This window comes from Chenopodium quinoa, unplaced genomic scaffold (genome assembly GCF_001683475.1).
Source record: "Chenopodium quinoa cultivar QQ74 unplaced genomic scaffold, ASM168347v1, whole genome shotgun sequence".
Taxonomy (NCBI): Eukaryota; Viridiplantae; Streptophyta; class Magnoliopsida; order Caryophyllales; family Amaranthaceae; genus Chenopodium; species Chenopodium quinoa.
Genome location: NW_018742959.1, coordinates 3498754 through 3570842, shown reverse-complemented (window position 1 = coordinate 3570842; position 72089 = coordinate 3498754). Strand labels below are relative to the sequence as shown.

At 36.6% G+C, this 72089-nt stretch overlaps 1 protein-coding gene, 2 long non-coding RNA genes and 1 pseudogene across 10 annotated transcripts; 3 read left to right on the top strand and 1 right to left on the bottom strand.

Annotated features, from left to right (window-relative positions):
- Positions 1 to 17048: 17048 nt before the first annotated feature.
- Positions 17049 to 35035, top strand: LOC110728755. 8 transcript variants are annotated; one of them, XR_002512771.1, is made up of 11 exons: positions 17052 to 17628; positions 22061 to 22371; positions 22461 to 22667; positions 23068 to 23160; positions 23278 to 23414; positions 23498 to 24183; positions 24291 to 24555; positions 25028 to 25817; positions 25949 to 26137; positions 26220 to 26318; positions 34995 to 35035. It is a non-coding gene; the product is annotated as an uncharacterized LOC110728755 (long non-coding RNA). The 8 variants fall into 8 exon arrangements; XR_002512770.1 differs by lacking the exon at positions 34995 to 35035 and adding an exon at positions 26975 to 27477; XR_002512767.1 differs by lacking the exon at positions 34995 to 35035 and having other exon boundaries at positions 17053 to 17628; positions 25028 to 25125; positions 25551 to 25817; positions 26220 to 26524.
- A 3301-nt stretch (positions 35036 to 38336) lies between these two features.
- Positions 38337 to 42514, bottom strand: LOC110728717 (protein ASPARTIC PROTEASE IN GUARD CELL 1-like). Its single transcript, XM_021908360.1, has 2 exons — positions 42084 to 42514; positions 38337 to 39192 (listed from the first exon to the last, which is right to left on the bottom strand). The coding sequence occupies exons 1-2, from the start codon at positions 42512 to 42514 to the stop codon at positions 38352 to 38354; spliced, it is 1272 nt and encodes a 423-aa protein (XP_021764052.1). The 3' UTR covers positions 38337 to 38351.
- A 3467-nt stretch (positions 42515 to 45981) lies between these two features.
- On the top strand, positions 45982 to 49001 carry LOC110728754. Its single transcript, XR_002512764.1, has 2 exons — positions 45982 to 46444; positions 47137 to 49001. It is a non-coding gene; the product is annotated as an uncharacterized LOC110728754 (long non-coding RNA).
- An 8809-nt stretch (positions 49002 to 57810) lies between these two features.
- On the top strand, positions 57811 to 63273 carry LOC110728716 (annotated as a pseudogene).
- The last annotated feature ends 8816 nt before the right edge of the window (positions 63274 to 72089 follow it).

Here is a 72089-nt window from a genome sequence, read left to right as displayed (position 1 = left end):
ACTTTCTCCCGTTCATATTCAAGTACTAACTTGGTCGTCGGAGGCGGAGCTCCCACCACCCGGAGTCTATGTTGTTTTGCAGGTACAGGCCGCGCGCAATTAGTCTTTGAGTTGTAACTCTCCCGAGGGACAAAAACACCCAAAAAAGAACCCATTGTCAAGTGCTTTTTGGGACTGCCACTCTTAGTGTTCATCATCATCATATTGCGCGTTTACACAAAGACCTTAGCGAACGCACGAAGCCGTGAGAAGAATCGAAGAAACCTAGAGGAGCGCGGGCGCGCGGAACGGTTTCTATGTTTGAGTGTTTTTTATTGCTTGAGTCTAGGTCTTTGTTTATACTTTTCTTTTATTTGATTTTTATTTTCTTTGTATAAAAATGGTATGTCTATCTTTTCCTCAATTTGACAATGAGCCTTTTTGTGAATATTTCCATAGACTTGAGGGATTTCTTGACTATAATAATTGTAGTTTTTGGGAGGCTTTTGAGATTTGTTATTTTGGTTTGAATGAGAAAACTAGGGACATAGTTGAAGGAATGCATAATGGTAGATTTAGAGCATTTTCTATTGATGATGCTTAGCAATTCTATGTTTGGTTTGCTTGGGAAGTTCATAATGGGGATAATCATGCTTCTAATTTTGATGTGCAATGTGTTCATTCTTCTAATGCTAGCATGATTTCCCATGATATGTCACATGATCCCATAGTTGAACCTAGAACAAATGCTTTCGATTCTATTTCCCCTTTTGTTCATGATAATGATGTGCATTCTCAAGTTAACAAATCTCATATGTTTGATTGTGCCCCCCCCCCAATGTGATGTATATGCTCATGATTTTAATGTTGATTCTTCCAATCTTGGTTGTAATTCTTCTACTTTTGTTGAGCCTCAATCTTATACACCTTTTGAATCTCTTAATGTTAATTGGGAAGCTCTAATGGAGTAGAGAAGAAGGATTGTTGAAGAGATAGAATGCCAAATATCACTTTTGACGCTTACTTGTAAAAAAAACCAAATCCAATGTGTGTGTTGAGAATGATGATAATGATATTCACAAGCAACCAAGAGTGTGTGAGGATCCTATTGTTGAGCATAGGAGTGAAGGAAAAGAAGTTGAGAGTGATGATGATTTTGATGATATTTTGAATCTAGACTTCTCTTCCTTTGTTGATTGTGATGAATCTCAAGTGTATGTATGTGACTCTTCTATCCATGAGTTTTTAGATTGTCCATGACTCTTTTAATGGGGGTAATCATGCTAGCATTCTCACACCTTTTTTTCAAGAAGATTCAACCATATCCCTTACACTCCTATTTCCATCCCTTCTTTTGTCAATAAGCCTATTAGGGACCCTCATGTCTATAATGATTTTAATGTCCCTCATTTGTCTATTATTGAGGAAAACGGTGATGTTGCCACCAAAAAATATTTTGAGGAGAGTTTTCCATCTTTTTCTTCTTCTTCTTCTTCTTCTTTTCTTTTTCTTCATATTTCCTTTCTTGACATATTTTTCCTCATAGGTGTGCACTAAGCTTGTTGCATGCCTCTTTTTTTCATTTGCACGCTTAATTTCCTATGAAATTTGTAGTAGTGCATTTTACAAGCTCTTGCGATCGTTGCAATACTATTTTACTAGAGCGGTCAAGCTTGGACCTTAAGCAAGCCTTTCTCAGGAAGTAACCCGTGTTCTATTGCTTTCATTTTCTTTTCTTTTTAGAATAGATTTTCTCTCATAGAAATTTTTGTGTGCCTTTTGCTAGGTACATGACTTGATGTAATTTGGTGCTTCGATTTGGATCAATAATCAAGGAAGTTTGATTCCTATTTTTGTTGGCATATGAAAGGCAAGGTTCGATTCTTGAGGATATTAGCTTTGAAAGATTTAATTGGGTCATTTGCGGGTATTTACACCTGTTTTGGGTATTTTTGTCCCTCAGGAGAGTTACGTCACAATGATTGGTCCGGCTTGAGCTGCAGCTGCAAAACAACGGAGACTCTGGTTGTTGGAGATCCGCCTCCGACGATCAAGTTAGTAACTTGAAAGAGAATAAAGAGTGCAGAAATTTAGGTGGGTATCCGCTTGGATTCCAAGCTCATATGTTTCTCTGATGAGAGAGAAATTAGGTGTAATAAATGGTTGATTGTGTCCCCAAAATAGGGAAATATCTCCCTATTTATAGGGTCGTTGGTAGGTGTGCCCCAATCTAGGTCACTTGACCTTGACTTTAGTGGGTTGCGCCAAAATACGGCCGTTCATTGAATTTGGGCCCTTGAAGGCTGCAATTTCAGAAGTTATTTGAAGGGGACATGTGTCAGGTGGCTATTGGGCCACTTAGTCCAGCCTGAGCTTGACACGTGGCCTTCTCTTATTGGTCCACATGTCTAGGGTATTTTTACCCTAAACATTTGCCCCTCACAGGGGTCACGTGGCTGCCACGTGACGCCTGTGACACGTGTCCACCTCTGAAAGGTGAACAGTAAAAACAGCTAGTAAATTTAGGGTGCTACGGGGATGCCCCCGCCCCCGTTTCACTTCTCTATAAATAAAGTTTACCCCCCTCCTTCTCTTCTCTCACTATTTCATTTTCTTTGACTTTCTAGAGAGATTTTTAAAGAGAGACTCTTTGGTTCCGTCTGCGTAAGATTCTCAAGATTTTCGTGTGCTAACTTTGCAACACCATGTCATCGTCTGTAGCAATTTTCAGAGTTTCCAGAGTTAACGTAAGGTAACCGCCTGTACCATTTTTTAGCTTTTCCTTCGTTTGAATTTGTATACATTCTTTTTTCCGTCTGTATACATAGCCTTTAAAAAATAAAATGAGCTCTCAATCCACACACTCGGCACTGCTTAGGACATTCAATCGGTCTCCTGGAACGGCTGAATCTAAAACAGGGGGTGCCTTGTCTGGACTGTCGAAACTACTGTGCTCATCCCCGAATTCCTCCCTCTTTGTGTATGTGCAGGACACAATGGCCAGAGTAAAACAGACGGCTAGAAAGTCTAAGAGTCGGCGCGCTATGGAAGTGCCCGCCGACGAGATTGTTCCGGATAGAGAACAAGGGAATTCGGAGGAGAGAAGTGGTTATGACGATAAGGCTCCCTCTTTCTCCGGGAGCTCAAGCATAATAGAGGTAGACGATGAAGAGGTCGCCTTCTCTAATGGGTATGAGGAAGAGACAGGCGGCAATGAGGCTGCCGAAAGATCAAGAGCCGAGGCATCTGGCTCTGATCAAGATAATTTTACGGCTGACTGTAATCCCCTGTATTTTTAAATATGTTATATAAATAAAATTTAATTTTATTTATAATATTGTTTTGTATTTTTTCGTAATTTAATTTCAAAATATCCAAATTATTAATTTGGGTCAAAAAAATTTTTGGTACAAATTATTTTATGAACCTTCATTCTATAATTTATTTCAATACAACTAAAGCTTAGTCCATTTCATTCATTTGGCCCATTAATTTTACGAGGCCTAATCTTTCTATTTACCCTACAACGTTCGCTCCTATAAATACCCCATGAATCCCCAAAAATTTCCCACACAAAAAGGTTAGTCTTATTTTCTTTCTCCTTTGTTTTATTAATTTATGTAATTATAATTATTGATTTATGGGTTTTAATTTTATTGTTTGAAAGTAATTTAATTAGTATCAAGTTGTATTTTGATGATTAAACTTTATAATTTCAGATTTTATAAATGTCATAATTTTTAGATTTTGTAAATTTTATAACCTAGGGTTTTTAATTATTGAAAATCATGATTTTAGGGTTTTTATGAACAATTGATTTAAGGCTTTTATAGTAATGATGTTTTGAAATTTTGGTGATTATAACTACTGATTAGTTTAACTTAATTCCATATTATTTTGAACACGTAAATTCGTGTTTTAATTTTAATATTTCTGTTCGTTAATATTAATCCGTTTTAATCCTGATCGGATTCTAAAATCATCCGATTTTGATGAAAAAGTAGTGTTTTCCATGTGGAAACAACGTTTTAAGAAAGAATCAATACCTTTGGTGGTGAGCACCACCTTTTCGTGGCCAAATTCAGCTTCTAAATATGATTTTCGGGCAGTTTTTGATTTTAACGAAGTTTTTTTATACCTTAAAATATTATCCTTGAGTTTGATTAATAAAATTAATTATGTTCAAAGTTAATTAAGCATAAATATATGTTTTATTGAAGTTTTAAGTGCTGGAAATAGTTTCTAAGTACTACTTTTGATGTTTTATAAAGAGGTTTTAATCACCCATTAAAAAGGGAGATTATTAGGGGTTTTAAAATAATTTTAAGATTTTTATTAATCTTTAAACTTGCTGTAATTTCACGTATAAGAGTGTTTTTTAAGGTTTTTATGATGAAAATTTAAAGAACTATGTATAAGCCTTTAATTTTAACTAAAGGGAAGGTTTTAAAGTGATGTTTGATTTGGATTTTGAAGGTTTTAAAGTAAGTTAGTATTGCTGTAAATTTGATTGATTGGGTATTGATTGAGATGTTATTATTTGGTTTAGGAGAGGAGTTTATTGAAGGTGATTTCTAGTTAGTAAAGTGGTATACCAATTCGTTTGCTCAAGGTACGTACAATTTACGAAACCTTTCTTTTAGGTGCATGTTTAAGGACGGATCGAGAACTTAGTATCATGTATAGGGATGACTGAGTTAAATTGTTTGGTTATACATTGTGAATTTTGTATGACTTGCACTATTTTATATTGCAAGTATTTTTTGTGCTCTAATTATGCAAGGTGCGCTTAGAGGCAAAGGTATATGATTGGTGTAATGATTAATTTATTACTCATTCATGATTATGCAAGCAGGATGATTAAAAGAAGAATTTAAGTCTTATAAGATGAGGTTAAGGTTTTGGGATGCCTTATGCACTCAAGGTGTTTATACACCGAGGTAGTTAAAGGAATAAATAATAAATGTTGCTTGTCACTAATAAATCAAGAATTGAAATTGGAAAGTTGTTTTACTTGATTGAATTGATATTGGATTGATTGTATTGTTTGCATATGAGTCATCACCGCGTCTAAACCTGTAAATCACGTAAAGTGCAAGATGGATGAGCAATAAAACTCTGGATTGGTGCACTTCTTGAGTAATGACAATCATAGGTTAGGGTACACGGGGTATTAGCCGTGTACTTTTATCGAGGCCATCTGATCTACGAGTCTCCTATTTCAAATATTTTTTTAAAACTAGGAGTTAGATGAGATCTCATACTAACTACGGTCACGGAGTCGCGCCCGTGGTCGTTGGATGTTTATTAACGTTTCCGAAAGGAGGCATGGGGTTTTCTTTATTGATGTTCCAAATGGAGCATGGGTTGGACAACCTTGTCTATTGCTTAATCCAAAGAATTAAATAAAATGAGTTTGCTACTATTAAATAGTGAAGTCTTAATAAAATTGATAATTGAGTCGTGTACTGAGTCTATAATTTAATGATGCATGATGATTGATTATTAGAAGCATGTTATGGATTTCTTATTTGTTTCACAGCTTGTATGTACTCAGCTTTGCTGATTGCGTGCTTTTGTGTGTGTCTTTCTTTGGTCATGACCTTCGCCTTTCAATGACCCTGTGATGATCCAATTTTTACACTTGTAATATTGGAGAGCAGATTAACCACAAGTTCTTACATACGCAGCATTCGCATCAGGGTTGTGGGATTTTGAGTAGAGAGTTAGTTTTTCATTTGCTAATTTCTGATATAGCTTTCACGTTTGAACACGTGGCGGTAGCACGCCAGTAATTCTCTTAGATTTTTTTCAGGGTATTTACAAGTTTTAAGAGAGAATTATTGGGGTGTTACACTGACTATCATCAGCCGGCGAAAGCTTCAGCCGACCCTGACCCCAAGAAGATTAGAATGCTTCCGGGTGACATATCAGTACTGAAGAGTGGCTTCAGGGCCTTCAAAGAAAAACACCCCTTTGGAAAGGGGTGGGATATTATAGTTTCGCCTGGGGACGCGGTTATGGCCAGGGAGGATAACATAGAAAATGCAGAAAACTATTTTGTCTGCTATGAGGTGGTAATAGAAGCCGGCCTCAGGTTTCCCCTCCATACTGGGATTAGGAAAATCCTGAAGGGGTATGATATGGGTGTTTGGCAGCTCACCCCAAATTCATGGGTAAATATTTTGAGCTACATTGTCGCCTGCGAGCTCCAGAATATTGCCCCTAGCTTTTCCGGCTTTGCTCATATGCATTATTTAAGCAAGGCTCCAGGCGGCCATGGGGCGTGGTATACTCTTACCACTTTGCCCCAGTATCTGATGACTTAGGACAAAGTGTCCAAATGGTCTGGGTGGAAGGAGATGTTTTATTTAGTCTCCTCCCCCACTCTGAGACACAACTGGACGCTGCGCTAGTACAATAAGGAACCGATTCTCCTAGGTAGGAAATGTCCTCTCCCGACACTCTCTTCTAGGGCTTGGGAGCAAATAATGGATCCGGGTTTCTTTGAAACCACAACTGAGCCCTTGGGGGATGGGACTCATATTACTTTGCCTAAAAACTGGATCCCCTATCCGGACTTCTTCAAGGATGAAAGATTCCTGTCCGCCTGCGGGTTAAGCACCTTGTTTCCCAAGGGTAGATCCACTTTGCATCCGGCTTTTCTGTTGTTTTTCGTTTTTGTACTTCAACTTTTTATTATTTTTTCGCTAACTTACTATTTTCTCTTTGCAACCGAAGCCTTGAAGATAGTTGATCTTGAAAAAACCCCGGCTAAGTCTGCTGCGCAAAGAAAGCGCGCTCTCCAAGAGAGCAGCCGTCAAGGCCAAGGAGGCCAAGAAAGGCGGGGTTAGACCGCCTAACCTGTCTTGTTTCCTTTAAATTTCTTTTATGAGTTTTTTGCCAGCTGGTAACATTTGATTCTTTATTTGCAGGATGCCACTAAACGCGTTCCACGCTCCACCTCCAAGATTTTTAAAAGGCGAGGGGAGGAGCTGGACAAAACTCCAGCTATCAAGGCCGCAAAGAAGAACCCCTCCCAGTCTACTTCTACTGCCAATCCGAATTGTCCTACGACCGGTGGTAAATCACCTTCCGCCATGAAGATTCTGAGTGAAAGGTCAGAACGCTCAGGGAAGAAAGCGTCGGATGCCTCTACGGCATCAAAGGGTGGCCAGGCACCCAATGTTGCAGCTGGTGCAGCAACAACTGGGGAGGAGGATGCCTCTAATCCCCATCCTCAAACTCACGGTAAGAACAAGATTGAACTTCCTTGGTCGCTTGACTTTATGCGAGTCAAGACTAAGGTTGACCTTTCGGGGGGTTCAGTCAGCAGCCGACGACGAATGAATGCCAACTACGCTGCATCCCTCTCACCAAGTACTTCTTTTGGTGCAGATCTTACATCCGACGAGCCGGATCTTCTTAGGTTTGCTAAACGGATGGTGAGGACCCTCACCCGGTCTGAGAAGAACTCCATACCTTATCTGTAGGTAGTGGACTTTGACCATATAATAGGCCAATTGGCTGAGGTAAACTAATCTTCAACTTTATTCTGATATTTTTCTTTTATTTTACCAAGTGTTTCATATTCCGGCTGCCCTTTCTCAGGTTATGCTGAGGGTGGATGGACTCCGGGGCCCCTTTAGGCGAAAACAAGAAGAGGTAAATGACGCCAAACGGAGGGCCACTGAAAAACTCAACTCTGCTGAACATGATAATTATATGTGTGAATTAAAGATTAAAGCAGTAGAGTTGAAATAGGAGGAGTTGATCCGGAGTCTGACGACTACTAACGATGAAGCCAACAGCCGGGCTAATAACCTTGATAAAAAACTAGCAGATGCTAAAGCTGAGCTTAAGGCATTAGAGGACGCTTATAAGGAGAACACGAAGCTTCGGGCAGATGTCGCCCGGTTGGGGGTGGAGATTGTCAACTTGCAAAACCAGCAAGCTGATGAGATCGTCAAGCCGTAAACTCGGCTAATGGAGGAGAATGAGCGGGACAATGCAGCCCGTCTGAAGATAACCTGGGGGCTCCTCTATCCAAATATAGACTTTGAAGTCTACAAACATAGGTATGACTACGCCACTACGGTGTATGATGCCCAAGTTTTGGGAGAGGCAGCTCCGCCTCACTTCAAAGACTAGGCTGCTGAGATGGGATATGAAGTCTCAGACAATGAAGGGAAGCCGGCGGAGGACGAGCTAAATGAATGCAGCCAGCCTCAGGCGGTTGATAATCAATCATAAGCCCTCACAACCGGTCAAAACCAGACGGGTCAGCAGCCTCCACCTCAGCTTTGAACCAGCCTCTCCAAATTCTGCGACAGTATGCCATTTATTTTCTTTTCTAGCTTGCAAGCCGAGTATGTTGTAATTTTACCAAGGAGTTGGGTTGACAATTTGTTTCTTTTGTTTCTGCACCGGATGTGATTCCGGTTAACAATCATTCTGGCCTTTGTGCCAGTTTTAATTTTATGAAGTATTTCGACTAAGTCAGTTTTTTATACATGTTTGCGTTTAAATTTTTTGAATTGAATTTTACGTATATACTGCAATTCTTTGATATTTTGCCTAACTTATAAAAAGCATGCGGCAGATTGTAATCTGGCTGTTCTTGCCCCTGGACGGCTCTGTGGTTGGTTTCATTTCAAATTGATTGATTGGCTTGAAAACATTTGATACTTGGAGAAGTATGAGATTTTTTAGGCCAATCAATCACAACTGTGATTGCCCAAACCAAGTGCACAGCCGGCCATTAAAATGGGTGCTTCAACCCTCTTACCCAAGCTGTAATATTCCGTGTGGGGTTATTGCATAGCCATTACACAAAACTCTTTTGCCCCATTTGGGAAAGTCTGTGCAATTTTGGAATAAATAATCAAAGTAAGAACTTCGGTCGAAAACAGACTAATGCCTTAGGGAATTCGGTATTTCGGAAACTTAATCGTTCTGTAGACTATTTTGGTCAGACGGCTATGAGTTGACCAATTTGGTCGTTCAATCGTTGTCGTCTGTATAGATACGTAGAGCTTACAAAGAGTCTGCTCTCTGCGACGATTGTACGCGGAGGGGTGTCGCCGGACGCCGTTGCCCATAACGGGATAGGCGGTTGACAGGGTAAAGTCGTATTCCCAAATCAAAAGGAATTCCTAAGTCCTCTAACTAAAGCAGATAGGGAAGTAGAGTCGATCTCCACAGGGAAACAAGTCTTTCAATTCCTAATTAACTATTATAATCTTGATTATGAAGTAACCAATATTTATATTTAAATATGAAACTAAACTACTAAGATTGAGAATAGGGAGAAAACAATATATAAAAGGATCAAGGGTATAGGGTCACCAATAAATAATACTCCAGGGTAAAACATAGTAATCAATCATTGACATTGCATAAATAACACGATTAACAGGCTCTCGCAATTTATTAATCAACATAGATCTAACAGGCTCTCGCAATTTACTAGATCTAAGTTCTTATTGAAAATAGCATTTAATATCAAATTAACATCTGCTCGATTCATTAATTCAATATTGCTATACTTTTACAAGCCGCAATTGTAAAGCGTTAAAACAATTCAATAAGAAATTATCATGCAATACCAATAATCAATAATAGTCAATCATCAATGCATCAATTAACCAGATTGTAAAGGGCTTTCGCTACGTATTACAATCACAGAATTAATCTGCCGGTATTACATCTCATCTCTCGAATCTCAACTTAACCATTTATAAATCAACCTGCCTATTGAAACTAGACCTAAACATCAATTCTCATATGTCGAATCTCGAATCAATATTGTTAAACTCATGCATAAAAGATCAGGCCTAATCTAGTCACAGAGCATTAAATCAATCCATAGGAAATTAATCAAGCATTGATAAATAACAACAATAGATTACCCCTTCATATTATTTATGGATCCCCATAACCCTAGAAATAAAATTACTCACACATATTAAAAACTAAACTAATCAAAACAATAAATTAAATCATGATGAAAGGAATAAAATAAACAACTAAGATTAAGGGAAGAGAAATCGTTACCAAAATAATCTGGAATTAAGAGTAAATTAAGAGCAAAGGTTTAGGAGAAAGAAATCTAAGAGAATAATTAAGAGAGTAAGGAAAGAGTAAAATAAAAAGATAAGGAAAGAGATATATCCTAAAATTGTATTACGGAGGAGTATTTATACTCCGTACAAATCCTAAACTAAAACAAATTAAAACGACGCTAATCGTCAACTAATAAATACACGCGCCCGATCGGGGGCGCCTTTTTGCTCATAATACTAATCTCGCGCCCGGCCGGGCGCGTCACCGGGCGCCAACCATAGCTTCTCCCGCCCGGCCGGGCGCGCCTCCGGGCGCCAGCCTTTTTGGCCGGGCGGCTCTCTTGGGCCACTATTTGGACTACGATTGGGCTCCAATTCTTTGGGCCAATCTGGGTTTCCTCATCGGGTCTTGAATACTCGGTCCAAATGCCCCGGTATCACACATACCAAGCCCTTAATCACCGGTTCGATGGCTCTAACCGGCCCTGGGCTATAAAATCTGGTCGTGCTTCTCCAATGTTCGTGATTGCTCCAAAATATCTCGGGAAAATACTTCAAAAGTGTAAATCCCTGTAAAAGTCAACCAAATCTACGAAAACACTAGAAAGCACCAATTAGTAATAAAAGTGGCTTTAAAGAGCCAAAAACACTACTAATTATGACCAAGGGACGGGGGTAAAATACTATATAAAATAGACACATCAAACTCCCCCAAGCCAAACCTTTGCTTGTCCCTAAGCAAAGATCTCATCAATGAATCAATAAATATGCTTCACCCCAAAAAGTAAAAATCAAGCACAAACGATCCAGGGTAGATCAAATAAACATGCTTCAAAGTCAACCAATCAAATCCATCCAATTACCTTTCTTCCCTAACAATTGTCAAATAGAGCAAACCACAAGAGCATATAGAATTCAAGACTAGTGCTCACACACTCAACTCTCATTTTTGTGGCGAGTAAAAGATGTACTCGATCGCTCTCCATCCAACACCTTTTATGTGAACAATGCCCTCCCAACTCACACTCTCGTGTGTATAAATTAATGAACGCTCAATCCTACTAGTCGACTCGAAATATGTCAAATCATAACTTGCATTGATAAACAACACTTTCACATTCATACAATTCTATGCACAAAGGTCAGAAGGTCTTTAAAGCTTGTAATGTAAGGCTAGGGTAAAGGGTAGGATAAATTTGGGAATAAGTGAGAGAAAAGCTATGCTTAAAGGAGCCATATCCTAATAAAACCCATGATCAAAATAAATAGTGATCATACATCTCCTACATAACCAACTCTAACATCAACCAAATATACTCCAATCATAATAAATAAACCCAACTCTTACAATTTCACATATAAGATATAATAATGAAGAAGTGGAGTGAATAAACAAACTTTATTTTCCAAACTTGAATTTTCCATTGAAGCTCTTATTTTTCCTTTTGATCAACCTCCAACTAGAACATTTGAACATTTTTTTTCTTTACTTTTGAAGTTCACTTATTTCTTTACATTTTTTTTCTTGAACTTCTCTGTTTTTTTTTTCATAACACCATGCTTTATTTTTTTCAATAAAATATAACTCTTAAACTCATCAAAAATAAACATGAATAACAACAAAACAACTTCTCAAAAGCCCACCCAAGTTGTGCAAATAATAAGCACACTACAAACTTCATCACCTCACTCACTAATAGCTCCCCCAAGCTAAGCTTGGGACTAGTAACCAATGGGGCAAAATAGGCTTGTAATATGGCTAATAAAACAACAAAAAGTCAAGGCAACAACATGGGTAGTAAGAAGGGAACAAATGTATCTACAATATTTGGAGGCTATATAAAAGAACAAATGCCTTCTTCCTCCACAATGTGCATAATAATGAATTATATAAATATTACTAATAGTTGCAAACCAATACTCAAATTCATTGACATACCAGGAATTATGGAACTATCACACATTCCTTACCAAATCAACTAGTCAAGCACTATATTCACAAGTAGTTGGAAAAAATTAACGCATGTAAAGGTTTCAAGGCAATCAAACATCAAATCATGATCAACTAATCCACAATGCCTATCATCAAATACCAAGAATCAAAATAATTTTTCTCACGTAAGGGGCACAGGGAAGCATAATTTACAATTCATTGGAACAAAACTAACCTAAGAAAGTAATAAAATCTATACTAAGAAAAATAAAAATAAAAAGAGAAGAGAGAGAGTGAAAGATGTACCATACGAACACGAGAACCTCCCCCAAAGCTAAATCAGACAATGTCCTCATTGTCTTAAAGGGAAGCTAGTAGTCAAGGTGACTACTCTTTATCATCACCACATCAATGTCACCAAAGCCTCGAGGATTGCAATACATCTCTTTGGAACAAAATTGGGCAAGAAAGAAACAAAGTGTTAGTGGGAAAAAGTTCAAATTTGAGTCAGGTGCACTATTCTGATCATAACTTTTTATATATAAATGATAATACAGTGATTCTAATTTCATTGGAAACTAGACTTGAAGAGTTTTCCAACGACAGGTTAACGCAAAAATCGGATAAGAAACGCAAAAGTTATGGCCTGTCGAAGTTGACGAAGTTTGCTGACGCGTACGCGCGCCCAATCGGGCGAGCTCTGCCCAATCGGGCCCGTGCTACTGATTTGACGGGGCAGCTTGCTGCTGCTAATTGCCCCGGGATTCCTTTAGCCCCTCGATCTTTTCTCGACTTTTCTAGTATCTCTGCACAAAATCACACTCCCACAAATATAAGATATACTCTCCTCTACCTCTCTAAACAAAACAAAAAGAAAACACACAAACAAACAAAAAAAAAACTAAATAAAAAGCAACAAAATACGGGTTGCCTCCCGCAAAGCGCTAGTTTATCAAGGTCCCGCTCGACCATACTCCTTCTCTCAATCGGAAGAATTCAATGCCTTGAGTAACTTATCAAACGCTCCTGCAAACATTTCATTAAGCACTATATAGGGCTTAATAGCAACCACATTTATCCCTACAAAGAAAAAAGTTAGGAGCACATAAAGAGAACTCAAGGTAGAAAGAAAAATCAAAAGAGGGAGATGAAAATACACCACAACCTTCTACTTCCTCCGCTAAAATTTTAGAACTAATAGAACGAACATGGAGGTAGTCATTGTCTTTATCATCCAATAATGACTTGAAAATTCAACCCTTAAGAATAACCTCATTATCAACAAAGGAATTTTCAACCACCGTTTCTACAACTAATGATTTTTCAATCACCGATTTGTCAACCAATGATTTTTCAACCACAAATTCTATAACGGGTTCTTCATCCTCAATAACATTCGTATTATTAAAGTGTTCGTAAACTTTTTCATCAAGAGCCTTCCAATAACTTTCATTAGCAACTAATCGATTCCGAATATTATCATATGTATATGGAAAGACTCTAAAATCATCCGGAGCACGCACAAAAAACTCACTATAAGGGCATTTAGGATTTTCATGACAAAGACGTTGACAACTACAGTAGTTAGGTGCTGCATAAAAATTATATAATTCTTGTAGTGACGTAAGCATGGATATTTTCAACTCATAAAAAAAATAAATAAATAAAATAAAAAAAATAAAACAAAATAATCTAGACTCTAATAATAATTAGAAATAAAAATAAAACCGTTTCCCCGACAACGGCGCCAAATTTTGACAGGGTAAAGTCGTATCCCCAAATCAAAAGTAATTCCTAAGTCCTCTAACTAAAGCATATAGGGAAGTAGGGTCGATCTCCACAGGGAAACAAGTCTTTCTATTCCTAATTAACTATTATAATCTAGATTATGAAGTAACCAATATTTATATTTAAATATGAAACTAAACTACTAAGATTGAGAATAGGGAGAAAACAATATATAAAAGGATCTAGGGTATAGGGTCACCAATAAATAATACTCCAGGGTAAAACATAGTAATTAATCATTGACATTGCATAAATAACACGATTAACAGGCTCTCGCAATTTATTAATCACCATAGATCTAACAGGCTCTCGCAATTTACTAGATCTAAGCTCTTATTGAAAATAGCATTTAATATCAAATTAATATTTGCTCGATTCATTAATTCAATATTGCTATACTTTTACAAGCCGCAATTGTAAAGCGTTAAAACAATTCAATAAGAAATTATCATGCAATACCAATAATCAATAATAGTCAATCATCAATGCATCAATTAACCAGATTGTAAAGGGCTTTCGCTACGTATTACAATCACAGAATTAATCTGCCGGTATTACATCTCATCTCTCGAATCTCAACTTAACCATTTATAAATCAACCTGCCTATTGAAACTAGACCTAAACATCAATTCTCATATGTCGAATCTCGAATCAATATTGTTAAACTCATGCATAAAAGATCAGGCCTAATCTAGTCACAGAGCATTAAATCAATCCATAGGAAATTAATCTAGCATTGATAAATAACAACAATAAATTACCCCTTCATATTATTTATGGATCCCCATAACCCTAGAAATAAAATTACTCACACATATTAAAAAATAAACTAATCAAAACAATAAAGTAAATCATGATGAAAGGAATAAAATAAACAACTCAGATTAAGGGAAGAGAAATCGTTACCAAAATAATCTGGAATTAAGAGTAAATTAAGAGCAAAGGTTTAGGAGAAAGAAATCTAAGAGAATAATTAATAGAGTAAGGAAAGAGTAAAAGAAAAAGAGAAGGAAAGAGATAGATCCTAAAATCGTATTACGGAGGAGTATTTATACTCCGTACAAATCCTAAACTAAAACAAACTAAAACGACGCTAATCGTCAACTAATAAATACACGCGCCCGATCGGGCGGGGCACCGCCCGATCGGGGGCGCCTTTTTGCTCATAATACTAATCTCGCGTCCGGCCGGGCGCGTCACCGGGCGCCAACCATAGCTTCTCCCGCCCGGCCGGGCGCGCCTCCAGGCGCCAGCCTTTTTGGCCGGGCGGCTCTCTTGGGACACTATTTGGACTACGATTGGGCTCCAATTCTTCGGGCCAATCTGGGTTTCCTCATCGGGTCTTGAATACTCGGTCCAAATGCCCCGGTATCACACATACCAAGCCCTTAATCACCGGTTCGATGGCTCTAACCGGCCCTGGGCTATAAAATCTAGTCGTGCTTCTCCAATGTTCGTGATTGCTCCAAAATATCTCGGGAAAATACTTCAAAAGTGTAAATCCCTGTAAAAGTCAACCAAATCTACGAAAACACTAGAAAGCACCAATTAGTAATAAAAGTGGCTTTAAAGAGCCAAAAACACTACTAATTATGACCAAGGGACGGGGGTAAACTACTATATAAAATAGACACATCAGCGGTTTTGTAAAATAAGCAATCATCCGGCCATTGGCCTTTGGTCTTGTTCGAGAACGGTTTTATAGCTGCTAAGCGTTTTTGTGCCTAGTTTATGAATCTGGCCATTGGCTGCATGTTATTTGGACGTTGAGTTCGCTACTAAGTTTCGAACTTAATTGGCTTAGCAAATAATCCGTCTGAGCATTGCCCAGACGGAATACTATTTATAAAGATAACAACACAATTGAAAACAAAGCCTGATTTCTCATTAATAGACTTTTTGTTTACAAAAAAATTACAATTCTTAGAAGTAGTACTTTTTTAAGTTATCTACATTCCAAGTTCTAGGCAGGCGTCTATCGTCTGGGGTTTCCATGCGATAGGTGCCATCCCTAACTTCTTCACAGATCCGGTAGGGGCCTTCCCAATTGGGGGTTAGCTTTCCAAACTCATTGGCCCTACCGGTTGCCTCCATTTTTCGTAACACAAAGTCACCTACTTTAAAAGGGCGCTTGTGTACTTTCTTATTGTAGGTCTCGTCATTCTTAGACGGTATATCTCATAACACAGGGCAGCATTGCCCCTGCGTTCCGGGAGGGAGTCTAATGCAAGTCGCACGACCTCCTAATTTTCCTCTTCATCATAAAGCATGACTCTGAGAGTCGGCTTGTAATGTTCAATGGTCAAGACGGCTTCAGCACCGTATATCATGAGAAATGGGGTTTCACTATTGCCCCTTTGGCGGTTGTCCGGATGGCCCATAGGACATGAATCAATTCTTCTGCCCATAAGCCACCGGCCCTTTCAATTTTCTTTTTGATGCCGTCTGAGATGAGTTTATTAAAGGCTTCAACTTGGCCGTTTTCTTGGGGTCGGCCGACTGATGCAAAACAATGTGAGATCCCTTGATCTCCCAACCAAGTCTTAAGGTGAGGCGTTTCAAAATGAGGGCCATTATCAAACACCATAGACGTAGGTACCCCAAACCGGGTGGTGACGTTCTTCCAAATGAAAGAGATGACATCCTTAGTCTTGATGTTCTTAACCGCCTCTGCCTCCACCCACTTGGTGAAGTAATCCACAGCCACCTGAATATAACGTTTTCCACCTAGTGCAGGCGTATAAGGACCCAAGATGTCCATGCCCTATTTAGCAAACGGGACTTGGCTGTGGATTGCCGTCAGATCAGTAGCCGGGCGGTGAATAAGCTTGCCAAACCTTTGGCATTTGTCACATTTCTTCACCAGTCTTTATCATCTACCTCAAGAGTAGGCCAAAAATAATGTCGCCTGGCTTTGACGGCTAGGGACCTGCCGCCTATATGGGAGGCACAATATCCTACATATAATTCTTCGAGAACTTCTTTTCCCTTTTATGGGGTAACACACTTCAATAAAGATTTAAGAAAACCCGCCTTGAAGAGCTCTCCATTTCTCATCTCGAAGTTTGCTGCTCGTTTCTTCATGACGGCTGCCTCCTACGTTGAATCAAGAAGCGTTCCGTCTGTTAAATATGCCCGGATGCCATCCATCCAGGTAGAGCTTAGGTCCAGGATTCCAATGGGTTCTTCATATATACTTCTTTTTTCAAGAACTTCCCAAAAGCACTATTACAAAAATGTCCTAAGGAACCACTTATTTAGCACTAGAAAAGTTAGAACACCGGTTTCTTAGATAATGAAACCATATATTATAAATATCCGGTCTTTTAGACTTGAATAAAAGAAACCACAAACTTATAAACTCTGGTGCCTTATATCAAGTTGATAATGCTGAGGGTCAAAGAGACCGTATATATAATAGCATTGGTTTCTTTTTTTTTAGGGAAAAAAAATAGAGCGCCAATTCACCCTAAAATTTCCCTCCGACATACTAAAAATTCCCTTCCCTCTAGAAAATATACTAAGTATATTAATTTTGAAAAAAAAAAATATTCTTCGGTTTTAAAAAAGAAAAAAAATATTCTTCACTTCCAATTGACCAAACCGACTCTGGTACTACATGCTACTTTTCCGCCATAGCCCAAACCAACTCTGCTACTTCTTGCTACTTTTCTGATCGCTGCTCTATTGCTGGTGATCCTAGTACTCTATTAAAGGAAATTTTATTTCTTTCGTAATTCAATTCAATATTTCAAAAGTTAGGGTTTATTGCTTTCAACCGCATTCGTAATCGCCTAATCTACCACTAGCACCAATACTCGTCGAATTGCCTAATCCAGCCACCAATCCCAATTTTGCGACAGGTATTATGTTAATTAACTCATCATTATCTACTTTTTTATGCATGTTAGATTAATTGATTAAAAATAATGTGAAGTTGAAGCGTTGATTGTTGTCGATATACAGGACTTAGTTTGTATGATTATTGGAAAAAAGTAGCCTTTTTAGATGACAACATGTTTGGTATTCAATGGTATGATTAATTTTGTTTTAAAAAAGTGGTATTTATCCAGTGGTATTAGGAGTTATTTTGGTCTAATTGATCTTGAAGATGGAAAGTATCAGGACTGAATGCAGAGTATTAATTTGAGCTTTGCATCTTTATTGTTAATGGAGTTAACATAAAATAAACTCTTCCTCTTCGTCACCCAATAAAGCATACTCTAAATCATCCATTAGAGCAGTTGCTTGGGTAAAGAAGTATTAATGATCGAATATCAATTTCAAGTGATAACCCTTAACGAGATTGCAATATCAACTATCTTTTCTCTTATTCTTCTTAATTAATCCATGAATAAAGTTGCCAACCTTTTGAGATGTGCCTATTTGACTTGTTAGTTACATACGCATTATTGAAAATCGAAATGAAATGGACTTTTTCTTCCATCTTTTTTCTTCAAAAGAAAAATTGTTGTCTTATTATTATGATATTTGTTGGTTTTAATTGTTATATTATTAGATTGGTTATCAAATGAATGTTTAAACAATGATTTTATCTACTAGTATTTGATAGCTCGATTTGGATTTTCTCTATGTGTGTAATGCATTTGTTTCCTTGTCAATTGGTTGACTATGTGCTCTTGTTTTATTGCATTCTTGTCAACATAAGAGTGACTTTTTAGGCTTTATTGTCAGACAATTATCTCTTTTCTTTTCATTCTTATTTTGTCTCACCTGTGTAATTGATTTGAGAATCATCAGAGTAATGTGGGTTTGCCTGATCTTTCCTTGATGCATAAAATCTGTGATGTGCTGCTTCCATTAACTTTTAAAATTTAAACATAGAAATGGATCAAAGTTGGATATCTACCTCCAAGCCGGGTGACCCACAATATGAAGCTGGAATAAGGGAATTTATTAATTTTGCCATTAAAAATGTTTGAGATCGATCTAGGTTATCATGTCCTTGTTTCAAGTTACATAACTTTTTGTATAGACCGACTGATGAAATTCTTAATAACTTGAGCAAGACGGCCTTTGATAGAACATCTACCATTTGAACTTGGCACGGGGAAAGTAAAGAAGCAACCTCTACAAGTGATAACGAAAATAATGGTCATGGTGGTTTAATTATAATGAGGGTGATAGGTTAGCGGACATGATGCGAGTAGCTCAAGATCAATTTGAAGAAAACCCAGCAACATTTGAGAGGATATTAAGTGATTTTGAAAAACCCTTGACCCAGGTTGTAAGAAGTACAGAAGATTATGAGCAATATTGAGGTTATATAACCTAAAGGCAGGTCATGGTTTAACTAATAATAGTTTTACATAAATACTTGATTTAATAAATGACATGCTTCCAGAGGATAATGTTCTTCCAAGACGTACATATGAGGCAAAAAAGATGTTGTGTTCCATGGGCTTACCCTATGACAAATTAATGCTTTCCCTAATGATTGTGTTTTACATCGAAATGAGCTTGATTCATTAAAAATTTGTCCAGTGTGCAATGTTTCACGATACAAGGAGAAAGAAGGGGTGCCTGCTAAGGTTTTGTGGTATTTTCCAATAATTCCTAGATTTAAATGTCTTTTTCTAATGCGAGCGATGCACAAAATGGACATGGCATTCTGAAGGACGAAAAAAAGTTTGGAAGCTTAGACACCCTGACTCCCCTCAATGGAGGTTTATTGATGCAAAATTTCCCGAGTTTGCTAAAGAAAAGCAAAACCTTCGCCTTGCATTGTCTACTGATGGTATGAATCCATTTTGTAATCTAAGAAGCAGTTATAGTACATGGCTGATAGTTTTGGTTACTTATAAACTGCCTCCTTCCTTGTGCATGAAAAGAAAGTACATGATGCTCTCACTGTTAATTGCTGGCCTAAAACAGCCCGAAAATGACATTGACATCTATTTAGCGCCCCTTATTGATGATTTAAAGATGTTATGGGAGAAAGGTGTAGATGCATTTGATACACATCGAAATGAAGTTTTTAATTTGAGAGCTATGTTGTTTTGCACCATTAAAGATTATCTAGCTTATGGTATTCTTTCAGGATATACGGTGAAAGGAGAAACGGCTTGTCCAGTATGTGAGGATGGTATGAAAGGGCAATGGTTATCAGCTTCAAATAAAACTGTTTACTTTAATCATCGTCCTTTTTTACCTATTAATGATGAATACCGCAAGCGAAAAAAAGCTTTTAATGGAAAACAAGAATTAAGAAGATGTCCTAAAGTCTTGAGTGGTGAGGATGTGTTTGAAAAGGTTAAAGACATTCAGGTAACCTATGGGAATAAAAATAGACCAAAGCTTCCTAAACAAGGGTACAAGAAATGTTAAGAGTTTTGGCATTTACCTTATTGGAAATTCCTTTTTGTTATACACTGTTTGGATGTGATGCATATTGAAAAAAATGTGTGTGATAGCTTAATTGGTACATTGTTGAATATCAAAGGTTAGACAAAAGATGGTGCCCATGCTCGTGATGACTTGAAGGAAATGGGAATAAGAAGTGAATTGCACATCGTTGATGGAAGTATAAGATATTTGCCTCCTGCAGCTTATTCATTGTCACGAATAGAGAAAAATGTCTTCTGTGAAAGTTTAGAGTTTAGCTGGAGTTAAAGTTCTAGAGGGGTTTTCCTCATATATTAGCAACCTTGTTTCAATGGAAAATTTGAAACTTGTGGGGCTAAAGTCTCATGATTGTCATATTTTGATGCAACATTTGCTCCCAGTAGCTATTCGCTCTATTTTACCTAAAAATGTTCGATATGCAATTATTAGGTTGTGTTCTTTCTTTAATGCAATGTATGATAAAGTCGTTGACCCGAAAAACTTAGATCATTGGGAAACTGAAATTGCTGTCATTATTTTTCAGTTAGAGATGTTCTTTCCTCCTTTTTTTGACATTATGATTCATTTACCCATTCACTTGGTCAGAGAGATTAGATATTGTGGGCCGGTTCATTCAAGGAGTTAATGGGCTTTTGAACAACAAATGAAAACATATAAGGGATATGTTAAGAATGTTTTTCACCCTGAAGGTTGTATTGCTGAACGACTCTTTTATGAAGATGGTGCTGGACTAGGTAGTGAATATGTATAAAATGCAAAGGTTATTGGGATTCCTATATCTCGACACACCGGAAGAATGGAAGGTAAAGGGATCATAGGCCATAAACAGCGTGATTTGTCTTATGAAGAGTGGCATCGGGCTCACACATATATTCTTTTCAATGAGGACGAAGTTGCACCTTATGCTAAGAACCATATTGCCTTCCTGAAAAAGAAAAATCGTTAGTTGAATCACAAATCACTATTAAGTGAACATAATAGATAATTTAGCACTTGGCTAAAAGATCAAGTAATGAGTGAGCTTCAAGATCCATCAAATTCCATTACTGAGCGACTTAAGAGTTTAGCTTGAGGACCCAATTTCAGGGCATCCTTCTATTCTGCATATGTGTATAATGGTTGCACGTTCTACACTGAGGAGAAAGATAAAATCAGTACTATGCAGAATAGCGGGGTAGTTGTTGAAGCGGAAGCTATGCACTTTGCGAGTGCTAAAGACAACAATCCTTACATATGGTAAAATGTGGTATTACGGTATCATTGACCAAAATCATTGAGATGCAGTACAATGGCTTTTCAATACCAATATTTAGATGCAAATGGGTTAATAATAACAGTGGAGTTGAATATGAAGATATAAGGCTTACTTTGGTTGATTTTGATAAGCTTGGTTTTGAGGAAGATCCTTATATCTTAGTTAGCCAAGCAAAACAAGTGTTTTACATGACTAATCCGGCTAATAAGAAAAGATCTGCTGTTATAAAACCAAGATCCCGGTATGACATTAATGACGACTATGATGATGACATTGAGTTGGAGGAAGGTTTTTCCACTAATGTGATTCAAGTTGAGGATTTCATTGATGATCATGGGGAGGATTCATTAACTTATGTGCGTGATGACCATAATGAAGGCACGTGGGTTGATAGTGATGATTAGTGTGTATCTCAAAAGCGTCGTCGGAAAAAGAAATAAGGTGAAGTACGTGATTTTAAAAAACTACACCCTTAAAATAATATATGTTTCTATGCTCCCTTATAGTGTTATGATATTTTTGCTTAACAAATTATGATAATCTTTTTGTTGGTAAATGCTACATAGTTTATGTTTAATGAATTTTAGTAAATCTCATTTAAATCGTGACATGTATGTAATATCTATCTTTGTTAGTTTTAATCTTGTAACTCATTAACTCTTTGCATGCTCTAGCTAATGGCAAGAAAGAAAAAGCCGGTACAATAACATGAAGGTAATGATGACGAAGATAATTCTGATATTGAACGACTTAGCCGTGAAGATGAAAGGGGTCGTACAGTACTTGCTGCTGTTGGAAAGGCAATTCAAAACGGGACCAAGATCCCTTTAGAGTGGGATCCTATAACTAAGTTGCCATGTGGGAACATAAACTTACCTTTTCTGGCTATATTGGTGTAGTTGTTCGGGAACGAATATGCATCACTTATGAAACGTGGAAAAAAGTTCCAAGAGTTTTCTTAGATGATATTTATGACATAATAAAGGTAAGACCCACTTAGTACTTAGTAACAATTGTATACGTACTATTTTTTTCATAATGTATTACTAAGAGTATTCAAAATTAATTGGGCAGAAAGGTTTTGTAGTCTTAGAAGAGTGTAAGGAGTATATTTTGCAGCAAGCAGATTGGAGAGCTGTAAAAACCCAGTTGAGAAGAGATTGGCTATACCATAAAAAAACTAGAAGGTTAAGAGAAAAGCCACCAGATTGGAAATATCCTTGGATCACTTAAGATATTTGGGACAAATTTGTTACAATGAGTATTGATGATAAGTTCAAGGTATGAATTTATTATGATGTTTAATTATTGTGATGAGTATTGTAATCCTATTATGTTTACAATATATAAGATTTATAGTTCATAATTTATGCTATGCCTTTGATTTGCATTAAACATAGAACCTAGTGTAGCAGAGATGTATGTCAAATGTGGGATTGAATTAATTAAATATAAGACTTATAGCTCTATTGCAATATTATTATTGTTAAAATCTTCCAATAACTCTGCTGTTAGATTGAATTAATTACACCTACTTGTTTATTACAACAAGGAACTTGGTAGAAGCCATGTTAAAGTAGATACAAGTTTGAATTAAAAGTGTGAAGATGTCAAAGTGGAATATGTCAAAGTACATTTTTTTTATTAAATACTTCTAATTTCGGAATAATGTTATTCAAAGGTGGTGAGCGAATGTAGTCGAGCAAGGTCAAAGCTTAAAAATTCAAGCTATCGTGGAGGGCCACTTGGTTATCAATACTATCGAGATGAGATAGTAAGTTTAGTAATAATTCTCCATGTATAAGTTAAAGTGATGCATACTTTTTCCAATAATGTATATTCAAGTTAATTAATACTTGTATATAATTTCTTTTATTTCATGTATTCCAAGAAATAGAATTCTTGAAAAAAGGGATCCATATTGACCATGTGCCTCGACACGAAACTTGGTTGCGAGTTCATTCCCATTTTAAAGATAGAAAATATACTTTTAAGAATCCAATTGATCAAGAGACAGCTGATGCAATTGTAAGAATTTTCACAAGTACTATATTCATATTATTTTGTTATTATACTTCCAACATGATATGATTTCTTATTATTGCTATCAGAATGCATTAAAAGATCAAGCAGAGAGAGGAGAAATAATTTTCGAGAACCGACATGATGATATTTTGGCCCGAGCACTGAAAAAGGTGGAGCGTGGAGGAAATGTAAGGGGCGTTGGATCAGGTATAACAAAGAAGCAGTACTTTGGTTCTGCAAAACCAACACCACCTAGCCAATTGCACAATGAACTTAATTGTGTCAGGTCAGAGGTGGCAATGCTGAAAAACCAAAATAATGTCATAATGTCTTATTTGTTATCGGGCCAAAACATAGGGGAGTTTAAGCAATTGATGGCCAGCGGTATTAGTGGCCAATCTAGTGTTCCCATTGGTCAAGACAATGGCTCTGGAAACCTAATAGTACTTGTTCTCAGCAAGAAAATGCTACCCAAGTTACTAGTTCATCTGAATTTGGATCAGATACAGGATTTTTTACCAAGCTTCTACGTGGAGGTGTTAATCAAGGTGGCCAAAGTGCTATATTTTTCTCAAGGAAATCCTTACACTCGGTCTCAAGATTTTCAAGAAACGGAATACAATCGGCCTCATAGTGAAAAACAAGAACATGAGCTAGAGCCTTACCAAGTTTCTTGGCCTGATACTACTAATGCTAACTCACCACAACAAGGAAATTGTATGTTCCTTAGCCCGATACATATGACACTCAACCTATTAGCAACCTTCCTAAGGTATGAAAAATAGCATTAGCTACTATACACCTTTTATTTTATTTAAACTAGTAAGATATATTGACCTAACATGTGTTTTGTTGTCAATTATTATGTAAATGACTAAGGGTATGCATGACTGTTGCTTAGCGACTGAAGATGACAAAGAAATCCAGATTATTGCAATTGGGCAAGTTTACATATCAGGGTCGACATTAGTGGTAAAGAATCATTATTTTTTATTTGGCCCCTGGTACTCATCGAGTCTCTATACTTGATGACCTGGTGCCAACAACATTACTTCCATGTCCTACTGAGCTTTTCACCTTTGTTTGTCAAGCAAAGGATACCTTTGTTCCCTGGCCGACTCATTTAATTTTCTCAAAGAAAAAGGTACACTTTTTTCTATATATGTATATTCTTTTTTGCATTACTTGGATTCTTTTTAATGTATAGAGTAAGTTTTTCTTTCTATTTGGTATTCATTGAAGCTAAAAAACATAAGTGATAAGCAAAGTCTAGAAAATTAAAAGTAACCTCCAACAAAAATCATTCTAATCGGATATTCAGGTTATCTGACCTGAAATTTCAGATATCTGGGTTTTTCTTTGATCTAATATCTGGTGTGGCCAAACAAATTATCTCATTGGCATAAACAAAATTCTAATCCACAAAAAGATGCTACAAGTAGCAATATCATAACTTCCTTTCTTTATCATCCTTATATATTCAAAGTAACCATTCACACCAAATGCATCTAGGTAGTACTAGGTAGGCTTAGTGAATCAAAATTTACAAAAGTGCATAAGAGCTAATATAAGGAAATCCACTCTTAAGCTACGTTTCTATGACATCCTAAACGCAGAGCCAAAGATTAGTACATACAGTAATACAGATTATAAAGGTGGAGCTTGCTCACTTCCTTCCAACAAGTCAGTTCCCCTTCACATCAAACAACCTGAGGTAACATTACAAACCCCTGTCTTCTCAATAATCCACACATTATTTGCCAGTGTATGACAGCTATCTCTTACGTGCAAGTTTGGATTTGGCCTTCCTTCTTTGAAAGAAAGATCTCCTGATATATATACTAGCAAGTTTGTCATGAATAAAGCAACAAGGATTTATATATTCAGCAACACCACATGAGTTACTCACCTTCACTCATCACCCATTCAAAGACAATGCGCCTTCCAGATCACTAATCATATCCATGCTTACCCAATCATATATCAGCTAAATGTTTGAAACTGTCACAACCCAATTATGTATTAGCATCTTTGTACTGTAATAGTTTTTCAATTCTCATCTAATTTGTTTTTTCTTTAATTTTATTTCTAGTTTACATCTAATATATTTATTTCTTGTGGTGTACAAAATTCTCTAAGATCAATAATCAGCTTAAAGATAAGGAGAATACCCCTATATCGAGATTGCCATCGACAGAAGCTTCATCTAAAAAGCCGTATAACATCACTAATAAAGATCGTGCCATGGTGACATCTTGTTTATTGGAAGCTTTTAAGAAAGAAGCTATGGGATTGAGACAGAGGAATGGGAACATAATTTTGAACATCCCGTTTAATGTTTTCTACAACGAGATGGTAATTCGGCTTGATTATGAAGATATATTTGATTGGTGTTTTCAAAGAGAGGTAGGAGCATCTCACATGTCAATTTTCATGATGTATGTTGTAAGATAATTAACCTTGTTAGTTTATCTCACATGTTGATCTTCATGTGGTACATACTTGAGTAATTTATATTTCGAGATTTGATATGCAAGGTACTTGAGCGAAGAGTGTCAAAAGGAGGGTATATCAGGGTTGTATGGTTTTTGCGATGTTAATTTTATTTCTCCGTTAACCCCGACAAAAGAAGGCGTTATGCGGAATGGTGAGCTTTAGCGTTATTGGTCGAAAGGATATCAAGAAAATGAAAAAAAGAACCCCGAAGTTTTGTGGCTTAAACTACAGTATGTGATACACATCTTCAAATTTTTGATTCATTGTGATTTATATTTTTGAACAAATTATTTATATTGAATGATGAAACAGTGTCCACGTCAATATCAAGACACCAAAGATTGTGGATATTATGTATGCCGCTACATGCAAGAGATAATAACAAGGAGACAACAAGTAGTTCCAGAAAAGGTAACTTTTATAAAATACAGTGCTTTTGTCTATACAAAATTCCATAGGGTTGATTAAAAAAGTTCTCAACCCAATACCTGAAAGTTATTCTTTATGCAAATATATAACCCGACATTACTCAAATTTAACGTGCCATATCTGATTCATGTCAGTACTATTGTACGCTTTTATTTTTATTTATTTATTTATTTATTTATTTATTTATTTATGAAGGAGTGCATTAACTAGTATCAGCAGTTACAAAATTAAATTATTACAAACTATGGGAGGGGCTGATAAATAGGATGTTTGATACAAATTATAGCAATTAACTTGTGCTTCTTTGGCTAAAAGTTCATCTAGCTTGTGGTGCTCCTTTTGCTTCAAAAGTTACTCCTTGTTTGTAAGCAGGTTCTTGCATTGTATGGCATAGAAAGTTAGTTAATTGTAGTTGTCTCCTTGTTGAATTTCTTAAAGTGCCATCTTGATCTGAAGTTTGTTATATGGATGCACTTATCACAGTTCATGATTTCTATCCATTCAAGTGCTAATTTCACTAAAGTGATCCCCGCATTTAAGGGGCTTGTTGCATGCCCTTTTCATTGACTACCTATAATTCTATAGGTATTACACATGGTTTTGATATATATAATTTCTTTTGTACTACTTTCCCCAAGCTCCCGCTACTTATCATCAAAAAACGATAGACGAAATACGAGACACTTTGGTTACGTATGTTTTTAAGCAAAAAGAAGTCAGTGATGATGGTATGGCTGATGATCATGAATGATTATCGCACATATTTAAACATTGTATATATATTTTGGGATATAAGGATTTTTGCTTATGGAGGCCAATGAATAGAGTTTAGACTTTGGAGAATTTTAGATTATGTTTTATTTTTATTTTTTTTATTAGAAAATGGATAGTGATGTTTAGTGAATTATTGTCTTATAATCAGCTTTCTTTTCTTTCTTTTTTTTTTTAAATTTTTTTTAGATACATAATGTACAGTGTATAATTAAATATATTTAGTGAAGTATTAAATTATTGAGCCCAATTCGATATTGTTGTAGTTATTTAATATATGATACTAAAGGTCTACAAGTGCATATATATAGCAGGTTGAAACAATTTTATTAGTTATCAATTTAGACAGCATCACCCCAGCCAACGTATAGTACTGTATTAATACGTAATACGTATTTTAATAAAAAAGTACAAAAAAAAAATTATTTTGATGTATAAATATTATGGTTTCTTAAATTACTATGTATATGAAAACAAAGAACCAAAGAAACCGGATTTTAAACATTGTTGGTTTCTTATATAAATCCTAGATACCACATTTTATTCATCTACGGTGCCTAAACTATATCTAAGAAACCGAATATCCAAAATATATGGTTCCTTTCCCTCAACAATAATAAGATTTCAAATCTTGCTAAGAAACCAATTATATGTGATAAATGGTTTCCTTGATTAATCTAAGAAACCAGAAAAATTTTGTGATCTCTTAGGCTATGAGACCTACTACCTAGGCAGCATAACTTTTCTGGTTTCTTTGTCATATTTAGTACGGTTTCTTATGCTATTTTTGTAGTAGTGAAGACTGACCGAGGCGTATCATAGCAGGCGAAAGATGTCAGTTTGGACAATGCATCCGCCTGGTTGTTATCTAACCTGGGCACTTGACTCAGACGAAATTCTTCAAGTGCCCTAGCCTCCTTTTTGACTGCCTGGAGATATTTGATCATAGCCGGGTGAGTTGTCTCATATTTTCCCTCATACTGTCTTACGACCAACTGTGAATCAGATTAGGCGTCAATTTTTGTTGCCCCTGCCGCCTTACACATGCGATTTCGGCTAGCACGGCTTTGTATTCCGCCTCATTATGCGAGGCCTGAAACTTAAACCGCAGTGCATATTCGAATATTTCCCACTCAGGGGACTCATATATAATCCCTGCACCACAGTCGTTCTTTGTCGAACTCCCTTCTACATACACTTTCCAAACCTGATCAATGTTATCCGGAGGAACCAGTCGTGTCATTTCAACAATTAAGTCGACAAACACCTGATCCTTCACTGCGTTTCTGGGTTCAAAAGTGATTTCAAGACTTTGCATTTCAACATTCTGCTGGATGACTCCAAGGTAGACATTGGCCGCTTGAGGGGCTGATCGTTGTAAACTACAACCGGATGTTCCAGAAAATAAGGCTTCAGCTACTTGAGTTCCATATACAAAGCAAGGCCAAATTTTTCAACCATGGGGTAACGTAGTTCAGCATTTTTTAGCACATGGCTAATGAAATAGACCGGGAGCTGGATGCCGTCTCTCTCAGCAAGGAGAACAGCACTGAGGGCATGGTCTGAGACGGCTAGGTACATGTACAATGTCTCTTTGTGCAGAGGGCTAACAAGCCTTGGCAAAGAGTGCAAGTGTTCTTTCAGCTTTTGAAAGGCCGCCTCAGCATCATCCCCCCATTCAAATCTAGTCTTCTTCCTGATTACTTGGAAGAAATAAAGGCATTTGTCACCTGACCGGCTAAGGAACCTCCCCAATGCCTCCAGGCAACCGGTTAGTCTCTATACTTCCTTAACAGTGCGGGGTGACATCATGTCAATCACCGCCTTTATATTCTCGGGGTTAGCCTCTATCCCTCTTTGATCAATCAGGAATCCAAGAAACTTCCCAAACTCAACACTATGACGCATTTTTTGGGATTTAACATAACCTTATGTCGCCTGTGGGTGGTGAAGGTTTCTCGGAGATCAGCCAGGTGATCCGTCTGTTGCTTGGATTTGACTATCATGTCATCAATGTACGCCCCCACATTCCTCCCAATTTGATTAATGAAGACTGTATTAATCATATGTTGGAATGTAGCCGGCGCATTCTTCAAGCCAAACGGCATCACAGTATAACAGAATAACCCCTGATCAGTGACGAAGGCCGTATTTTCTTGATCTTTTTTCTACAGAGGTATCTGATGGAAGTCGGAGTAGCATCCATAAAACTCATCAAGGCATGTCCGGCTGTAGAATCGACCAGACTGTCGACCTTTAGGAGCGGATAGCTGTCCTTGGGACATGCTTTGTTGAGGTCTCTGTAATCAACACACGTACGCCAGACACCATTCGGCTTCTTTACACGAACAACATTCGCCACACAATCGGGAAAATTACATGGCCGAATGAACCTAGCATCCAAAAGCTTTTTTACTTCGGCAGCTGCCGCCGGACTTCTTTCCTCGCCGCGATTTCTTTTTTTTTTTGCCGGATGGGCTTCTTTTTTTGATCCACGACGAGTTTTTTGATAGCGAGATCCAGGCTGACACCTGACATCTCTTCCACTTCAAAGGCAAAAATGTCTTTGAATTCTTTCAGCAATAGGTGCAGATCTGCACCCAACTTAGCATAAGCAGTCGTCCCAACCTTAACAGTATGCTCTGGACGGTTGTCATCCAGAGGTATATTAATATGTTTACTAGCCGGCTAGGGACGGAGCTCATCTGACCGTTCCCCGGTCAATGATTGCTATTTTTTCTCTTTCTTCACCACCACCTGATGAGCCTTTCTTTTCTTTTCGGCTGTTGGTGGGGCTGGCTGGCATCCTTGACATTGTCAAGTTCTATTCATTCCTACCCTTGGCCGTCTAAGGCCACAATATCTTTGACGGCTGAGAGGTAGCACTCCTGGGCCGTCTTCTGGTCCCCGTTCAAGGAACCAACTGTAGGGAATATTTCAAGCATTATCCCTAGCTTGAACCCCACTGTGATCATACAGTAAAGTACAGTGGCGTCCAAAGGGAAAGAAGATAGAGCAAAAGAATCGTCCACAAGTTTTAGGAACTTGTATACCGTTCATAGGGTGAAGGTTACACCCCTTAACGATCCAAGAGATCGTCAACTCCAATAGGTCTTGAACCATGACTGGTAGTTCGGGAATGAAGGTATAAATCTAACCTAAAAGAGATTGAACCTGCCCTAATAATAAGCCTCTACTTTATTCTGATCGTATTCATGTGCGCTTTCTGACTAACATGCAATCAATAGATTTACCCTAAACCTGTTTATCTATGTTGGTTGAATATTAATGCATAAGTAAACTATTATTGGCGATCACTTGAATTATAATCAAATTAAACCTAAATAAGATTATTAATTATCTTATTAAGCGTGATTACAAGTACCAATTCCCTTTAAACATGCATAAAAGGTGTGATCAAGCAATAACAATAAATATAATCAAGCAACATAATAACAAAAATAACAATAATAATATATAATCATAAATCAAAACAAAAATAATCATGAATCATGTTAAAGCATAATAATAATATCAAGATCCTAGGCATGATACTAACAAGATTAATAACAAACCCTAGCATATCACTAAGCAATAAAAATCAAATCTTTAACGCTAACATGATATTAACAACCATGAATATTAGGAAGAACATAAAAGGCATCATATTTTTAATCATACTTGATATTAAAGTTACCCTAGACATGATACTAGGAATTTAAATAACAATCTAAGCATGATTTCTACATAATTAAACCAATAAAAACCATTAAAGTACTTACATGGATGTCTCGTACCTCTTTCGAATAACAAAATACACACGTTAGTAACTTTAAGGACAATAATAAATCAAACAATTAAATTAAATAATTGAAATAAGGATTTGGGATCAAACCCTCAGAAATTAAAACCTTTCACGTCTAGGGCGAAGACAATTTCGAATATGGCTAGGTGTATCTAAGTCTTGCGAATGCGAATTTTGTATTTGAGAGAAGGCTAGTTTAGAAAATAGAGAGAGAAAGAGAGTAATCAAGAGAATCTTGATGAGAGTTGGTGATTAAAAAAAGGGAGATATGACCTCTATTTATAGAGAAAAAAGAGAGGCGAAAATTAAAGAAAAGAATTCGAATTCGAATCGAGATAGACCTCGATGGACATCAGTTTTTGCGGATTTTGTTTTTATCATATCTTTTGATCCAGAAGTCGAAATAAGGCATATAATATGTCGTTGGAAAGATCTCAAAGTATACTTTTCAACCCAATCAGAATCAGATTAAAATATTTTGTAGAAAAAAAGTTATGGCAAAAATATTTGGACGGTGTCAGTTTTGGATAGAGTTTCATATCTTATTCATATCTTTTTCGTTATAGCTCGGAATTAATATTATAATATATCATTGTAAAGATAATTTCAAGATCTATCCAACAATATAAAATTTGGATAAATATTATGAGGCCCAAAAATAAATTACTGTCTTTGAACATCTTTAAATTAGAATAGAATTAGGATTTAAGAAAAGGAAAGTTTTTATTTAACTCAAATTCTTTAATCTTATCTTTTCAAAAAGGATAATTAAGATCTTTTAGAAACTTATAGAAGCTTTTAATTAACCCTATATAGTTTAGGAATAGGATTAAACCTTTGGACCCTCCACATGATCATTGGGTCGTAGGTAAAATTCGGTTTGGGCCCAGTTTAGTATTTTGGCCATAACTTCCTCATATTTATCGGAATTGGGCTTATAATATATCGTTGAAAAGGTCTTTTCAAGCCCCATCCAACTACACTATTATTAGACCCATATCATGGACCAAACTAAACTAGAATGCACGGTTTTAAAAAATAGGGTAAGAAAAGAAATATTTTCAAAAACAGAAAGAAAAGATATTTTAATAAAAAAAACATCCTCATCACTAGACTTTTCACACTTTCGCTTTGTTCGATACTCAAATTATATGAAAGGTACTCATCACTAGTTTTGGTTTTGGGGAGACACAAATGGGTGTCTGCAGAAGCCCCCACTTTGACTGAGTTTAGAGAAATGCAAGTTTCGAAAACGAAAGTCAAAGTAGCAATAGGGACGGAGAATGATTCAGAACGTTCAGCGATCCTAAATCACTCTTGTAATGCCGATACCTGCAAACTAGCGTTAGTTAAATAGATAAAAGAGTTAAGAAACGCGTATCTTGCACCATCGAGCAAACGTCTCTGAGGGTAACCGATTGGTTGTGACGATCTTCCGCAAGCTAGAGAATACCGCCTGAAGACTGCTACGCCTATAACTGCCTCCAATGTCTGCTGTGATATTCTTCGAAAAGATCAGTGCTTGTTGATCCTTAATGATGTTTTGCCAGTACGTCGGCGCTTTGCTGCTTGTGAACCAGTATGTCGGTGCTTTTGCTGTAATGACAATCCTCTTTTATATGGGAATAGTTGCCAACACAACTCTTGTATGATGTATGACAATCTGATTTAGGGAAAGTTGTCAATGCTTCGTAACAATCCATCCTTGGAAATGTTGCCACGATGAAGCGACAATCCGTATCTCGGAAAATTTGCCAAAATCCATTTTTTGGGAAACGTTGCCAATGTTTCGTAACAATCTGTCATAAGAATTTTGCTACAATCGACAATCCACATCTAGGAATGTAACTCTTGAAAACGATCCACCTTGGAAATTTGCCAACGCTATGCGACAATCCTTTTAGGAAAATATTGCCACAATTGACAATCCTTGACTTGGAACATTTGCCCAAAAAGAGTCGATCGACAATCCACTTCGGGAAAATTTGCCACTTGCTGAAATGAATGACAATCCACGTTGAGGAACTTTTGCCGAAATTTATGATGAGTAGAGACCTATGACAATCCTTTGGGAAATTTTGCCATAGGGAACTGGGTGTAGGATAATCCAATCTCGGAAAACTTGCCAGCGATGACAATCCGAACTTGGAAAAAATTGCCAAACAGAGAAGGAGCACGACAATCCATGCTTGGAAACTTTACCAGAGATGACAATCCAATCTTGGAAAAATTTTCGTTTGAAGAAAATGCACGACAATCCATATTTGGAAATATTGTCAGTTAGGGATGACAATCCAATTTTTGGAAAATTTGTCGTTTAATAAGAATGCACGACAATCCATATTTGGAAATATTGTCGTTTAAGAAGAATGCACGACAATCCGTATTTGGAAATATTGTCGTTTAAGAATGCGCGACAATTCATATTTGGAAATATTGTCGTTTAAGTGCTTGCTTTTAAACCGATACGTTGATGCTTGTAATGAGCCAGTGTTTTAGGCGCTTAAGCTAAGTGAGATGATTTTTTGTCAGGTCAATCACTTACTACGATTGTAATCGAGCCGACTACTAATCATGTCAAATTGCTTATAGGGGCTAACTGGCGTACCAAGGAACCCGAAATTGCTGTATGAAGTCGAAATAACCGTTCTGAGAGGCTTCGAGCTCTGTCGCTATTGAAATATCTCTAGCGTCAAGAATTGGCTCTGTCGCCAGACGCTGGGATCTAGCGCCAGACGCTAGATGTTATTGCCAGACGACAGCCTTGTCGTCGGGTGCTGGAGTTGGGTCTTCCCTACTCTGCTCTTGCTGCCGTTGTTGCTTGGTTTTGCTCCGAACTTTGAGCTTGGTTGTTTCCTTTCAACCAAATCCGCTCAAATCTTTTGTAAATTAAAGATCTTCATCTCTAATTTACTAATCTATGTAACTCCTCTTATCTTAGAGGAATCTCCTGTGTCATATTCGCGGTTTTTTTCGAAAAAAAATCCGGGAATGTCCTCGCCTGCTGGGATGCACCTGCATTTATTTTTTACTATAGGACTTTGCTTATCTTTCTTTAGGGTTGACCTAAGACTTAGTGTTGACTCAATGTGATAACACGACATGATTCAATGTGTACATGACTCGTGTGTGCATTGTAATGTGATCGTGCGACTCTAAAATGCAAAAAAGCAAAAATTTTACGTTATTTTTGTGGAGGGTACCGACTTTCTCCCGAAAAAGAAAGACGCGAAAAAGAATCAAAGTTATTGAAGGTGCATGTTGAATGAGCTTAATCCGTTAACGTTGTCTCTCACAGTATAAGGATTGTAACATCTTAGACTATCCTAGTTGACTCGATAATGAAAATATTTAGGTAACTTAGGCGCGGAGGCTAAGCACTTCATACTTCGATGCAATGATGATTATGATTGATGAGTGATTTTGATATGACAATACATGCTTCAACGTTGTGTTAAGATTTCATGAGAAAGGGTTCCTAAGGGAAAGTATATTTGGTCATGTATCTGTGCAGTGTGTGAAAGTGACACTGAAGTTAGGTCGCAAGGATTAAGTGTGTGGAAAGATATTATTTTTTAAAAGAGTCAAATGGTGGTGACTCTTAGGCTAGGTAAGCTAATGATGTAGGGATCAAGCCCCCAAGTCTAGCTCTAAATGAATAGGGATGAGCGCAGGGGATCCCTTGATATGATCATGGTGTGAGTGTGTGAATGTGAATGTGAATATGAATGCAATTTTATTACGGCCGCACCTCAATGTGAGGTTACCTACGTATCCGTTAGGAATCAGGCCGAACGTAGCTCTAGCCGAACCTCACACAAGTGTGTATACCTCAAAAAGGTTTTTTTAAGGGTTGTAACGTGGTTAGGCTAAATGTTATAAAAGAAGGGGATAAAGGCTTAAGACCCTAGATAAGCCCCCAAGGTGTGCAACCTTGCTTTTGAATCTTTAATTTTTATGCTTGAGTTCCTACTCTTTTTTAGCTCTCTTTTATCTTTTGCTTTAGCGTCTATTTTATTTTTATAAGTGTGGGCAATCCCGATCATGCGGTCTATCACTCACTTGGCATTCATGTTTCTCAGGCACGGTACCGAGCACTCGATAAGAGACGCAATCTGAGACGTGTTCATATCAAAGACATTGGAACACTTGCCCTTTTGTACACTTTTTTTTTTTTTTTTTGCTTATTTTTTGCTATTTTATCTTTTGAAGTAACTCAAGTTTTTTTTTTTAAAAAAATGCATAAGTTACACACCATACCATCCCAAGGTTAGGTAGATAAGGGTTGAAAAAATGAAGGGTCTATCGCTAGACGAGGCTCAAAGTGGTTTACCAAAAAGGATTGCATATTTGAAGGGTGAAAGGTAATATGATATACCTTGTGCTTAATTCGACATGGATTTTTTTTTTTTTTTTAATGTAATGAAATGATCATATGTAAGAAAATAAATGCTCGTTTTATTTAAAAAGGGAAGAATAAAAACGAATTCTAAGAAATAAATTTAAGGAGGACGAAGGGTGCAGAGTTATTAGGGAAAGGGTTTGAAAAAAAAGAAGAAGAAAGCATGAATCTTGGTGAGAAGCTTGCCTTGTGCATTTGTTTCATCATTACCCTCATTTTTTTTTTGTCAATCACATGACTCAAACTCGATTAAACATGCATGTATGGAAGAAGGTAGGAAGAATTAAGGTTGTGATATGGAGAAAGCATGTAGAGAATGGAAAGATGATGTAGATGGAGAGATCGATATGAAAAAATAGGAATAGAATGTACCCCCAACTCAAATGACGGAAAACGATTCATGCATGAATCTAATACATGGTCATGGTGACATATACAAAGTGTGTACTAAGACTAGTGAGTGTAGTGACATGTTAAGACTCGTGTCATGACCATGTGGCTAGACTATGTGGCTAGACTCAAGCAAAGACTAAGTTAAGACTTCACGTATATGCATTAAACTGGACAGGTTGTGGTATTTTAGTCATAACTTTTGATCTGTGACTCTGATTGGGATGAAACCAACGCCAAATTAAAGATAAAACTTGGGGCTACAGATCCATAGGTTTTACGACGCGTAGTTATTCCTATAACTCTGGCTATGACCAAAACAAGTTGACGCTTGTGCAGTAAATGGGAATAAAAATCCGGGTTGACTTCAAGGAACTATGGCTCGATTTTAGACATATTTATTAGCTCAAATTAATTAAAAAAATTCCTTTAGTCATTAATCAGTTTATTTAGTCTTAACGCAAGTCAAACAAACGATTAGGAAAAATCACATAGAGTATGCACAACAGATAATATGCACAATTAGTCAAGTAGGCACAATATGATGCAATGAGTTTGCAACTTAACCATGGCTCTAGTTCTTTAAAGTTCAGGATATGGGTTAGTCAATAGAGGGTCCATGGTTAATTGTCCGAATGCACCGCGCGGAAGCCTAACCGTGAAGGGTTGGCGCGAGTGGATGGGACACCGCGAGTTTTCAAAAACTCGCTTCCATGGTTTGGTGAATTCAACATTCTCTGATGTACCCATTGTTTCTCAGAGCGTTAAATCAGATAGATGGAGCATGAGTTCCCAGAGGATTAAGCCCATATGTAGAACACATATGGGTTTCAGAAAAGTGAGAAAAACTCAATTAAGAAATAGGATCAAGCAAACAGTGCTAAAAACTGGTCAAAATTAGAACGCATATTTCTGGCTCGGTATTGGAAGAACTTGGCGCCAGCAAATAGAGGCCAGCGCCACAATTTGGCTTTAGCGCCTGGCGACAGTAGCTGTTGCCTGGCGCTAAAGTAAAATAATTGGCGCTAGACTTTGTTCTCTGACACTAGTTCCTACATGCCTCATCAGCTTTCTGTGCTCGATAAAATTTTCCAGCTTCGCGCAGCATTACTTCGATTCTAGTTGTAAAAGATATTCCTCAAATTTCCTACGTGTAAAAATCCTATGTTTTAACTCATTACGGATGGTCTTTCCAATGAGATCTTTTTTATGCATATGACAATAATGTTAATCAAAATTACGCGCATGAAATACTTAGAACTTTTCGAGTCTCATACACTCATTCTAAATCATTGCCGAAATAAATTTAGGAATTAAAATAGAAATCCTCCCCAGTGGAGTCGCCAAAAAACTGTAGGGAATATTTCAAGCATTATCCCTAACTTGAACCCCACTGTGATCATACACTAAAGTACGGTGGCGTCCAAAGGGAAAGAAGATAGAGCAAAAGAGTCACCCACAAGTTTTAGGAACTTGTAAACCGTTCATAGGGTGAAGGTTACACCCCTTAACGATCCAAGAGATCGTCAACTCCAATAGGTCTTGAACCATGACTAGTAGTTCGGGAATGAAGGTACAAATCCAACCTAAAAGAGATTGAACCTGCCCTAATAATAAGCCTCTACTTTATTCTGATCGTATTCATGTGCGCTTTCTGACTAACATGCAATCAATAGATTTACCCTAAACCTGTTTATCTATGTTGGTTGAATATTAATGCATAAATAAACTATTATTGGCGATCACTTGAATTATAATCAAATTAACCCTAAATAAGATTATTAATTATCTTATTAAGCGTGATTACAAGTACCAATTCCCTTTAAACATGCATAAAAGGTGTGATCAAGCAATAACAATAAATATAATCAAGCAACATAATAACAAAAATAACAGTAATAATATATAATCATAAATCAAAACAAAAATAATCATGAATCATGTTAAAGCATAATAATAATATCAAGATCCTAGGCATGATACTAACAAGATTAATAACAAATCCTAGCATATCACTAAGCAATAAAAATCAAATCTTTAACGCTAACATGATATTAACAACCATGAATATTAGGAAGAACATAAAAGGCATCATACTTTTAATCATACTTGATATTAAAGTTACCCTAGACATGATACTAGGAATTTAAATAACAATCTAAGCATGATTTCTGCATAATAAAACCAATAAAAACCATTAAAGTACTTACATGGATGCCTCGTACCTCTTTCTAATAACAAAATACACACGTTAGTAACTTCAAGGAAAATAATAAATCAAATAATTAAATTAAACAATTGAAATAAAGATTTGGGACCAAACCCTCAGAAATTAAAACCTTTCACGTATAGGGCGAAGGCAACTTCGAATATGGCTAGCTGTATCTAAGCCTTGCGAATGCCGAATTTTTTATTTGAGAGAAGGCTAGTTTAGAAAAGAGAGAAAGAGAGAGTAATCAAGAGAATCTTGATGAGAGTTGGTGATTAAAAAAAGGAAAATTGTAAACTAATAATCCCACCTTTACCCCGTCTTCCATAAATAATCCCACCTTTTGAAATTTCAGAAACAATCCCACCTTTGACAGGGATCTTCCACTAATGATCCTTTTGACCTAGAACCTGTTAAACCGATTAATAATTTTTTTTCTTAGTCTTTCTCCTTGGACCACCAGTCCACCACCATTCCACCCATGCTACTCATTGACGAGAAATCGTAACAAGTATCAAACAGTGTTACTCCCGTTGTTGACTTTAGGTGCGGCGTTAGCCGAGTGAATGCGGTTCGAAGCGAATTGTAGGCTTGAGTTGGTAGCCGAGTTATGGCTATGCCTGAATCAACGATAACCCCGCCCGAACCCGACTCGTCTACATCGAATAATGTTGGTGGGACGGAGATCTGCTGACCACCTACGCTGAACCCACTGAGTCCCACGTAGTAGAAGGTGTTCAGTTTATTGTTCTTGATCAGTGGCGCGGTTACGCAGTCCGCTGGTTTCGCGGAGTTGAACTTGAGTGAAGAGCTTTTGGGGGAGTCACGGTCGACTAAGCAGTAGGAGAACGAGGTAGCCTTGATTTGTGAGGGTAATGAGAGCGGGCCACCACCAAGCCCGAGAAGCCCGGCAGCACCTACGAAGAGTCCTTCGTTGTCGTGACCGCATCCTATTGCTACCTTTGGGATTTTCCCTGAGGTGCCAAACGACACCGTTTCGGTGACGAATTCACCGACGGTGTAGGACCCGTCGTCGTAGGAAACCTGGTAGAGACACGCGCTGTTGCGGTACGCGCTGACCTCGAGGGTGGAACACTCACGTGTGCTGCACGTGAGAGGGGAGTAAGTAGAGGAGGATGAAGGGGTGTAGATTGGGTCGCTTTGCTGGTAGCAGTCGGAGCAAGGTTGACATTGGAGCCAGCTGACGTCACTGCCTGTGTCAATAACCATGAAGTACTCCTTTGAAGGGGAGCCGACACCGACGCGTGAGAAGTACAACCTGTTAAAAGTCGACACGTGTCTCATAACCTAGTAAAACCGGTTACCAAAATAATTTAACCGGTTATGCATTGTTAGTGGAAGACCCCCGTCAAAGGTGGGATTGTTTCTAGAATTTCAAAAGGTGGGATTATTTATGGAAGATGGAGTAAAGGTGAGATTATTAGTTTACATTTTTCCTTAAAAAAAGGGATATATGACCTCTATTTATAGAGAAAAAAGAAAGGCGAAAAATAAAGAAAAGAATCTGAATTCGAATCGAGATAGAACTCGATGGACATCAGTTTTTGCGGATTTTGTTTTTATCATATCTTTTGATCCAGAAGTCGAAATAAGGCATATAATATGTCGTTGGAAAGATCTCAAAGTATAATTTCCAACCCAATCAGAATTAAATTAAAATATTTTGTAGAAAAAAAGTTATGGCAAAAATATTTGGACGGTGTCAGTTTTGGATAGAGTTTCATATCTTATTCATATCTTTTTCGTTATAGCTCGGAATTAATATTATAATATATCATTGGAAAGATAATTTCAAGATCTATCCAACAATATAAAATTTGGATAAATATTATGAGGCAAAAAAATAAAATCTTACTGTCTTTGAACATCTTTAAATTCGAATAGAATTAGGATTTAAGAAAAGGAAAGTTTTAAAAAAGGAAAGCTTTTATTTAACTCAAATTCTTTAATGTTATCTTTTCAAAAAGGATAATTAAGATCTTTTAGAAACTTATAGAAGCTTATAATTAACCCTAATTAGTTAGGAATAGGATTAAACCTTTGGACCCTCCACATGATCATTGGGTCGTAGGTAAAATCCGGTTTGGGCCTAGTTTAGTATTTTGGCCTTAACTTCCTCATTATATATCGGAATTGAGCTTATAATATATCGTTGGAAAGGTATTTTCAAGCCCCATCCAACTACACTATTATTGGACCCATATCATGGACCAAACTAAACTAGAATGCACGTTTTTCAAAAATAGGGTAAGAAAAGAAATATTTTCAAAAATAGAAAGAAAAGATATTTTAATAAGAACATCCTCATCACTAGACTTTTCACAATTTCGCTTTGTTCGATACTCAAATTATATGAAAGGTACTCATCACTGGGTTTGGTTTTGGGGAGACACAAATGGGTGTCTACACCAACAGAGCCATCATCCCTCTCATACTTAATCAGCATGAGAGAAGGGATGATTACAGCCTTGGCTTCGTTAAGGGTTGGACTGCCTAAAATGATGTTATAGGCAGTTAGTTCCTCAACGACCAAGACCAACCAAGGGGTGGGTAACCGGATAGGTAGTCCTTTTCCTTTTTCACCCAGTCCTTTTCCTTTTTCACCCAGTCGGATAGGTAAGTCGATCCTACCGACTGGGTAAACCATCCCACCCCCAAAACCAACCAAGGGGTGGGTAACCAGATGCATGCTGCTGAGTTTGTATTTTAGCTTTTGCAGGCACCGGAGACTGATGATGTCTGACGAGCTACCAGTGTCAATAAGGATTCGCCCAACCAGCTGGTTGGCGACCACACATTCAATGACGAGTGTGTCGTCATGCGGACGGCGGATGGTGCCCCTGTCCTTCTCAGTAATCAGAACGTCTGGGAAGGAGGAGCTAGCTGTCTCCTGCTCATCATCATCATCATCATCATTGTCCATCTTTCGAAGATGGCTCTTGGTGCCCCGGATGATAGGGCCACCGCATGAGAACCCACCTGTTATAGTGTAGACCGGTTCTTTATCGGTTTCCGAGCTACTAGCAGGCTGGGGTGTCTTAGAGGAATGCCCCAGGTACTTCTTATTAGTCTCATTGGACATAGAAATGTAGGACTTTAACATCCCTTTATCAGTCAGATACTCCAACGCTTGCTGAAGGCTGAAGCAGTCGTTGGTGTCATGGCCAACTTCCTCATGGTATTGGAAAAATTTATTTTTTTGTTCCTTGATTGAATGGAACTTTTCATTGGATTTGGCTTCTCTAGAGACAGCCGGTCCTTGATCTCCATGAGGATGGAGTTGCAGTCCTTATTAAACTCGTACTTGGGGATGTACGGTTTAAATTCTATCTTTTTCTTCTAGGACGGCTGGTTAGAATCACTCACCGCCCAGACTTCTTTTCTCTTCTTGCTCACTTTTTTTTTTTCTTCACTGGCTGAGCAGGCCAGCTTTCTTTTTGTTTATCAGACTTCATGGAGTCCGACTGGCCAGCAGGCGAGAAGAGGTCGGTTGCTTGAATATAGTTTTCCGCCTCCCTCAGGACCGCCTGTAAGGTAAATGCCCCTTTTTCTGACAAAGTCGAACTTAAAGGTCAACCTGTCTCTCAGACCCTTAAAGAAGTCTGTAAAGGCAACTTTGTCAGACAGTCTCTGAATCTGATTTATGGTCAGATTGAACCGCCTGACGTAAGAGCGTAATCCTTCTCTCTCTCCCTGCTTAATGGTGCTCAAGTCAAAACTTGTTTTTTTCGCAGGGATGTTCATTCAGAAGTTGGAAGCAAACAAGAAGGCAAGATTCTTGAAACTATCGTTGGAACCGGCTGGCAGGTTGCCAAACCATTGTTGGGCAATGCCCTTCAATGTAGTCGGAAAACATCAACACCAATTGACATCATCTAACCCCTATAAATACATGAAGTTGGTATAAGCCATGAAGTGATCTTCCGGGTTAGAGGTACCATCATAAGTACCTACCAACACATTTTTAACCTTGGCCGGCTGTGCCGCCTCGGTTATTTCCCTGTGAACGCAGAAGGTTGTTCACCCATGTGGAGCAGGCGAAGCTACCAGTCAAGTGGTAGGACATTGATGTATGCCGCCTAACCTCTAAAGAAGGTCGGCTGCATGAAATGAGGAGAGTACAGGATGTAGACCCTAGGCGGTAAGTACGGTGCATTCCCAATCATCTGAGGCCCTGAATGGACGGTATTACCGTCTGTATGTCTCTGATGCAAGGATTGCACATTCCCTGCAGATATATTCTTAAAGCTGTCTGGGAAGCTTGAAGTGGAAGCTGACTCAGAGAACTGTTGATTCCTCTTGCGGGTGATAATCTCCCGGGCATCAAGAGTGTATTTTTTGTTTCCTACCGGTTGTTCACTCCGGCGGGTATTTTTGGTATTACTCTTAGGCAGAAGAATCTTGGACCAGTCAATGGTCCCGGATGCCTTCTCCTTTAGATGCGGAGTTGGATGCCTATCTTTGACTGGCTTCCTCTTCTCTAGAGGAGTCTTCCTTGCCGACTGACCCTTGCTTGGGTCAGCCAAGCTCTTAGTGATCAGATCCTTGATTTCACCGTTTAAACTAGTCATGAATTTCATTAGTTCGTCTTGGGTGACTGGGGCGGATGCGCTTGGTTATGGATTTCCTCTTCCGACTGGTCAGGAGGTCGACTTGTACCCGCCTAGCTTGCACCCCGCCCCAGAGTGTCCCTGGGCCGTATGCGCTTGGTTATCAGAGAGCCATCATTGGTTATATATGTTTCGACTTGAGGATCATCCTCCTCTTGGTCAGTAAAGACCTCCGGTTGGTCTACCGGATGCTCAGGAGGTGGTACATACTCTTGAACCATCCTTGAGGTACTCTCCCCACAGACGGCGCCAATTTTTTTTGGTATTATCGTCCCTCGGTAGAGTTACGTCACAAAGATTGGTCCGGCTCGAGCTGCACCTGCAAAACAACGGAGACTCCGGTTGTTGGAGCTCCACCTCTGACGATCAAGTTAGTAACTTAAAAGAGAATAAAGAGTGCAGAAATTTAGGTGGGTCTCTGCTTGGATTCCAAGCTCATGTGTTTCTCTGATGAGAGAGAAAGTAGGTGTAATAAATGATTGATTGTGTCCCCAAAATAGTGAAATATCTCCCTATTTATAGGGTCGTTGGTAGGTGTGCACCAATCTAGGTCACTTGACCTAGATTTTAGTGAGCTGCGCCGAATTACGGCACTTCTTGGGATTTAGGCCCTTGAAGGCTGCAATTTAAGAAGTTATCTGAAGGGGACACGTGTAAGGTGGCTATTGGGACAACCTGAGCTTGACACGTGGCCTTCTCTTATTGGTCCACATGTCTAGGGTATTTTTACCCTAAACAACACCCACCCATTTTCCGGTAATATCCTTCCTTGCTCTTTCTGAAGTGGTTGATGCCTTGTTGGATAATGTTGGTTTGTTGGATTTATCTCCTTGTTTTCCCCTCCCATGGTTTCTATGATTTATGTTTTAGTGTATTGTCTCATTCAAGATTGGGGGACGGTATTCTATCATGTTTGATGGGATGTTGATTCATAAATGCTATGCACCTTTGTATATGCTTTTCCATGTTCTATATCTAGAAAAACTCAAAAAAGATTTTTGTTTCTATCAAGGCAAATATGCAATGTATCTTTGTTTTGTTATGGACATAATACTTTTAGACTTGTATAGTTGAATGCTTTTCTTCTTAAATGGTAACGGTGCGCACGGTTTGAGAGTATGTTTGGTTGATTCTAGGATAGAGTATGCTAAGGTAGTCGTTTAGGACTATTTGGACCTTGAAGCCGGATTCTATTTGTTTTTGAAAATTTGCAATTGCTCCATTTTGGTGAATTTGTAGCTAATAGCGAGTTTTTGCTACAACCATGTGAGGTTTCATTGTTTTCAAGCCTTCTACATATCTTGCATGAGCGGCATGGATCCTTGACTTTTGCGGACCTAATCTTGAATCTTGACTCATAATTCTCAAACACGAGACCGAACCATCTAGGGAGGATAAAGGCATCTTTTCGGGGTGGTAATTTTTCTTTTTCTAGGTTAATCTTCTTTATTTCTAGTTATTGGGTCTACATTTTCCTTCTTGCTAACCATTTGAGCCTTTTCCCTTATTTTCAAGCTAAGCCACATGTTTAGAACTTTGAGCCTTTTGTTTCTTTTTGTTCCATTTTTTGTTTTTATGAAGCAAATCATCATGTTCTTGGAGTTTGTGGTATATTAGTTAGGATATTAGTTCCTTTTGTAAGCAAGCTTGTGTTTTATGTATATTTTGTGAATAATGGCAACTGTATGATGGAAAAAGCGGTCAAAAGTTTTAAAAGGCAAGGACATAATAAATGCAAAGTTGTAAGAGTCGTCCATAGTCAAAAGAGGCAAGGACAATCACTTTGAAAAAAAAACAAAAAAAAAAGTGAAAATGAGAAAATTCAAAAATATTTTAATGTGAATTATTCTCCCTTTCTAAGCATTGAGGACAATACTTCATTTAAGCTTGGGGGATAAGCATTTACGCTTCTTGTATATATGTTTGTGAGTATAGCTTTGATTAAGCTTGGGGGTGTTAGTTTGTTTTTGTTTGGTGAATACTTGATTGTGATTCTAAGAAGGCGCCTTCTTTACTTCACTATTAGGGATACCACCAATTTTGTAAATTTTAGCCTACCCTCACCCTTTTTGCCCTTACATTACAACAATTGGGAAAGACCTTTTGACCTAGAGGTTGAGTCACATATGGAGGGAGGGCATTATGAGTTAAAGCCTAAGGAAAGGGGATGCAAAGTAAAGATGTTGAGAAACCTCAAATCTATTTATTTTTCCGGTTCCTTCGAGGAGCTATAGAGACCTTCACTAAAAGTAGATTTGAAGCCAATTGGGAGAATGTGCTAAAATGTTATGATGAAAGTGAATCGCGTTTCATTAGTTCTCTATGCTTAGCATATCCTATGTTTCAATCAACCTTAGATATCTTGGAACGTGCACTCCTTACATGTTTAGAAAGATTTGCATTCATTTATGCTTGTACATTTGGAAAAGTCCTTTCATGAACATTTGTATGTTTTTCTTGTATTTTGGTTTCTTCTTCATGCGTTGCCTTGTTTTTATTATTACGAGAGTTATAGGTTAATCTCTTAGGAAACCTTTACTAGAGCATCACTCGTCCTCTCGGGCGATAGGGTTTAAATGGCTTGTCTTTAGTTGCTAAAATTGACCAGGATTCCTATGAAAGTGAGTTAGTGTATATTCTTGTCTCTTCTCTTCTTTTGTTGTATGAATAAGCTCATCATTTCTCCCTTGGTTTTGTTTTTCTCGAGGACGAGCAAAAGGTAAGCTTGGGGGTATTTGATGGGTGTCATAAATGGCACCCATTTGATGAGAATTTAGGTTGTTTTCTTCCTCTTTTCATATCTTTCATGCTCAATAAATGCCTAGTTTTATGCATTTGGTCTTGGCTTTACCTTTCCTCTCTTATTTTGTAGCTTTTGTGCATTTTGCCGGTTTTTCTACTATTTTCTCCTTTATTTGCTCTATTTTTGTGGTTGTAGGCATTGTACGAGGTCCGGGTCTTGATATTGGTGATTTTACTAAGGAGGAAGATGCTTTTGGAGTGTAGGGAATATTTCAAGCATTATCCCAAACTTGAATCCCATTGTGATCATACATTTAATCATGGTGGCGTCCAAAGGGAAGAAAGCTAGAGCAAAAGAGTCGCCAACAAGTGTTAGGAACTTGTAAACCGTTCACATGGTGAAGTTTACACCCCTTAACGATCCAAAAGATCGTTATCTCCAATAGGTCTGGAACCATGACTGGAAAGTTCGAGGATTAAGGTATAAATTTAATCTAAAAGAGAAAGAACCTGCCCTAATAATAGGCCTCTACTTTATTCTTCTCATATTCATGTGCACTTTCTCACTAACATGCAATCAATAAATTTACCCTCATTACTACAAAGTTGGGCTTAAGTAACATCCATTGGTAACACTATACAAATTTCATGATTGTTTGATTTTTAAGTAACACTTATGTAACATTGTGGTATTAGGTAACATTTTTTGTAACACTTTAATGTTAGATAACACTTTATAGTAACACTTTAATATTAGGTAGTACTTGGTTGTAACACTTCAATATATACTAGGTAGAAATTGGTTGTAAAACATAATTTGATAATTTTTTTTTTATTAAAAGACCCTCACAGTTTTACAAGTCATAACTTGCTCTCTTCCTCCCTCGTATTTATCGGTTTCTCCATTAAGCTTTTACTTTCTCTTAAATTTGCACCTCGACACCTCCTTTTCACTGCTACCCCCTTTTTGTTCTCAGTGCTCCTCTGTAGCCCCCGTCCACCGCAGCCTCCTTCGCAACCTGTGCTCTAACCCAAAGACGTATGCAACACTCTGTGGTCCTAGTTGAAGAGATAGCGATGATTGCCACCTCCAAAGACAGCGATTGGCCCCATCTGGCTTCCATTTTCAATGGCTTCCACCTTAAAGTTTGGGTCAGGGTTAGTTTTATTCCCCCTCCCTTCCATTATCAATAGGAATTTATGTTAGTTAAATTTAACTTAATTTGATGTTGAATTTGCCTATTAACATGTTTAATTTCACTATTATCATCCTGAATTTTGCATAAATCTTAATTGCTCGAAGTATTTTGATGAATTTGGGATTTTTGTTTTTTCTTTTTTTGCGATTATTGCTGATTTGATTTACCTTGTAATTTTATCTTTGTTGACTAATCTAACCAATTTAAATTTAAAATTTTCTATTCTTAATTTAATCCTCATAAGCCAGTTATAATCGGAGGAATGGTATTTGATATTCAAGCTATTGCATGTCGCTATTCTTGCTACTGCCAAAACCACCACTCCTAGGATTGCTATTTTTTTTTTTTTAATATTAAGCTATAATCATGGAATCGGGTTAATTATATTTGTTTGAGTTAATTCACATTGTAGCTTCAATTTTGTAAGGCTTTGATGATGTTAGTTGAATTAAGTGATGGCTGAATATCCACATTGATTTATTGAATTTTAATTCTGGAAAATTGAGAAGAATTTCTGATATAATTTCATAAATTATGGACTTATGACTTTTTTGTTATCATTGAAAGATGTCAATTCTCTATCTGATATAAATGGAGTAATGAGATTTTTGCAAACAAGGTTTTTCCTTAGACTCACATTTCATTTTATAGGACATTGATGAATGAAACTTAATGCAAGCAAATCCATATTAGTTAGTTACAAGAGTGGAGTAGGCAAGACAGAGGCTGCAAATATGATTATGCAATAGCTTATCTTTTTGGTTGGTTCATCGTGCCCTTACTTACAGTGGATTGTTGAGAAATAAATTTTGGAGGTAAGAGTTTAAATGTGGATAATTGTTCTGTCTTCATGCCATTAATGTGTAATCACCTCTCACAGTTGAATTCGTAATAAAAACTTTTATGATCAAGGAAAGTAGAAAATAGCATTTAGTTTAACTAATTCAAACAAAGATGACTCCATACTTAAATTACCCCACACCCCCTCCCTTTGAATATAGAGAGCATCACTTACTTGTTTGTTGTATATATGTTTATGACAGGTAAGTACTTCTAGAAATTGTGAATTTTATAGTCTAATTATAGTTCCATGCTTGTCCAGTTGTCCTGGTGTGAGGAATCTTTTACCTTATAACTCCAAATTGATTGTATAGTGGTTGCATACATACCCTGAATTGTACTTATTCTTTATATAGCTCGTTTTCTTTCAAACCTAAACTGTCTTATATTTTGAGCTTTATGAATCATGCTTTTCATTCTAGAATTTCCCATTGTCTGCTTTTTTCTTTTGGTCAAGGGTTTGGATGGACTATGGGCTAGTGAGAATGTTTGAAACGGTGAGTAAAAGAAATTGATTATATTTTCCAAGTTTTAATTTTGTGAGTGTTAAGATGATTATTTGGCTAATTTTTTGCAATTCACTCTTTTTTTTTTTCTTCTGGATTTTGCGTGATTTTATATTTGGATTTAAAGTGTTAGATAAGTTTAGCTTCTACTTCAGTCAGAAAACTCTGTTTTAATACTCTATTTATCTCTTTCTCCTAGCTACATTATCAATTACTTCTAGTCAAGCTCTCGGTTGTACAAGCTAAGGACTAGCAAATTAGCACGATAGTCTACTTTATTGTGAAGTGGTACTTATAAGAGTTATGCAATGACTAAAGTTTGAATGAGTATTTAAGATATGCATTAATTTAGTGCTCGCAAGGCATGTGATTTATCTAAATCTCACTATATTAGTGTGTCTTTCCTGTTCATCTTAGTTATAAGAGCCGCATTTTAGTTTTGTCCATATAATCATCATGTGTAATAGTACTCTAGATAGTAGCTAAATCATATAGGATCACTGTGATGTTGCTAGTTGTTAGAGTTATTGTGGACCCATGAGTCAATAGGTGTCACTATGTTAGTGATACGTTAGGCATTTATCTTGAACTCGTAGCCATCTATAATTAGTATGCCACTAATCATTAAAATCTTATCATGCTAAACACATAGACACTTTTATGGCATGGTATAAAACAAAAGAGTGCATCTAAGCCAAAACCACGTAGAATGCATATTTCAGCTCTTTTGTATAATGTTCACCTGAGCTGAGAGCCTTAGGGTGTACGAGCATGTGAAAAGAAATGAGCATCTCAATAATGTTGGCTGAGCTAAGAGCCTGAGGTTCGTGTCCCTCTCAAAAGTACATTTCATTTACTACTAGACTATTAGTTTATACTTTTTAAAATTCTAATTATATTTACTAATTCTCATCCATGTATGAGCAGGGGAGTGAGATACCATGAGTTAGAGCATTGGAAGTTCAAAAATGATGGAAAGAAATACTTTCGTTATGCTATAGAGCCCAAAAAAAACATGTTTGCATGTATGTAGATGCTAATGTTACTGTTATTGCTGCTATTGGTACTGACGTCTAATGCTGTTATTGATGCTTGTTGCTACTGATGTTTGTTGCTACTACTACCTGTTGGCCTCGTACTGCTGATTAATGTTATTGCAAGTTGCTGCTAGCTGCTGTTACTTCTAGGCAAACAAAAAATTGGTGTTTATGGATTCTTTTTAAATAAATTATGAAAATTTATCAATTCAAATTATTGTCTACTATATGCGTTAATTTCACATTCATATTTGTTGTACATGTTAATATTATTTTTATATTTAAGAAAAAGAAAAAAGTTACATATTAATAATAAATGTTACCTATTAATTAATAAGGTGTAACATTATTTTGTAAAATGTGATACATAATCTCAACTAAAGTGCTACAATATATAAAAAAAAATGAGTGAAAAATGTTACCTAATAATCAATAAGCTGTTACATTTGTTCGAAAAATGATACATAATGTCAGATAAAGTGTTACTATATGATTGAAAAATGTTACCAAGGCAAGTAAGTGTTACCTAAGAAATAAAAAGTAACACTTTAAAAATGATACTAATAATATAAAAAATGTTACATAAGAGGGTTTATAGTATCACTGTTGAAACTGTTACCATGCAACACCTAAAGTATTACATAAGACCTAAGGTAACATGGGCAAAAATATCACCCAATAAAGTGTTACTTATTGTCTAAAATAGCACTTTTACTACTTTATGTAACACATTATAGGTGTTACTTAAGATTAGTTTTGTAATAGTGCCTGTTTAATCTATGTTGGTTGAATGTTAATGAACAAACAAAACTATTATTGGCGATCACTTATATTATAATCAAATTAACCATAAACAAGATTATTAAATAATATCTTATTATGAGTGATTACAAGTACAAATTCCCTTTAAACATGCATAAAAGGCGTGATCAAACAATAACAATAATATATATCAAGCAACATAATAATAATAATCATAATCCAAATCATAATAATCATAATTAAAATAATTATGTTAAAGCATAATAATAGCAAGATCCTAGGCATGACACTAACAAGATTAATAACAAACCCTAGCATGTCACTAAACATTAAAAATCAAAGCTTTAATCCTAACATGATACTAACATGATATTAAGAAACACTGTAGGAAGCATCATAGAAATGATAATTGATATAAGGAACTTATTGTTGTCACCCTAAACATCATACTAAGAAAAGCATCCTAACATGATACTAGGAAAAACATCCCAAACATGATTTCTATATCATAATATCAATTAAGCAATTAAAGCACTTACTTGGATGCCTTATACCTCTTTATAATAACAAAATACACACGTTAGTAACTTCAGGGAAAATATAAAACAAATAATTAAATTAAATAATTGAAATAGAGATTTGGGAAAAAACCCTCAGAAAATATCAACCTTTCACGTCTAGCGAGAAGGCAACTTCGAACTTGACTAGGTGTATCTAGTGCTAATGTATGAGGAAATGTGTTTGTAAAAGACTAGGCTTAGAAAGAAAGAGAGAGAGAGAATAAGCTTCAGCATAGAGAGAGAAAAAAATTAGAGAATTTTGGTTGAGACTTGATGCTAAAAAACGGAGGTCTAAGGACGCTATTTATAACAAAAATCAGTCCGGATTTGTTAAAAAAAAAAATCAGAGTTCGAAGAGGAATAAAACTAGACGATGTCACCGCAATAGCCCCTGTCGCCGCGAGAAAGAGTGCAGCACCGCGCGACAGAGTCTGTCGTCACGTGACATGCTTGTCGTCCGGCGCTGCAAGACGGTTTTTGCGGATTTTGTTTTTATCATATCTTTTTATCCAGAAGTCCAAATAAGGCATATAATATGTTTTTGGAAAGCTCATGAATTCTAATTTTTAACCCTATTGTAAAGAGATTAAAATATTATTTAGATAAAAATATATGGCCGAAATAGTGGAAGGGTGTCAGTTTTGGATAGAGTTTCATATTCCATTCATATCTTTTTCGTTATAGCTCGGAATTAATATTATAATATATCATTGGAAAGATAATTTCAAGATCTATCCAACCATATAATATTTGGATAAAGATTATGAAGCATAAAAATAATACCTGACTGTCTTTGGACATCTTTAAATTCGAATAGAATTAGGATTAAAAAAAAGGAAAGTTTTATTCAATTTCAAACTCTTTGATCTTATGTTTTCAAAAAGGATAATTAAGATCTTTTAGAAACTTATAGAAGCTTTTAATTAATCTTAATTATTTTAGGAGTAGAATTATACCTTTTGGACCCTCCACATGATCATTGGGCCGTAGGTAAAAACTGGTTTGGGCCTAGTTTAGTATATTGGCCATAACTTCCTCATTATTCATCGGAATTGAGCTTATAATATATCGTTGGAAAGGTCTTTTCAAACCTCATCCAACTACACTATTATTGGACCCATATCATGGACCAAACTAAACAAGAATGCACGTTTTTCATAAATAGGGTAAGAAAAGAAATATTTTCAAAAATAGAAAGAAGAGATATTTTAATAAAAAAACATCCTTATCACTAGACTTTTTACAATTTCTCTTTGTTCAATAATCAATGACATGAAAGTTATTCATTACTTGGTTTGGTTTTGGGGAGACACAAATGTGTGTCTGCGGAAGCCTCCACTTTGACTGAGTTTGGAGAAACTTATGTTTTGAAAACAAAAGTCAAAGTATCGATAGGGACGGAGAATGATTCAGAACGTTCTGCGATCCTAAATCATTCTTTTAATGTTGATACCTGCAAACTAGCGTTAGTTAAAACAGATAAAAGAGTTAAGAAACATGTATCTTGCACCGTCTAGCACACGTCTCTGATAGTAACCGATTTGTCGCATTTGATGTTGTGACAACCTTCCACAAGCTTGGGAACGCCATCTTGTTGTTTTGATGTTGTGGTCGTGCTTTGCCGCTGTTGATGTTCACTCGTCTTTGAACAAAAGAGCTTCTTTTGTTTATTATGTCCACGCATCTCTGAACAAAAGATCTTTGAATGATATGCCCACGCGTCTCTGAGTGAAAGAGCTTTTTGATATCTCCACGCGTCTCTGAACAAAAAGCTTTGAATGATATGCCCACGCGTCTCTGAGAAGTTTTTAGGGATGTTTACTCGTCTCTGAACAAAAGAGCTTTGATGATATGTCCACGCGTCTTTTAACAAAAGAGGTGCTGATGAGATGTCCACGTGTCTCTGAACAAAGAGCTTGATGATATGTCCACGCGTCTCTGAACAATATAGCTTGCTGATATGTCCACGCGTCTCTGAACAATATAGCTTTGATGATATGTCCACTCGCCTTTGAACAAAAGAGCTTGAAAGGATTGTCCCTGCGTCTCTGAACAATAGAGCTTTGATGATATGTCCACGCATCTCTTAACAAAAGAGTGTGAAAGGACTGTCCACGCATCTCTGAACAATAGAGCTTTGATACTTGAATGTTTGTTGTGATCATTGGTTGGCTACGAACTGGTGCTTTGCTGAATCATTGTATCCTGTAAAAACCAAAAGATTGACAAAAGACTTTGCTGGTGCTTTTCTTAGGGTTGACCTAAGGCTTGATGTTTTTTTTCTTAGGGTTGACCTAAGGTGATTGACTGTCTTGAGGTTGACTTAAGGTGACTGATTGACTTGAGGGTTACCCAAGGTAAATTGTCACGTGTGACTCATAACTCGTGTGTGGATTGTATTGTGATGTGCTTGACTCAAAATGCAAAAAAGCAAAAAAATTTCGTCATTTTTGTGGAGGGTACAGACTTTCTCCCAAAAAAGAAAGACGCGAAAAAGAATCGAAGTGTTGATGGTGCATGTGGAATAAGCTTAGTCAAATGTTGTGCAAGGATTAATTCATCCAAGGGTATCTCAATTGTTGACTCCATGATGAAAGTATTTGGGTAACTTAGACACGGAGGTTAAGCACTTCGTATTTTGTGATGCAATGATGAATGACGAGTGATTTTTTTATGACGAAGTATGCTTCAATGTTGGGATAATATTTCATAAGAAAGGGTTCCTTAGGGAAAGACTATTTGATCATGTATCTGTGCACTGTGTGAAAGTGACACTAAGGTTAGGCCGCAAGAGCTAAGTGTGTGGGAAAATATTATTTCAAGAAGAATCAAATGATGGTGACTATTTAGGCTAGGTAAATTAATAATGTAGGGATCAAGCCCCCAAGTCTAGCTCTAAGTGGATAGGGATAAGCATAGGAGATTCCTAGATATGATCAATTATGAATGTAAATATGAATGTATTTTTATTACAGTCGCACCTTGATGTGAGGTTGCCTACGTATTCGTTCGGAATCAGGCCGAACGTAGCTCTAGCCGAACCTTGCACAAGTGTGTGCATACCTCAAAGAGTTCTTTTAAGGGTGGTTAGGCTAAGGTTTGAAGAAGAAGGGGATAAAGGCTCAAGACCCTCGATAAGCCCCCAAGGTGTGAAACCTTGCATTTGAATCTCTTTTTTAGCTCTCTTTTGCTTAAGCATTTATTTTATTTTATAAGTGTGGGTCATCCCGATCATGCAGTCTATTACTCACTTGGCATTCATGTTTCTCAGGCACGGTACCGAGCACTCGATAAGAGACGCAATCTGAGACGTGTTCTTATCAAAGACATGTTCATGTCAATGACATTGGAACACTTGCCCTTTTGTACACTGTTATTATATTTTTTTATTGCTTATTTTTTTTCTATTTTAATCTTTTGAAGTCACTCAAGCTTTTTGTGAAATTTAAAATTGCATAAGTTGCACACCATCCCATCGCTAGATATGGGTTGAAAAATAAAAAGGTCTATCGTTAGACGAGCCTCAAAGTGGTTTATCAAAAAAGGATTGCATATTTGAAGGATGAAAGGTGATATAATGTGGCTACAAGGGTTGCCTCAAATCATTTGTATACCTTGTTCTTAGTTCGACTATATTTTTTTTTTTTTTTTTTTTTTTTGCAATGCAATGATCATATGTAATGAAATAAATGCTCATTTTATTTAAAAAGTGAAGGGTAAAAATCAAACTCTAAGAAATAAATTCAAGGAGGATGAAGGGTGCCTATGCTAGATTTATTGGGGAAAGGGTTTGAAAAAAAAAAAGAAGAAGAAGAAGAAAGCATGAAATATTGGTGAGAAGCTTGCCTTGTGCATTTGTTTCATCATTACCTCATTTTTTTTTTTTTGTCAATCACGTGACTCAAACTTGATTCAACATGCATGGAAGGAGGAAGGTAGGAAGAATGAAGATTGTGATATGGAGAAAGCATGTAGAGAATGGAAAGATAATGTAGATGGAGAGATATGAAAAAATTAGGAATAGAATGTACCCCCAACTCAAATGACAGAAAAAACCGACTCATACATGAACCTAAGACATGGTCTTGGTGACATATACACAAAGTGTGTGCTACGACTAGTGAGTGTAGGTGACATGTTAAGACTCGTGTCATGAACATGTGGCTAGACTATGTGACTAGACTCAAGTAAAGACTAAGTTAAGACTTCATGTATATGCACTAAACTGGACAGGTTGTAGTATTTTAGTCATAACTTTTTATCTGTGACTTTGATAGGGACGAAATCAATGCCACATTAAAGATAAAACTTGGGGCTACAGATCCATAGGTGTTACTACTCTTAGTTATTCCTAGAACTCCGGCTATGACCAAAACAAGTTGACGCTTGTACAGTATACGAGAATAAAAATCCGGGTTGACTCAAAGGAACTATGACTCGATTTTAGACATATTTATTAGTTCAAATTCATTAAGATATTAATTAAACAAAGTCCTTTAGTCTTTGGTTAGTTTATTTAAGCATTTCATAATTACTAGTTAAACCAAACGATTAGTTTAATCACATGTAAGTACGCACCAGCAAATAATGCACAAGTAGTCAAGTAGTCACAACATGATGCAATAAGTTTGCAACCTAACCATGGCTCTACTTATCTAAAGTTCAAGATATGGGTTAGTCAAAGAGGGTCCATGGCTATGATTCCGGATGCACCGCGCGGAAGCCTTACCTTTGGAAGGATTGGTGCGTGTGGATGGGACCCCGCGAGTTAAACTCTCTTCCATGGTTTGGTGAATTCAACATTCTCGGATGTACCCTTTGTTGCTTAGAGCGTTCAATCAGGTAGATGGAGCATGAATTCATAGAGGGTTATGTTCATATGTAGAACACATATGGTTTTCATAAAAGTGAGAAAAACTCAATTAGGAAGTAGAATCGAGCCTACAGTGCTAGAACTTGTCGAAATTAGAACTCATATTTCTGGCTCGATATTGGAAAAACACAGCGCCAACCAACAGAGACTATCGCCGTAATATAGCCATGTCGCTTGGCGAAAGAATTGTCGCTCGGTGATAGAGCCATATCTTTGGCGAATGGCTTTGTTTGCTAGACGCCATTTCCTACATGCCTCATCAGCTTTCTGTGTTCGTAAAATTTTCCATTTTTTCGCAGCATTATTTCGGTTCTAGTTGTGAAAGATGTTCCTCAAATTTCCTACATGTAAAAATCCTATGTTTTTTACTCATTACTGATGGTCTTTAAATTGAGATCCTTTTTTATGCATATGACAATAATGTTAATCAAAATTACGCACATGAAATACTTAGAACTTTTTGAGTCTCATGCACTCATTCTAAATAATTGCCAAAATAAATTTTAGCAATTAAAATAGAAATCCGCCTCAGTGGAGTCGCCAAAAACAGTAGGGAATATTTCAATCATTACCCCAAACTTGAACCCCACTGTGATCATACATTTAAGCATGGTGGCGTCCAAAGGGAAGGAAGCTAGAGCAAAAGAGTCGCCAACAAGTTCTAGGAACTTGTAAACCATTCACATGGTGAAGGTTACACCCCTTAACGATCCAAGAGATTGTTAACTCCAATAGGTCTTGAACCATGACTGGAAGTTCGGAGATGAAGGTATAAATCCAATCTAAAAGAGAAAGAACCTACCCTAATAATAGGCCTCTACTTTATTCTTCTCGTATTCATGTGCGCTTTCTGACTAACATGCAATCAATAGGTTTACCCTAAACCTGTTTAATCTATGTTGGTTGAATATTAGTGCACAAACAATACTATTATTGGCGTTCACTTGAATTATAATCAAATTAACCCTAAACAAGATTATTAAATATCTTTTAAAGAGTGATTACAAGTACAAATTCCATTTAAACATGCATCAAAGGCGTGATCAAGCAATAACAATAAATATATATCAAGCAACATAATAATAATAATCATAATCCAAATCATAATAGTCATAATTAAAATAATCATGTTAAAGCGTTATAATAGCAAAATCCTAGGCATGATACTAACAAGATTAATAACAAACCCTAGCATGTCACTAAACATTAAATATCAAAGCTTTAATCCTAACATGATACTAACATGATATTAAGAAAGACAGTAGGAAGCATCATAGAAATGATAATTGATATAAGGAACTTATTGTTGTCACCCTAAACATTATACTAAGAAAAGCATCCTAACATGATACTAGGAAAAACATCCTAAATATGATTTCTATATCATAATATCAATTAAGCAATTAAAGCACTTACTTGGATGTCTCGTACCTCTTTCTATTAACAAAATACACACGTTAGTAACTTCAAGGAAAATATAAAACAAACAATAAAATTAAATAATTGAAATGAAGATTTGGGAACAAACCCTCAGAAATTATCAACCTTTCACGTCTAGAGGAAAGGCAACTTCGAACTTGGCTAGGTGTATCTAGTGCTAATGTATGAGTAATTGTGTTTTTAAAAGGTTAGGCTTAGAAAGTGGGAGAGAAAGAATAAGTTTTAGCTTAGAGAGAGAAGAGAATTAGAGAGTTTTGGTTGAGAGTTGATGCTTAAAAATGAGGTCTAAGGAAGCTATTTATAACGAAAATTAGTCCGGATTTGATAAAAAAAATAATCAGAGTTCGAAGAGCAATAAAAATCGACGCTGTCGCCGCAATAGCCCCTGTTGCCGCACGAAATAGTGCAGCGCTGCGCGACAGAGTATGTCGCCACGCGATAGGCCTGTCGTGTGGCGCTGCAAGACAGTTTTTATGGATTTTGTTTTTATCATATCTTTTGATCCAAAAGTCTAAATAAGGCATATAATATGTCGTTGGAAAGATCTTGAATTCTACTTTCCAACCCAATTGGAATAAGATTAAAATCCTTTGTAGAAAAAATATATAGCCGAAATAGTGAAAGGGTGTCAGTTTTGGATAGAGTTTAATATTCCATTCATATCTTTTTCGTTATAGCTCGGAATTAATATTATAATATATCATTGGAAAGATAATTTCAAGATCTATCCAACCATATAATATTTGGATAAAGATTATGAGGCACAAAAATAATATCTGACTGTCTTTGAACATCTTTAAATTCAAATAGAATTAGGATTTAAAAAAAAAGGAAAGTTTTATTCAAATTCAAACTCTTTGATCTTTTCTTTTCAAAAAGGATAATTAAGATCTTTTAGAAACTTATAGAATCTTCTAATTAATCCTAATTAGTTTAGGAGTAGAATTATACCTTTGGACCCTCCACATGATCATTGGGCCGTAGGTAAAAACCGGTTTGGGCCATTTAGTATTTTGGCCATAATTTCCTCATTATTCATCGGAATTGGGCTTATAATATATCGTTGGAAAGGTCTTTTTAAACCCCATCTAACCACACTATTATTGGACCCATATTATGGACCAAACTAAACTGGAACTCACGTTTTTCAAAAATAGGGTAAGAAAAGAAATATTTTCAAAAACAGAAAGAAGAGATATTTTAATAAAAAAACATCCTCGTCACTAGACTTTTTACACTTTCTCTTTGTTCGATAATCAATGACATGAAAGGTATTCATTACTGGGTTTTGTTTTGGGGAGACAAAAATGGGTGTCTACATGGATCAACTCATGGAAATTGGAAATTTCAAGATGCAAAGAAGTGGATTCTCCAAGTTCTAGCTTTTGCGCTCTCAAGCCGTGCTCTTATGGATATGGGGTGATGAACATACTAGCAAGTGCTTTTTTGGACTTCCACTCTTAGTGTTCATCATCATCATATTGCGTGTTCACTCAAAGACCTTAGCGAACCCACGAAGCCACGAGAAAAATCAAAGAAACCCAAAGGAGCACGGGCGCACGGAACAGTGGCGCGGCCGCGCCCCTCAGGGTCCCTGTTTCGGTCGTCTTCGTTTTGAGCCTCCTATAAATACCTATTTGTAACCTGATTTTTATAAGGAGATTTAGATTGAATTTAGATCATAATTTTAGCTTAGTTGAGAGCTTTTCTCTCTATTTTTAGGGTTAGTTTAGGAGTAGATTTTAGAGAGAGAAATTGAGGAATTTCAATGGTGATTGAGAGATTGAAGATTCAATGGTGACAATTGTGTTGAAGATCTTCTCTATTATCAATGAGCATTTCTAACTCTATCTCATTTTATTTCTTTGTTTAATATTCTTGTTAGTTTGAATTGATTTCGATGTTTGATGCTTCATTAGTGTAGTTGTTCTTCATATATTGTTGATTCTTGATTTCTTTAGTTGTTAGTTGATTAGATGATGATGTGTTTGCTAGGGATTGGGTGAAACTTGTATGATTGCTTGATTGTGCTTAATTTGGGGATTATGTTGATTAATTATTGAGATTAAAGTGATTAATGGAAATTTGCATGTGTGTAATTCGATTAGGCCTTGAGAATTATGCTAGATTGCATTGTGAGTCTACATTGATACATACCATTGATTTGTAGCTTATAATTGTCGATTGAGTTTGATTTGTGACGTTCTTAGTTAGTGTCTCTCGTAGTTGGCACTATTTAGACCTCTAGGAGATAGCTTGTTGAGCTCTTTTGATTGTGTTTGCCATTAGTCTTCGCAACCATTGATTTGCATATTGTTCCCGAGTTGCTACAATTGTCATGATTACTTGTTGATCCTGTTCCTAGTGCTTTATTTGTTTGGTTTCTTTGTTTGGTAGTTGGTTAATGTTCTCTCTTTATCTTTGTCTTTGACCTAGCTTAGGCAAATAATTGAGAGCGCTTGAACATTACGTTCCTTTGGGTTCGACCCTTGACTTGCATCCATACTAGTATTTAGGTTGGTTAAGCGTTTATAAATTTAGTTTGACCGAGGGAGCGAGGATTAGTTTCAACGACCTAGTTCACCCCTCGTCAACTGCCATGTTATCATTATCATGTAAGACTTCAAAATTAAAAAAATAAACCTCTTGCTAAATAATTTGAAATTATTAAAAGTTACACAACAATGTCATGCAAATAACAATCTTTGATATACCTATTATGCTTCATATAATTCTATGACTGATTCAATGTCGGTTATTGAACATATTTGTCAACTACTATTATTGTTCAGCTAGTAATTTCCTATAAACAACTGCTGGTACTTAAGCAATTTTGACACAGAGTGAATATGTCAACATAGCAGAAGAGTAATGCATATAAGACATACAAAGACCTTATTGCTGAATAATTTCCAGTCCTAGATAACTGTTGAAAAGGAAGCACTGATCAAGCCAAATAGAGCAATGGGAGAGCAAGCAACATCTTTATTTTAAACAAAGAGTGTGGGCATCAAACTACCAGAAATGACCAGAAACATGTAGATGATCCAAGTCCTTGTTGTAGATAAGATATCAAGAGCATGAACGTGTCTGATTTCCAGACCATTTAGGGAATTCTAAATAAGGGAAAAAGGCTTTTTACATGATCCATATTTTTGTTTAAAATTAATCCCTATGTAGATAGCTCTAAAGACATTGATGAACAAATGAAATATACTAGCATGAAGAAAATAGGAGGTGAAAAGGCGTTGTACTAATTATTGTTATTATGACTCAAAATTATTATACACTATTTTACCTATAAAAAAAATTATGAATAAATAACATCATATTATCACGAGCAAAACAATACACTGCAAAAAAAAAAAAAACAAAAAAACAAAAAAACAAAAAAAAAAAAAAGACATGACATAAACCTACCTAATAGACAAAAGTATCCCCTTGAACTAACAACCATATTACTTCTTCTTGTGTAACATGTTTACTTGCTCTTCACATTTTTGTAAAATGTCACGCATAACAATCCATGATGACTTTAGCAAACCCTACACAACATAAAATTCATCGCATAATTGAATGCTTTCCACAAGGAAAACTAATGTTTACAAAGTCAATAAGGCAATTAAAAGTCTACAAACCGCATTGAGAGCAATATCACCAACAATTCCTGTTTCCATTTCACCACTTTTAGGTTGAAGCTTTGGCGCATGTACCTATATGCAGTGATTCCATAAGCATTCAAGCAGCATAAAAACAGATAAACTATATATGGAATGCAAAGCATTTATAGGGACTGTAAAGAACAAACATTCAAGAACATAGCATTACTCATTTTAATATACTAGAAAGACTAAGACACACAATAAACTAACATTTAAATTTTGTAAGTACATATATACATGAATGATTGATATTTTGAATCACATATTATAGAAAATTACTGATGCATCAAGGGAAAAATTTCTGTAGAGATATGGTAAGATAAATTTCTCAACAAGCTATAATACCACCACCATATAGAATTCTTATACCCACAAAAAGGTGGTAGAAGAAACTTTCTCAATCAATCGATGATAGCTCAATTGCAGCATCTTTGAGGCTAACCTTTTTCAAATCATTTTCTACCAGGAATAATGCATTTTTATGACAATACTTCCTACCATAACAACTACCATTCAGATATAATATAAGTCGCCAATCATTATTATCATTCCTGAAGTTCGCACAACACAACAATATTTCCTGCTACAAGTAAGATGAATCAGCTGTTAACAAATTAGGAATTGAGAATTAAAATAGAAACTCATAAAGTAAATACACACAATAAGCTAGATTAACAATCTACAGACAACATTTTGCTGTTAGAAATAACTAAACAGACAATGAAAGAACACCTTCATCGTCATATCCCAAGAAGATTTACTATTGGGAAAAAAGTCCAGAACAACTTTGTAAGCAAGATTGACATGGCAATTGCTGCCAAAACTCCAACAGGCTCTTTAGCAGAAAACAAACTCTAGAATGACAACCTTGCAATCCCATATCCAAATTGAATGATAGAATTACTGTTGATATTTCCAACGGTGCCATCATAGCAAATGACAACATCTCTATGAATTATCACCAAATTACAAACATTAACCCTAGAGTCAAAATCACTCTAAAACCAACAATGTAACAACCAAATTGGTCACAATGCTGAAAATTTCAATATCCAATTTTCTGCCTAATCATCTGAGATGTATCCTATATAAGTTCAACCCTTAAAGTTCCATTATCAATCTTAATTTGGTAGTACACTCACAAATACAGTCTCCTAACGACCAAGTTTGCCAAAAATGATAACTTTAGCAGATTGATCATTTCCCTTTTTAGCATTTCCTGTTACATCCTTTCCAACAATATTGCCAATGCAGCTTACATAGGAATCACTAAGCACTACACATTTGATTTACATGAATAAACTTCATAAAGTAACCTTAAAAATTAAATTTACAAACAGTTTAGACATTATACTTATTTTATAAGCTATTCTCATTTTCATTATTATGTACATTGTAGATAAAGCTGAAAAATGTGACAAGATAATGATACACCAAGAGCATTGTCATAGTAAATATGCAGTTTCCAGGGCCTCGTATTGTTGCTCGAGAGGGTGAATGACTCAATAATAAAGTTATCAACCATGTCCAAAACAATATTACCATCCATTGGTATCCTTTCGTCTACAAGTTTTATATAATTATTTGAAATGACATCAAAACAATTTCAAATTAATGTGTGAATATGTACACAAGCATGGGATCAGGTAGCTCCGAAGTGGATGGGCAGATGGACCAGCATATATAACACAATGTCCCATACAAATATGACAGACTTATGTATACAATTTAACCATTGTTGGTCAAAGGGGCACCCTATGGTGGCATGCCCACATTTCTTGGCTAAGATCAACTCTTCATGGATCAATCATTTTTCTCCCCAAGTGTGGCGTTCCATACTCATTTTCCCAGCCCTATACGGAAGTTCCTCTTATCTTTGGTAATGCTTCCATCTCTACTGTAAGCTACATTTCAATATTAAACATTGTATAGAATGACTAAAAATAAATTATTGTGTGGAATTAATCAAATTTTATGTGACCTACCAGGAGAATGGTGGTATGCAGACATTGAGGCAGCTATTAACCAAGCGACAAAAACGGGGTGTGGTCCAAATGTATCAGATGCCTACACCATCAATGGTCTTTCTATAGTATTATACAATTGCTCAGCTAAAAATATATGCAAGGAAAATTTAACTTTGTCTTGACTTATTCAACTGAATATATAAAATGTGACTGATCACAAAAGTTTATGTGCAGAAACCTTCAACCTGACAAAACTTATCTCCTAAGGCTGGTTAATGCTACAATCAATGATGATCTCTTGTTTAGCATTGCCAACCACATTTTCACAACAGTTTATGTCTATGCTATCTATGTTAAGCCCTTTGAATCGGATACAATTATCATAAGTCCTAGGCAAATTACCAATGTCCTCCTCAAGACAAGGCCTCATTACCCTTGTGCTACCTTCCACGACAACTTTGGCAACTCTACTGTTGTCGGAATCCTTGAATACCACCAACCAAAGCTATGAACCTCAATAAAAAAAAAGGTTCCTCTCTTCAAGCCCACCCTTCCAGCACATAATGACACTTCTTTTGTAACCAAATTCACCAAAAAACTTAGAAGCCTAGCAAATGTCAAATATCCGACCAATGTACCAAACAGTGTTCACAAGCACTTCTTCTTCACAGTGGGGTTAGGAACAAATCCATGTCTCAAAACCCACACATGTCAAGGCCCAACTAATAGCACCATGTTCATAGCTGCTATTAACAATGTATCTTTTGTCATGCCTACAAAAGGTCTCCTATAATCACACTTCCTCTGACAATCGAATAGGGTTTTCACCACTAATCTTCCCACCGCTCCACCTAATAACATGAATGTAATAGACGGGACAAAGGTGGTATCAGTTCCATTGAACACCAATGTTGAGCTGGTTCTGCAAAGCACCAGCAATCTTGGGGTAGAGAGCCACCCACTTCACCTTCATGAGTATAACTTCTCTGTAGTTGAACAAGGATTTAAAACTTGGATCCTAACGAAGTACAACCTTGTTGAACCTATAGAAAGAAACAATGTTAGAGTGCCTCTAGGAGGGTGGGTTTCCATTCGTTTCCTTGTAGATAATCCATGTACGCTACATCCGTTTTTAAGATAATTACAAAAATTAATCACTGCAAGAATTTTAAAGGTAACGAAAACTAATAGTAACTTTTGTGATTTACCTAATCTAATCCGGGGCTACACACCCATAGGTTACATGGCATGTAACACATCCTAGAACTACGGCTATGACCAAAATAAGTTGAAGCTTGTGCAAGATACGGGAATAAAATCCGAGTTGAACCAAAGGAACTATGACTCGAGATTGGACATATTTATTAGTTCAAATTAATTAATTAATTGAGAAAATTCCTTTTTAGTCATTGGTTAGTTTATTTAAGCTTTATTTATGAACACAAGTCAACACAAATGGTTAGTTTAATCACATATAAATATGCACAAGCAATAGATGAACAAATAGTTAAGTAGTCACAACTTGATGCAATGAGTTTGTAACCTAACCATGGCTCTAGATCTCTAAAGTTCAAGGATTATGGTGGTCAAAGAGGGTCCATGTTTATTATAAAGCATATTTTAAGCATTACCCCATACTTGAACCTCACTGTGATCATACACTTAAGCATGGTGGCGTTCAAAGGGAAGGAAGCTAGAGCAAAAGAGTCGTCAACAGGTTTTAGGAACTTGTAAACAGTTCACAGGGTGAAGGTTACACCCCTTAACGATCCAAGAAATAGTTAACTCCAATAAGTCTGGGCCAAGACTGGAAGTTCGGGGATAAAGGTACAAATCCCATCTAAAAGAAACTAAACCTTCCCTAATAATAAACTTGTACTTTATTCTTCTCATATTCATGTGCGCTTTCTGACTAACATGCAATTAATACATTTACCTAAACCTGTTTGTCTATGTTAGTTGAATATTAATGCACAAATTAAACTATTATTGGTGATCACTTGAATTATAATCAAATTAACCTAAACAAGATTATTAATTATCTTATTAAGCGTGATTACAAGTACAAATTCCCTTTAAACATGCATAAAAGGCGTGATCAAGCAATAACAAATAAATATCAAGCAACATAATAATAATAATAATAATAATAATAATAATAATAATAATAATTATAATAATAATTATAATAATAATAATAATAATAATAATAATAATAATAATAATAATAATAATAATAATAATAATAATAATAATAACCACAATTAATTTAATCATGTTGAAGCATAATAATAGCAAGAACCTAGACATGATACTAACAAGATTAATATCCAACCCTAACATATCACTGAACAATAAAGACCAAAGCTTTATCCCTAACATGATACTAACATAATATTAAGAAAGAAATAGGAAGCATTATTTTAATCATGCTTGATATTAGAAATTTTAGTTATTACCCTAAACATGATACTAGGAAGCAAAACACCCTAACATGATACTAGGGATTAATGAAATAATCTGCGCATGATTTCTATATCAAAAGATCAACAAAGTAATTACGTTACTTACTTGGATGTCTCGTATCTTTTTCTAATAACAAAATACACACGTTAGTAACTTCAAGGAAAATATAAAATCAAAACAATTAAATTAAATAATTGAAATAGGAATTTGGGACCAAACCCTCAGAAATATCAAACCTTTCACGTCTAGGGCGAAGGCAACTTCAAACTTGGCTAGGTGTGTCTAGTGCTAATGACTGAGGAATTTTGTTTGTAAAAGGTTAGGCTAGAAAGAGGGAGAGAGAGAATAAGCTTTAGCTTAGAGAGAGAGAAGAATTAGAGAATTCTGGTTAAGAGTTGGTTAGAATTGGTTATTGAAAACGGAGGTCCAGGGACCCTATTTATAAGAAAATAGTTCGGAATCGATAAAAAAGAATCAGAGTTTGAAAAGGAATAAAACACGCCTCTGTCGCCAACGACAGGGCTTGTCGCCAGGCGAAGAAATTTTCGCTAGGAGACAGGCTTTGTCGCCAAGCGACAAGCCTGTCGTTTGGTGATGCAAGACAGTTTTTGCGGATATTGTTTTTATCATATCTTTTGATCCAAAAGTCCAAAAAAGTCATATAATAAGTCATTGGAAAGCTCTTGAAGTGTACTTTCCAGCCCAATAAGAACCAGATTTAAATATTTTGTAAGTAAAAAGATATGGCCGAAATAGTGGAAAGGAGTCGGTTTTGGATAGAGTTTCATATTCCTTCTATATCTTTTTCATTATAGCTCGGTTTTAATATTATAATATATCATTGGAAAGATAATTTCAATATCTATCCAATCATATAATATTTGGATAAATATTATGAGGCACTAAAATAGTATATGACTATATTCTATTTCGTACAAAACAAGGATTCTCAAAAGGAGTAGTTTTATTCAATTTCATACACTTTGAAACATAATTATCAATCCTAACTCCATTAGGATTTAAGAGAACCTTCTAGAGTATTCTAGAAAACTATAATCACTCCTAATATCTTTAGGAATGATAATTAATAATAGGCTCTCCTCTAGATCATTGGGCCGCATGTAAAAACCAAATCGGACCCAGTTTAGTATTTTGGCCATAACTTCCTTATTATTCAACGGAATTGGGCTTATAATATATTGTTGGAAAGGTGTTTTCAAGCCCCATCCAAATATTGCCACAATTAACTATCTACGTCTTGGAACATTTGCAAAAAAGATTTGACCGACAATCCACTTCGGGAAAATTTGCCACTTACTGAAATGAATGACAATCCACGTTCAGGAACCTTTGCCGAAATTTATGATGAATAGCGATCTACGACCATCCTTTGGGAAATTTTTCCATAGGGAACTATGTGTATGACAATCCAATCTCGAAAAACTTGCCAGAGATGACAATCCAAACTTGGAAAAAATTGTAAAATAGAAAAGGAGCACGATAACCCACGCTTGGAAATATTGTCAGTTGGGGATGACAATCCAATCTTGGTAAAATTGTCGTATACTTGCTTGTTTTTGAACCGATGCATTGGTGCTTATTAGGGGTGTTCTAATCTGGGTACCCGAGTTTTCGGGTACCCAAAAAAGCGGGTACGCGGATCTTTGGGTAGTTTTAAATTCGTCCCATGTCCCGACCCGAGAAAGTCGGGTACCCTGGTTTTGGGTACCCGATTTTCTTGGGTCGGGTCATAGGGTGCCCGGAAAATTTGAATTATTCTCAACAAAAGTCAGTAAATTAATTGCTACTAACTTAAAAGTTTCATAAACACTACATATTATATTGTAATCCCTGCTAAACATTTAATTACTAAATTGATGTACAAATATGTCACTTTCAAAACTACATATATATATATATATATATATATATATATATATATATATAAGCAACCCAAAACAAATGGGTTTTACACTTTACACAAAATACATCATGAAAAATGGTTTTATACAATATTTAATGACAACCAACCCCACAAATGGAGAGCCTAATTCATCAGATCTCTGGAAAGTCGAAACCCCATATTTAGGGACAAAAACTCCAAGCAACTCACCTAGGATCTACATCCACCCTTAGCATGCTGCCGCCTAGCACTTGTTGCCGCCGATAAGTCGATTCACGAAGGAGAAAGTGAGGAAGTGCCGATATGATCGATTGATCTTTCGATTGATCAATCTTGATAATAAGTAGTAGAATGACTAGAATCTATATATTAATAAACTGTGAAATAGAAGGAGAAAGTGAGTTTGTAGAGAGGAGAGATAAAGAGAGAGGAGAGAGAATGTAGAGGGTGAAAAGTGTGAAAGATGGAAATGACGGCTAAACTCAAGGAAGAGAAAGAACCCTAACACTGAATGTCTAAACTCTAAGTGGGCTGGGCTCACTTTGAGGGAGGGTATTTTTTTTTAATTTAGTATCGGGTACCCGGTAATTAAAAATGTGACCCATAACCCGACCCGGATACTAGGTGATTTTCCCGGGACGGATACCCGACCCCAAAAAAAAGTTATTTTCCCAAATTTCCCATCGAGTATTGACCGGGTCATCAGGAAATCGGGTTGGGTTTTTTGAACACCCTTAGTGCTTATAATGAGCCAATTCATAGGCGCTTAAGCTAAGTGAGACGATCGTCGTCAGGTCAATCACTTACTGTGATTGTAATCGAGCCGACTACTAATTATGTCAATTTGCTTATAGGGGCTAACCGGCGTACCAAGGAACCCGAAATTGTTGTATGAGGTCCGCACAATCCAATATGGGGCCATGTATCTCATCGCCGCACCAGCGCTTGCTGGAAGACTCTGTTGCCGCGTTCTCGCTCTGTCGCCAAGCGACAACCTTGCAGTCTGATGTTTTAGTCAGGTTTTCATTCGCTATTTTTTGAAAAAAATTCGGGAATGTTCTTGCTTGCTGGAATGTACGTGCATTTATATTTTGGACTATAGGACTTTGCTTATCTTTCTTTAGGGTTGACCTAAGGCTTAGTGTTGCTTGACTCCTTGACTTGACATGACTCAAGGTATAAACTTGACTCACTGTGATTGACTGACTCGAGGTTGACTTAACTCGATGTGACTCATGTGTGCGTAATGTTGACTCATGAAACTCGATATGTTCAAGACTCAAAATGCAGAAAAACAAAAATTTCCGTCATTTTTGTGGAGGGTACCGACTTTCTCCCAAAAAATAAAGACGCAAAAAAGAGGAAGTGTTTGATGGTGCATGTCGAGTGAGCTTAATCTGTTTACGTTGTCTCTCTTAGTACAAGGGTTGTAACATCTTAGACTATCCTAGTTGACTTAATGATGAAAGTATTTTGGTAACTTAGGCGCGGAGGCTAAGTACTTCATACTTTGTAATGCAATGATGATTGATGTTGATATGACAAGGCATGCTTCAGCGTTGTGTTAAGATTTCATGACATTTGGTCATGTATCTGTGATTTGTGTGATAGTGACGCTAAAGTTAGGCTGCAAGGGCTAAGTGTGTGGAAAAATATATTGAAAAGAGTCAAATGGTGGTGACTTTTAGGCTGGATAGGCTAATAATGTAAGGATCAAGCCCCCAATTCTAGCTCTAAGTGAATAAGCATGAGCATTGGATATCCCTTGATATTATCAATTATGCATTTTTTTATCACAGCCGCACCTCGATGAGAGGTTGCCTACGTATCCGATAGGAATCAGACCGAACGTAGCTCTAGCCGAACCTCGCACAATTGTGTGTATACCTCAAAAAGGTCTTTTTAAGGGTTGTAACGTGGTTAGGCTAAAGGTTGAAGAAGAAAGGGATAAAAGCTCAAGACCCTAAATAAGCCCCCAAGGTGTGAAACCTTGCTTTTGAATCTTTATATTTTTATGCTTGAGGCTTTTAACTCTTTTTTAGCTCTCTTTTCTCTTTTTTTTTGTTAATATTTTGCTCTCTCTTTTGCTTTAGCATTTATTTTATTTTTATAAGTGTAAGCGATCCAGATCATGCGGTCTATCACTCACTTGGAATTTATGTTTCTCAAGCACGGTACCGAGCACTCGATAAGAAACGCAATCTGAGACATGTTCATATCAAAGACATTTTCATATCAAAGACATTGGAACACTTGCCCTTTTGTACATTTTTATTGTTTTTGCTATTTTATTTATTTTGATCTTTTGAAATCACTCATGCATTTTAAAATTCCATAAGTTGCACACTGTCCCATCCCAAGGTTAGGTAGATGTGGGTTGAAGAAAGAAAGGTCTATCGTTAGACGAGGCTCAAAGTGGTTTATCAAGAAAAGATTGTATATTTGAAAGGGTGAAGTTGTTATGATATGCTATAAGGGGTGCCTCTAATCATGGGTATACCTTGTGCTTAGTTTGACAATGTTTTTTTTTATGCAATGCAATGCAATGATCATATGCAAGGAAATAAATGCTCATTTTATTAAAAGGGAAAAGGAAAAAATCCTACAAAATAAATCTAAGGAAAGTGAAAAGTGCCTATGCTAGACTTATTGGGGAAAGGAAGAATAAAAGAAAAAATAGAAAAAGAGGTCACGAAATATTGTCGTTGAAGCCCGCTTATATCTTTTGCTTTATCATCACCCAGTCTTCTTGCTAGCTAGAGGCAATGGGATCTTGTTTGCTTCTATAAGATCTTGAATGAGATTTTGAAACCTGTAGCGTTCATTGGTGTTGTGACCATTTCCTTGATGGTACTTGCAATAAGAATTGGGATCCCATCTCAAAGATCGCTTTTCTGGCGTTAGATCCTCGGTAGGGCCAATAGGTTTGATTAATCCTCGATCATAGAGACGATCGAAAGCAACATCATAGGTCATTCCAATGGGTGTGAGTTCTCTTTTAGGTTTCTTTTTAGATCCTTGATTATATAAGGCTAAGACACTATTATGGTCAAAGGTACTAACATTGTTACTAAAGTGGGCGTTTTCGGAAGAAGAAGGGTTGTCGTTCTTCTTTCCTTTCCAGCCGCTGTTGTTACTATTGTTAGTAGTTTTTTCTTTGCGAGGTCATCTTCGATTTCAATACCGATGTCATAGACGCCTTGAAAGTATTCAGATTATGTTGATATTTTAAATGCTTTGAATACTTTTCTTGGAGATTCTTGATAAACATCCTTACAGATTCTTTTTCGGTGGGCACCTCAATCATCTTAGCAGAAGTTTTCCTCCACTTATTAAAGAAAGAAGTAAAGCCTTCATTCTCTTTTTGTCTTAGCATCTCTAGTTGTCTATAGTCAGTTTTAACTTGAATATTACACTTATATCCGTCAATGAAAGCATTTTTTATTCCATCCCAAGTAGAGGTTTTCTCTTTATCAAGAGAAAAGAACCAATATTGACTAACGGTTTCTAAAGACATTGAGAATAAAAAGTGATAAATATTCTTATCAATCCCCTTAATGTTCATTATAGTTTCAAAGGCCCTTAAGTGAAAATAAGGGTTTTCTGTTTCCTTGAACATTAGGATGTTTTTGGCATTGAACTTCTACGGAAGAAGCTCCTTGTCCACCGAGACCCCTTGCGAGCTAATGCCCTGAAATCTGTAGTCATTGGATATTTTGCCTAAGCTTTCTTGTATGAGCTCCATTTGTTGTTGTTTCACAGGGTCATTGATTTGGAGGGTTAAAGCCTTCAACACCTCAGTCACGTCTGTCATTTGCTTCTTAACCTCATTGACTTCTTCTTGACTCTCCATTATCTTTTTAGCTTTTCTTTTTCGACCGATTGGTTTATCAAAATGTTAAACTTGAACGAAGGTGTTGTCCTTGATTAATCGCACTTCTCTCCTTGACCAATTACTATGGAAAGGGAAATTAGGAATAAGTTTTTTATTATTTTTTCCTCAAGCTCAATTGAACATGCAATAGATTGAAAGAGGATATGGAAGAGAATGAAAATGGAATGGACCCTTAACTCAAATGACGGAAAAACGACTCATGCATGAACTTAAGACATGGTCATGGTGACATATACAAAGTGTGTGCTAACACTATTTAGTGTAGGTGACATGTTAATACTCATGTCATGACCATGTCGCTAGACTATGTGACTAGACTCAAGCAAAGTTAAGACCTCACATATATGCATTAAACTAGACAGGCTGCGGTATTTTAGTCATAACTTTTGATCTGTGACTCTGATTGGTATGAAACCAACTCCAAATTAAAGATAAAACTCAAGGCTACAGATCCATAGTTGTAAGACTCGTAGCTCTTCCTATAACTCTGGATATGACCAAAACAAGTTGACGTTTGTGCAGTATACGGGAATAAAAATCCGGGTTGACTCAGAAGAACTATGACTCGATTTTAGACATATTTATTAGCTCAAATTGATTAATCAATTAATTAAGCAAAGTTCTTTAGTCCTTGGCTAGTTTATTTAATCATGTTTACAAACACAAGTCAAACCAAAGGGTTAATTTAGTCACATAATAAGTATGCACAACTAAGAGATGCACAAGTAGTCAAGTAGTCACAACATGATGCAATGAGTTTGCAACCTAACCATGGATGTAGTTCTCTAAAGTTCAGGATATGGGTTAGTCAAAGAGGGTCCATGGTTATGAGTCTGGATGCACCGCGCGGAAGCCTTACCTTTGGAAGGGTTGGCACGTGTGGATGGGTACCCGTGAGTTAAACTCGCTTCCATGGTTTGGTGAATTCAACATTCTCGGTTGTACCCTTTGTTGCTTAGAGCGTTCAATCGAGTAGATGGAGCATGAATTCCCAGAGGGTTATGTCCATATGTAGAACATAAATGGGTTTCAAAATAGAGAGAAAAAGTCAATCAGGAAGTAGAATCAAGCCAACAGTTCTAGAACTAGTCAAAACAAGAAGGTAGATTTCTGGCTCGGTATTGGAAGAACACGGCGCCAGACAATAGAGTTTGTCGCCAGAAAATGTGTAGACATCTACTTTTGGCATCCTATCCCAACAGGAACTGCAATGACGATAAATAAATCCATCTTTGTGTTGGATCAAAGTGAAAAATACTTATGGATAACTGGTTAAGCCACAAAACACAAAAGACTAGCCTAAATTTAAGAAAAAAGCCAAAACAAAGGTCCAATTAACTAAACCCGATCATAATTAGGCTTAAGCATGTGCTTAAACCCTAATAATGACGGATTTAGGAGCGTCTAGGTTAAATCTTAGTGTTGCCGCAGGAAAAGCCACGCGCATCTCAAAGAGTCGCGCAAGGCTGCCGCGCGCAACTAATTCAGTTACGCGCAACACCCAGTGCAACCCCCAGAGTTGCGCTGCGGAAGATTCAGAATTATACGGAAAATATAAAATCAAATTTTACCATAAAGTCGCGCGCAAGACAATTAGTTGCGCTGCCCTTATCAGCGCAACCAAATCACTTGCGCTGGGATGCCGCGCGCGACACCTTATGTGGCAGAATGCTCGAAACCCTAAACCTAATCG

Bases quoted from the DNA above. Each gene is read 5' to 3' on its own strand.
- LOC110728717 (XM_021908360.1), bottom strand. From the start codon at position 42,514: ATGAAATTCATGACTAGTTTAAACGGTGAAATCAAGGATCTGATCACT. The intron at 39,193-42,083 runs GTACTTACCGCC...GACTTTTAACAG, and splicing joins CAGATGATTGGGAATGCACC to GTTGTACTTCTCACGCGTCG.